Below are 72089 nucleotides of genomic sequence, written 5' to 3'. Positions count from 1 at the left end.
TTCTCCAGAAAGAAGCTAGGAAAGGGCCCACATTGATATGGGAAGAGGAGAAAGGAGAAGGTGGGAGTATCTGTAAGAAGGGCCTGGCAAGGGAGCACTTCTACTTGATAATCCTTTTAGATCCATCATCCAGAGTAATTTAATTTAAACTGACCTTGAGGAGAGAAGGAAGATAAAGGAAAACAGGAATTTGGTTAAAGAGTTTGCAATTGATTTCCCTTTCAAATCCAGGATGCTGGAGCCATCAGAGGGGCCTAGTTTAGCCAGTGGTCCTGGGAGCCCCCTGCAACCCAAATCCAGCCAGACCCAGGCCCAGGACTCCATAACATGAGCTTACCTGACAGGTTGAGAGTTTGGTGAGGCAGGGAGTAATTTACTTTAACTGCATTGGTAAAGCAATGTTTTCCTTTCAGACGGTAAAAAACAGTAAAACCACACACCCTTAGTTCAGTCCAGGTGTTTGCACTGCTTGCCAAAGACAGAACAGACATGATTTCTCCTAAGGAGAGATGGTGATAGTTTAGGGGATGGTGTCTGTTTGTGAATTTCATTGGGTAGAGCCCCCAAATAGATTGAGTCCTTTTGTTACTTGGCAGGAACTCCAATCTCCTCATTAAGGAAAAATCAAGGTACACCTTCAAACAACAGCTTTCAGATAACCTCAAAGACTTAAAAGTCCATATTTGCTTATAGGAACTCAAGACATTCCAGACACTTCATACTTGGGTTTTTTTAAATTCCTTCTTTCTGATAGGATCTAGTTTGGAGATCACCACTAATCAGAAGGTCCCTATTTCCCCATCCTACTTCCCCCTTTTTGGACTAAGCATTATATTTTTTAACCCTCAAATGATTGGTATCAAGCTATTGTTGGAGTTCTCTTGAAAAGAGAGGTTTTGGGGGGCAGGTTTTTCTTTATTTGTATATTGTTTTGTAAATTGAGGAGAGACAGCACAATTTGACAATGGAACTTCTAGATAAAAAAGATTTTGTTAGAACACTTGAAATTTAAAAGCCCTTCTTATCTTGTAATGAGCCCTTTGAAAGATAATCTGTTTGGAGCCCTGTGGGGATTTTAAGGAAACGTGCAGCTTTGAGGAGAAATGCTCTCTCTCTCTTGGTCTCACAAGTGCACAGTTTCTCAAGCCAACACTCTAGCTTGACGGCTCTGCTTCCTGATGCAGTAATCAGATATTTTGGTGAAGGAAATTTTAAAGCCTAGTCGTGCTGTAGTGAGGAAGGTGGGATTTCTTTCATTGCGTGCAACTCGAGGGCATATTTTCCTCAAAAACCAGTTATTACCTTTTGGCTTCTCACAAGATGCCCAGCCCATTGCTATGAAAGAGTCCATAGTCTCTGACCTTGGAGAGGTTACCATCCAGAGAAGAAAGGCAGCCAGCCAAATAATTTACACGTGTGGTAATTGCAGTAAACTTTTACTAGTGTTGTCAGTATATTCGACACATTTATTGCATTTACTGAGCCCAGTGCCTGGAAACACAAAGGAAAATACTGAAATTTATTAAATCTTTGACATATGTTGCAATCGTGCCATTACTTTTTTTTTGTTTCACCCAGAAAAAAAAATACTGCCAATCATAATATAAATGCACCCTGATTTCAGAGATGCTAAAAAGTGGGAAATCTGTATCTCAGAATGAATGAGATGTGATAGTCCCTTCCAGATTCACCCTGGAAGACAGGTAGAGAAACAATCACAAAGCAAGGTAAGAAGCACCACTATAGAAATCTGAACAAAGCTATAAGTTGGTCCAGCGCCAGGAACATCTGATGCTTCCTAAGAGGCAAGATGGATAGGCTTCACAGAGAAGGTGACATTTGAGCAAGGTCTTAAAGAATGAATAAAGATTTGCATGTGGAGAAGACAGGCTGGGAAAACTACATGTGCAGTGACAAAAGAGGAATAATTATCTTATTAGGGCTTCAGCTATATCTCTCAATTTAATGCTCACAACCATATAAATTACGTTTTATTATTACTTTCTTTTACAGAAAAGGAAACTGGCACAGGTTTAGTAATTTGCCAAAGGTCTCTCAGCTGGTAATCAAGAAATATTAGCTATTGTTAATATTTCATTTCAGTCATGTTGGCCATTGTTCTAGAGTGATGTTATCAAATATGGTAGCTACTAGCCACATGTGGCCACTCAAAATGTGGCTAGTACAAATTGAGATGTGCTGTAAGACACACGCCACATTTTAAAGACTTAGTACCAAAAAAAGGATATAAAACATCTCACTAATAATTTTTTATGTTAATTACATGTTAAAATTTTAATATTTTGGATTTATTTGGTTTAAAATATATATTAAAGTTAATTTTAACATTTTTTTACTTTTTTGTAATCAGGTTACCAGAAAAATTTTAAGTTACATATGTGGCTCACATTCTATTTCTGTTGGTCAACACTGTTCTAGAGCAGTGTGCTCTGAAGTGGCTAGATGGGGGTGAACAGTGCTCGAGGGCAAAGGAATGTGTTTGTGTCCCTGTTCTCTGCACTCTGCTGCCAGAATCTGTACTTGCTGTGCCTCACATACTGGCCTTGCTATCACTTGGCCTCTGAGGTTAAGCAGCTTGCCCCAGGCTCCACAGCTGCAAGTGGCAGAACTGGGCGTTGAACCCAGGAGGCCTAGCCTCAGAGCCTGCCTTTGAGTTCCAGAAATACGAGTGATTACAGTGTGACATTGAGCACAGGGGGAGTGGGGTCAGCCCCGTAATGTTACCCCTTTCAGGTAACATGTACGTGCACATTTCCAGAAGTCCTCTGAGGAGTGAGTGGAATGCTGGGAATTTCTGGCACCAGTGGCAAGGCCTCGAGGAAATAACTTCCGTCCTAAACCAGGCTCCTGTGAGAGCCGGACTGCTTCTGCATCATGTTCCAAAGCCACCAGGTTTTGGCCTGTACTAGTGAGCTTCTGCCAGAAGCCTAAGTCCTGAGCAAGGACCCAAGCCCCTAACATTGGCCCCACCCTCTGCCCAGCCACACCCCCAGCTCACATTACAGCCCATGTGCGTCTATGCACCCACACCTTTGTTCACGCTCTCCTCAGCTTATTTGTCCTTTCTTGTCTTGACCATAAGACCAACTCATCGTTGAGGACCCAGATCAAACATCACCTTCTCTACAGCCTTCCCTGGCTCCCCCAAGTGAAATGCATCATTCCCTCCTCTGTTCCAGAGTGCAGCTATTGGTCTATGTACCTGTGGCTCCTGCTAGATGATGTACTCCATCAGGATAGCGGCAGCATCCTCCCTGTCCTTGTCCACCCCAGCAATGCCTAATAAGTATCTGCACACATCAGATGCTCAGTACCTGCTCTGAAACTGAATTGAATCAAATCACATTTATGTAACTGAAGGAGAATGGTAACATCTCCTTCACAATTGAATTCCCCTTTGCAGATCCTCAGGGAGGCTAATTGCTCCTGCTCCTTGCCTATCTGCTGAAAGGCGGGATGAAAAGAGGCAACAGGTAGCAGTTTTTTGTTTTGTTTTAACTTCAGAAATGACTGTTACAGAAGAAAACCACGCAAGAGAAAAACCATAACTCACCAGCATGACTCAGTGATACGGCATATTTCAGGGGAAAGGAAAGTTGGTTTTGCTCATAGGCTCTTAATCTGTGAAACTCACTCTCCTTCTCTGGTGTCTCATGGTCTGAGGTCGTAGGGTTGGAGGCACGACCGGGGGCACTTTTCTGTGACAGTGGAAGGCTCTACACTTGGTTTCCTGACTTGATTCATTTGCTTTTCATGGAAGCCTCATAGAGTGCAGTGAATGTTTTGAATATTTTCACTGGCCTTAAAGTTTTGTCTCATTATTAGCAACTTGTGACAACTTCTTCCACTTTCACATGGCTTGATGTTTTCCTTTCCGACCTACTACTAATGGTTATAATGCTTTGGATCACACCTTGTGAGTTAGTACCTGTCCTCCCCGCCTGCAGCCAGATGCTGACAGCCACAATTAGATGCCACATGGTATCTTTAAGATGGCAATGTGGGGCCGGCCCGTGGATCACTTGAGAGAGTGTGGTGCTGATAACACCAAGGCCACGGTTCAGATCCCTATATAGGGATGGCAAGTTAGCTCACTTGGGAGAGCGTGGTGCTGACAACACCAAGTCAAGGGTTAAGATCCCCTTACCGGTCATCTTGATATAGAAAAAAAAAAAAAAAGATGGCAGTAGGGCCTGGAGGACATGCTACAGGCCCTGAAAAGGAGCTCCGAGTGGGACCCAAGAGCCAATCAACCAGAGGTGAGGTGAGGTCCACCAGAGATCAGGATCCTCCCTGCAACACAGTGATGCCCTGACCACTGTGCTCCCTCCCCCAGGCCCTCCCTGAGGTGAGGCATGCTGTGGTGTCTGTGGATGAGTTGTCCTCCCCCCATTGATCCTGTTTCACCAAGATAAAACAGACTCATCCTAAGAGGATGAAAGTTTGACCCCCTCAAACACAGCTATTCCATCCTAGGAGCCTGCCCCATCATCTGAAATATTATTTTGCACAAAAATGTCAATTATTTCACTGCAGTGTCCAACAAAGATTTAGCACCTTAGAGCCAGTCAACTCAACAGGATGATCTCTCAGTTTTCTTCCTGATTCTAAGTTTGTAGATTAATTTTCTGAGTATGTACAATTTAGAAAAGGAAGTCTGCCTTCTGCTAAAAAAAAACAAAAACAAAAACAACCAACCAGGGAACTTACCTGTGCAGTCAATGTGTCAAGAGCTGTGTACTAGAATGATCTGCTCATAATTTGCTTCTGTTATCATGTTCTCCTCATTCTTCACCTCCATCTCCCTCTCCCACTTCTCTTCTTTACTGAGAAAGGTATCAGAAAGTCTGGGAGTGTGAACTGTCCTGAGGCGCTGCTGGTGGTTTCTTTCACCTGAAGGCAAAAGGGACCCCTAAAGACCACGGCGATCAATCTGAAGAAGCGGGTGGGTAGCCTTATTTGCTGGAAATGAGGAATAATGAGGACATTTTGTGTTTCAAGGGTTGAAAAGACTCCAGGTCCACAGTGCAATGGTCCCAGGGGATGGAAAGTACACAGAAGCTTTGGGTTTGTAGGGCTAGAAAGCCGGATAAAATCTGATCCAGCCCTTTGGATGAGTGAATCTTTGGGGAAAGGCTACATATGGCACTAAAAGTTGGCACTCAGAGATGCAGTTCTGGGAATCTAAGCAAGGGCAGTCTTGGCCAAGTTGAACAGAAGGTTGAGAATCATTTTCCCACAGACACTTGCTATGATTTGAATGTGTTCCCTCCAAAATTCATGTGTTGAAGTTTAATCCCTATTGTGGTGGTGTTGGGAAGTGGGGTCTTTTGGGAAATGATTAAGTCAAGAGGGCTGTGCCCTCATGAATGAATTAGTGCCTTGTAAAAGGGTTGGTGGGAACTAGCTTAGCCCATTTTGCTCTTCCAGTCTTCTGCCATGCGAGGACACAGCCCTTCAGAGGATGCAGCAACAAGATGCCATGTTGGAAGTGGAGACCAGGCTCCAACCAGCCACCAAACTTGCCAGTGCCTTGATCTTGGACTCTGAGTCTCCAGAACTGTGAAAAATAAATTTCTGCTCTTTATAAATTCTCCAGTATCTGGTATTTTGTTATAGCAGCACAAATGGACTAAGACAGACATTCAACAGCCTGTGCAGAGCCCTGGACCAGATTCACTTGAAGGCTCAATTGGGCACCTTCCACAGCCATGTGGCAGTGATCAGCAATGCCTCTCCCCCTGGGATGTGGAAGTCAAGCTGACCCTTCTTTTTGGATTATGTAAGCCTCTGGGATTTTTGGATAAGTCATGGGAAGAGAGAGGTCCAAGGCAGAGATGCTACACTTTCTGCTAATCCCACAATCTGATAAACCACAGGAACTTAAGCCATTTGTATTGTGTGAAGAAACTAAATGTGACAGTATTTGTTTCCTGGGTTTATGGAGCATTCCTACTGGTTATACCCAGGATACATGTATACATAAACAATTTGAAAATGAGGTTTCACCACAAGCCCAAAGTTGAAAGTTGGTGAAGGGGCTGATCTGTCTTGATGGTTCTGAGATTCCCTGAGTCAAAAACAAGCAGCATAAGCCACTTGAAATATATTTTGTGTTTATGATGAGAAGAAAGGAAAATGATCACTCTTGGGGAGAATGGTACTAAAACAAAGCAAAATGGGAGCCTGAGTATTGAGAAAAGGTTTGCCCAGAGTCATCCTGCATCTAACAAATATTTCCCTAGTACCTACTCTTTGCCATTCACTATGCTAGGTTCTAGGGAATAAAATTACGAACAAAGCAGACATAGTCCTTGCTCTCTGGTATAGAGGTAAAGAATTACATTAATCAAATAATCAGTCAAATAAATAACTGTAGTTAGCATTGAGTATGAATTATCTATTTTCAGCCTGATTAATTTTCAGCTAAGAGACAAGATAGATGAGCCCCTATGTATAAAGCTCAAGATAGGAAAGAGTTAAGCCCCACATGGGGCCCTACTGAGGCTATTCCAGGGGAAAAGAGGGGCCCATTCATTAGTCCTTGGGCAATGGGTTGGTTCTTCCTCTACTGTCTTTTCAGAGAACGTGTGCTCCCTCTGGCATCCTGGCTGGCCAGAAGGTCACTGTAGGATCAGGGTGCCACAAATGCAGGATTGTTCACTCTTTTTGGCTGGGGAACTAGGCTGGGGACCAAGCTGGCCCACAAACTCAGGTTTTCCCATTTCGTTTCAAGGGTGGCCAACTTCAGGGCCTTAAAAATGGACGTATGGCAGCACTGAGAGTGATGGTTAGGGGAGCCAAAGTTAATGCCATCAATGGGCCATGCTGCCTTCAGAATAATTTCCCAATCTCTAAAACAACTGCGGAGTGATTGCCAGAGTGACTCAGAGGGGAGGAGAATTAGAGTGACTTTGGCTAGTAGGGTTGTGTGCTGAAATTTAAAAAAAGGAATTTTCTAGGGATCCCCAATCTGATCTATTTTAAACAGTATGGTTTTATTTCTTCTTATAATTCTTAGGGCACACTGTGAATTAATATGGAATTTTCTAGTAATCAGTTCATCAATTCATTACATATTCATTCTAGCTTACTATTATACTAGCTATATGTTCTTAGGTTACAATCCATTCATCTTTCCTTTTATCCATCCAACAAGCATTTATTTAGTGCCTACCATAAGTCAGACTGTGTTATACCCAAAGAGGGAAACCTAACCTAGACCAAAGAGGAGAAGAGTAGAGTAAGGGGTGCTTTTCTGTAGACAGAGACAATGCTTTGGGCTCACCAAGTCTCATGTCATTCATTTCTTCCCAAGCACACATGAAGACTACATTTCCCAGACACATTTGGGAGTCCTTATTACATTTGGGCCACATGATTGATTCTAGCCAATAAGATTGACCAGAAATGATGTATGTTACTCTCAAGGCTGTCCATAAACTTTGTTGTGCCATTGTCCATGTTCTCACTTTCCCTTCTGTAGTGAATAATGAACAGCAAGAGGCTGAACAGTAGTGATAAAGCAAATGTTTTATTTTGAAACAGACTTGCAAATATACAAAATGGCCAAGTTTGTCTCAAATGAGAACTATGAGGGGACCATGTTAATCATTCTGTATCAAAGAAGACCAATGTCAGTTGGCATGAGTATCTCAACGCTTTGAAATTAAATTTTTTAAAATGGCCACATGGGGGCAAGTCTATTTCTGGTGAATTCCTTCTTTAGACTTGACAAAATCCCAGGGATGTAAATAATTTTTAACTAATGGAACTTATATACATTAAACCCCTTTATTGCAATATGTCTCAGATTATTCAATGCCCTAAATGCAATTTTGCTGTAAAAGTTAAATGAATAGTTCTTTCCATTTCTGAGAAAAATGTCTTTGGAATTTTGATGGGGATTGCATTGAATTTGTATATCACTTTGGGTAGTATGGACATTTTCATTATGTTGATTCTTCCAATCCAAGAGCATGGGATATCTTTCCATCTTCTTGTATCCTCTCTAATTTCTCTCAGCAGTGGTTTGTAGTTCTCATTATAGAGATTTTTCACATCCTTAGTTAACTCAATTCCTAAGTATTTTTATTTTTTTGGTGGCTATTGTAAATGGGCAGGCTTTCTTGATTTCTCGTTCTGCACGTTCACTATTGGAGAAAAGAAATGCTACTGATTTTTGTGTGTTGATTTTGTATCCTGCTACTGTGCTGAAATCATTTATCAATTCCAAGAGTTTTTTTGTAGAGGTTTTAGGCTGTTCAATATATAGAATCATGTCATCTGCAAACAGGGACCGTTTGACTTCATCTTTTCCAATCTGGATGCCCTTTATTTCCTTCTCGTCTCTGATTGCTCTGGCTAGTACTTCCAACACTATGTTGAATAGGAGTGGTGAGAGTGGGCATACATTGTTGGTGGGACTGCAAAATGGTGCAGCCTCTATGGAAAATGGTATGGAGGTTCCTCAAACAATTGCAGATAGATCTACCATACGACCCAGCCATCCCACTGTTGGGAATATACCCAGAGGAATGGAAATCATCAAGTCAAAGGTATACCTGTTCCCCAATGTTCATCGCAGCACTCTTTACAATAGCCAAGAGTTGGAACCAGCCCAAATGTCCATCATCGGATGAGTGGATATGGAAAATGTGGTACATCTACACAATGGAATATTACTCAGCTATAAGAACGAATGAAATACTGCCATTTGCAACAACATGGATGGACCTTGAGAGAATTATATTAAGTGAAACGAGTCAGGCACAGAAAGAGAAATACCACATGTTCTCACTTATTGGTGGGAGCTAAAAATTAATATATAAATTCACACACACACACACACACACACACACAAAAAAAAAAAAAAAACCAGGAGGGGGTGGGGAAGAAGATATAACAACCACAATTACTTGAAGTTGATATGACAAGCAAACAGAAAGGACATTGTTGGGGGGGAGGGAGGAGAGGGAGGAGGGAGGGAGGTTTTGGTAAGGGGCAACAATAATCAACCACAATGTATATCGACAAAATAAAAGTAAAAAAAAAAAAAAAAGAAGTTAAATGAAGCACATTCTGTCTTTCAAAAGGGATATAAATTCTTGGGCATAGGCTTCCTCTACTTGACCTAACTGCTTTGGACACTAAGGCATGGACATTTCATACTTGATTTATCAAGAAATCATAAGAACATGTAGAGGGTCTGTTCCATGACCTAATATTGTCTTCAGACAATCAACTAAAATCTCAGTTTGAACATCATGTTTGAAATGAGTGTAAAGATTAAAGAGATGTGGTTGCAATCCTGCAGCTAGAAGCTGTAGACAGAAAATGGGTCAAGAAAAAATAGAAAAAAATTGCACGGAACTGAGCCCTGCAAGGACAAGATTTGCTGGTCACAAAAGAAGGAAGACTCCTCAGAGAAACTAAGGGATTCACATAACAATATTTGTAGTAACAATTACAGCTAACATTTATTGAGAGCTTACTGTGTGCCAGGCACTCTTCCAAGTACTTTACATATATCATCTCATTTAATTCCTTAGAATGTGTGCCAATGCCTGCGTTAGTAATTTCTATCTATGGGTCAGGAAACTGAGGTTAATTATCTTGCCCAAGTACAGGCAGGTTTTCCTGACTCTAAAATTCAAGATTTCAACCACAACCTCTCCAACCTTAACATTCAAACCTGACATTGTGAATGTCTAAAAAATGGTAACTTTTGGAGCAGCCAGAAAAAAAAGAAAGAAGCATGGGATAAGAAAACATACAGATATTTCATTTTAGACTTTATAATAAAGAGGATAAAAATGTTCAGTTCAGTAGACAATCTGTGGTATAGTGGAAAGAGTAAAGTCTGTGAAAGTCTCTGTGTCCTGCCTCATTTCTGTATTAACCATTAATATGACTCTGTTTCCCTCACTTACCTTCTGTCTCAGTTTGCTGGTCTATAAAAGGGATTAATCCTTCCCCTATATTTTGCAGTCCTGAGAAAGCTTTCTGAAAGGCCTAACAAGTGAAGGATTTTAATTTAGGTTGTCTAAACAGTTTGAATAGATTTTAGCCTCCAGGACTCTTTTTCACTTCCTACTAGGTCACAGAAAAGAGAAATGCCACAATATAATTGATATAATCACAATATAAACAAAGTCTCAACTGTACTACGGGAAACCTAAATCATTCTTTCTGGCCTATATGATGCTTTTTCCCTTTAGAGGAATAGAAAAGAGAAAATCCTATATCTACACTAAGGAGGAAGCATGAGGTAGCTTGGGAGAGGGGTGGGCACCAGGTTCTCACTTACCAGCCATTGTGGGAGGCAGCTGGCGTAGTGACGCACCCTATAAAACACCAGGAGAGCCAAGGTTGTGTCTTACCCATCTACTTAAATTCCTTAAACATTTTTATTTTCTGCTATGTAAATTATAAAGCTTCAGGATAGTATTTCTTTTGTGTTTTCTAGGTAGAAAGCTTGAATTAACTGCATATATGTTATGCTCAGACAAGATGTGAAGGGGTTTCTTATTCTGGCTGCTTGCCCTTGAGACAGGGGGCCCAGACACAGGGCTGGGGGTCTGTTGGCATCTGCGAGACAGTGGTGCCCAAAGGAGCTGAGCAGCCTCCAGGCTGGGCTTGAGGAGGCTATGTGGTTGAAGGGTGGAGCCCAAGAGATGATTCAAAACAACATTCTTCCTTCCTTCCACAAATGTTGATTATGTGATACATATCAGGCACATCCTGAGCACTGGAGATACAGCAATGATGAAGACAATCTTACAGACTGTTTTAAGACAGACTTTTGAGGCAGTCAGACGTAGGCTTCAATCCTTAGGCTGGGGAAGTTATTTAACTCTTTGAGACAAGGATTCTCCATCTACAAAGTGGGGACCACCTCACAGTTCTGATTATGAAAAGTAAATGAGATTATATAAATGAAGTATGTAGCACAAGGGCTGGCCCATGGCTCACTTGGGAGAGCGTGGTGCTGACAACACCAAGTCAAGGGTTAAGATCCCCTTACTGGTCATCGTTAAAAAAAAAAAAGAAGAAGAAGAAGTATGTAACCCAGTTCCTGATGTGCAGTGAGGGCTGAGTAAGCAATGGACATCCACATGGTGCTGTAAACCCTATGAGGCAGGATTGCATCTTGGGTTCACTTTGAATGGTCAGTGCTTACTGGTATGTAGAGAAGGTGCTAAAAGAATGATCTGTTGAAGGTTTGATGGTTAATGGAGGAGTCAGATAAGAGGCTGGGGAGCAAGCTAAGGGTCTGGAACAAGATAAAAAGTCAAAATGTCAAGAACTAGGAAAAGCAGAAGCAGAATGTAGAAACAGAACCCTCACAGTAACTAAAGTTACTAGGAGATGGGGGGAGGCTTCTGCAGGGGGGTGGTGGGTGTGTGGGTGAACATGGAATAAGGGCACAGGGTTGTGATAGGTATAGGGATTTCCCCTCAGACCAGACCTATAGGCTCATTAGCACTCCACCCTCTTCCCCCAAACACACCCTGCCCTACTTCCAGCAACCATAAATTATTATGATAAAAACAAACACAACCAGCAAGCAGAACAAATAGTTCAATTATTAGATAGTTGCCTACTGCAAAAGCTGGGGATAGAAGGGCAGTCTCTGGAGACCATATTCCTAAACCACGGCCCAGTTTGGGAGGGAGAGGACCCCAGAGCTGTGGCTGCTCAGACTTCCTCTCCATCCCTTCCAATCCCTCCCACCCCCGACACCCTACCTCCCTGATAGGAAGTGTGACTGTAAATCCAAGTTATCCAAGTTTAAGCTTGTGTCTCAGTGCAATCATTAACAGAGCAGGGGTTCTTACACCTTAGTGTACATGCCAATTACCTGGAGATCTTGTTAAAATGCAGATTCTGATTCAGTATATCTAGGTGAGGCCTGAGATCCTACATTTCTTAGAAACTCCTAGGTGAGGCTGATGCTGTCCGCCTGAGGACTACACTCCAGGAGCAAGGATCTACAACTGGTTCTCAAACATAACTACATCAGTATCATCTGGGTCATTTCTTCAAATTACAAACTCTGGGGCCCCAGTCACCTATATGATGTGCCTGGAGGGCTGGTAAAGACCTGCTGTGAAATAGCTCCCCTTCAGGAATTTCTTTCTGCCTTTTCCACCAAACCTTTTATTTCGATTAAGGGAGTTCAAACAGAAAAGCAACCTGTTAACCTCAATGAACACACCTCAGTCTACACACAAGGGGACCTGGCAGTTGTGTGTTAGGAGCCAATATTGGGAGGGTAGCAGCTCTTCCTGGTCCAGTATCCACTCTTGAGTTTTTCCTTCAGACATCTTGGGGCTTAGTTATATGGCATATGTGAGGCTTTGTGAGAACTGGTCAATATACTGTGGGCCAAGAACTGAACTAGGCACTGTGCAGGGTACGGAAAAATGCACTCTGGCTTTAGGGAAAGGTTATTTGATATTAAGAGATAAAATTGCAGATTCTTTCAAACCCTGGACTAAACAAATACAAAAGAAATCAAACAGAACACCAGGATTCTGGGGGGGGGAAATGTGGGGAACTGAACTGGATGGGGTTAAAAAAGAGAGGCTTCCAGGTAGAAGTCAATTTCCTACTGTTTTGTAGGAGATAATCCAGGTCTATTCATAGAAGTGAATGGAGGAGGTTGCTGAGCTGAGGGAAGGCGGAGATAGCAAGGCAAGAAGGAACAAGCCCCGAGAGAGGGCTCTCTGAAAAGCCTTTAGGTTTTAACAAGCGGAAAGAAATACTTCCATTTGTCAAAGACTCACAGGTTACTCTCCTCTGACAGCTCTGATGGTGAGTGCCAGGGGCAGCGACCAGATCACGTTCCGCTCTTCTGCACCAGGCCTGCACAGGGATGATGCCACAACACATCTTGCCTGGGGCTTTGGAGACCTTCCCAGGGGTGTTACTCTGGTCATTATTGCCCAGCGGTAAAATAACACCCAACCTACGAGCTGCCAGTTGCAAACTGTGGCGATCTACTCCCCGGCCCTGTGCGCACCTGTCTCGGAGTGGCCCCACGCCACTCGGCAGAAACGAAAGGTGGAACTGAGGAGAAGCCTACTACCCAGGATCTGCTCCTGAAGCAGATTTTCCACGTACTTCAGAGCGGGGTCAAGAGAAAAGACACAATAGGGTCTTCTGAGGGAGAAAGGAAGGGCAGGGAAAGGGCTGCCTCGCTGCAAGACACAAAGCCGAATGAACAACTGAGTCTTTGCCTTGTTGACAAAGGAGAATGAGGGACTCAGGCCAGCCTGGCTCACACTGACTGGAGAAAAGCAACTTTTATAATTCACCGCTCTCCGCCTGCAATGGAAACTCTGGCAAAGCAGCAGGACAGGCATGCGCTCTCCAGGCAGAAAGAGCATACATAACCTGTGAGACAGTTGCAGGTTCCAGAGTCGTGGATGGGGTTGCCCAAGGCCTTGGGGCTGCCTCAGCGAGGCAAGGGCTTCTGGACAAAGAGAGGGGCTGACTGCCACTCCAGGCCTCGCGGTCACAGCCGCGACCCCTTAACCCCCTACCCAGGCACCACCCTCTCTGGAAGCGTGAGCTCCACCCACTTCCAGATCACGTGGGCAAGGCTAGCCAATCTCCGGTGGCCACTTAAGGGTGTCAGGGAGCACGGGGAGACTGCTCTGTGCCGGAGGAGACACAAAGAACACGTCAGGGGGCGGTAGGAGGGAGCCCAGTACACTCCATCTGTCAGTGGTCAACAGGAATTTACCAGGTGGTTGCACTGTGCTCAGCGGCTGAATTTAGCTCCCACTGTCTACCTAATGGGCTTAAGGGCATAAATAGTGAATAACTTATTAGCAATAAAGTGTACTAAAGACCTGCCCGCACAGCTACTACAGGAACCTGAGAGGAGAAGGAACCCCTGTTAGTGGCTGACCCTGGATTTCTCATCAATGTTGGTGGGTAGGGCCAAGCCAGAGATCATGATTTAGAGCAAATAAATGTGAAATTTCTTACCTCCAAGTGTTTAGAAAAAGTCAGACAAAAAAGATGTTTTCTAAGATTTCATTTATATAAAATTTCTAGAAAAAGCAAAAATATAGAGATAGTAGATCAGTGGAGTGGGGGTGAAAATGGGATTAACTGCATAAAGGTAGGAGGGTTTTTTGGTGGCTGGAAATATTTTTAAATTGCATTATTATGATTATTGTGATGATTGTGCAACTGTATAAATTTATTTAAAAGCAAACCGTACCCTTGTAATGGGTGAATTTTATGGTGTGTAAATTATATTTCAATAAAACTGTTGAAACAAAGGACAGGGAGACCCTAGAGAGGTCCTTGGGGAGCGGGTCTTGTTTGTGTGTGTGTGTGTGTGTGTGTGTGTGTGTGTGTGTGTGTGTGTGTGTGTACACGCACGCGCACACATGTATGGTGGTGACAGAGGTCACAGAAGAAGAGAAAACACCTAGGGAGATAGTTATGAATTTAAGTGCGGTGGGAAAACATAGTGGCTCTGGAGCCAAACTGCTGGGTCTAAGTCTTGCTTCTACTACTTACTAACTGTATGAACTTGAGATAAATTACTTAACCCCTTAACACCTCAGTTGTGCCCTCTGTGCAATGGAACTAATACAGTAGTAAATCCCAAGGTAGCTGTGAACATTGAAGGTAATATATGTAAAGGGCTTAGCCCAGAGCCTGACAATATAATGGGTGCTTGCTGAGAAAAAATTCTGAACCAATTACTTCTACAGAAAATTCAGGGATTTGTTGTAACTGTAGAATTGTGGGCTCTTGGGTGTATTGTAGAAGAATACAAACCTCCCACTGATGCAGTTAAACAGCCTAATTAATGAAGAAGGCTGGGACCATGGGCCAAAAGCTTTGATTTCTGGTACTGGTTTTGCCACAATCACATCATATGACTAAAATAGGGTTCCTTAACCTCTCTGGGTTCCAAAGATATGCCCCACCTCCCAAACTGGGTTGTTGGGTTGCTTCAAAAGTCAGAGCTCGTTATCAACATTACGAGTGTCCTGTGTTAGATAATGATGGCACAGAGCACAGGGTGGGGGCTGGGGCCCAGCATGAAAGAGATATAATCTGGCCAAGGTCACTGTATGTGTGGGCCAGCATGTGTGAAGAATAGCTTAGCAGGAGGCCAATGGAAATTTTCACAAACTAAAATTGGCATTAGGAACTGAACTGGAAAGTTGTGAACAAAGGATGTTACTGAAAATTGTGCCAGGCAGGGCTGCTACCTGAGGTTTTGGGAGACTTCACCCTCTGTCAGTTGATTGCAGAAGGATGTTGGGTCATCAGGAAATAGGGATTTGAAATGATCCCACAGGAAGTGTGAACAACAACAGAAGTAACAAAACTAAACAAAAAAATGGCCAGGTATGACTGCAGGGGCAGAGGGGGGTTGGGTTGTTGGGAAACATGTGAATACTCACATTCTTCAGTGCTGTAGAAACTTCTAAGGAGGATCCCAGCTGGCATTCAGAGATGGCATTGTGATATTCCTCCACCTGTCCCTCCCCTCCTCTATTAACACCTCCTGGGGGATAAGAAGGAAAGTTGCAGCTTGATGAGACAACTCATTTCTGGCTCAGGATGTTGGCAGTCCTCCAAGTAACAGTTTGTAGTGGACACGTGCTATTTTTTTGGAAGCTCAGCAGCACATGCTCCCACATTTTTTGGTTATATCACTTGGATTATTTTGGGGGGAATTTCCTTTCCCCCATCATGTGCAATCTTGGTGGGGCTGTCAATACGGGCATACTGCCTCCTCTGGCTAGTTAAATATTCTCTCCTGGACTCTGAATTGAGCTGAGTGATAGGTAAGAAATAGAAAAAAACCTGTGGGAGAAGACCTGATTCCATGGCCCTCACTCAACCTTTACTCTTGCTACTTGAATCGCAGCTCTGCCCCAGTTTCTTAAATGTTCTTCCATTCTGTGAACCCCTGATATCATTCCATTAAATTCTGTTTTGCTTAAGTTAGCTGTGGTCCATGTCTGTTACAAATAGAATTCTGTGACACTTGCTTGGGGCAGCTTTCATGAAGGATATGCAAGGAGAATAGAAAGAGCCTAGCTTCAGACACCCACCTTCAGTCTTCTGACTCCTCAACTTTCTAGCCAGGTGACTGCAGGCAAGTCACTAGATCTCCCTGAGTCTCAGCTTCTTCTGTAAAATGGAGATATTATTCCTTCGCAGCACTCTCAAGATGAAATGTATTTATTCATTTATTCATGTAATATTTACCCAGCAGCCACCATTTGCCTAGAACTCTATAGAGATGTGAACAAGACAGACATTGCATAGTCTCTGTCTTCATGGAGCATACACTCTAATAAGAAGAGAGACACTGAATATATGTTTACAAGTCTGATGATGTTATAATAGAAGTTCAAGATACTATGGGAGTGGTTAACAAGAGGACCCAGGGAATCCAGTAGAGGGCAATGTATGGAAGACCCTGAATAAATGTGACTTCTTTTCCCCCTTCTTTCTTCTGCCTGTTTTCTTCTTCATCTTGCATTTTGTGTTTTGCCTGCATGTTTTCTTCTTTGCCATTGATGGTCCACACATATCCATGTTCTTGCAGTAGAGTTAGGATAGTCCAGAGAAGTCCTGATTTGGTTCAGTGACTAATATCTGCTTAACCATGTTTGAAGCATGAGTTGGAACCCACTCACCCCAACAGACGGGCCAATCTTAGGCATAAGGGTAGGCCAAGGTTAAGAAGATAGGGAAGGGAATAGGGAGGCTCTAACATCTTTAGAATTGACTGCTTCTCAGGTTAACAAAGTCTGGTGTGAGTCAAGATAGAAGAGGCTTGCCTAAAGTTGATATTGACAAATAAAAGGAAGGGAAATTCCCTGATGTATTAGGTACATCCCAAAATCTCAAAAATGATTCACAAAATTTTAGCATCAGAAAAAAAAAACAAAACTTAGAGAACATTCAGAAAGCCTCTTTATTTACAGATGAGAAAACCATGGCTCACTGGAGTTGTCTCTTATCCATGTTTTTGGTGTGTGACCTTGTGACACCTTTAGACTCCTGCTACACATTTAGAAAGCCCAGACTGGTTTCTTTCTCATGTGGACAAGTCCTGGTAGATGTGCCCCCTGAGAAGTAGCCTGAGTTAACCTCCCAAAGGGCAAGAGGAATGAAGCTCTTTGCTAGGCACTGGAAGGGACAAAGACAGTAAGACACAGTCCTTTAAGGTTCCCTAACAGTTGGGAGGTTGAGACACACACAATGCCAGATAATCACACAAGGTAGCAATACATGAGATCTGCCTGTTGCACATAGTCACACTGACATCTCTGAAACCTACCACATCATTTCTGCCCACTTATCTCCTAAATGCCTTCTCCTCACACACCTATATCTATCAATAGCAATACTATCCTCCAGTCACAAAGGCATGAAATACTGGAATTAGTTTATTCCCATTTTTCCCTCAACCCCACATCCAGTTAGTTACTAGGTCCTGTTAATCTGATCCTTAAATTCTACCCCTCCTGTCCAAAGACACCAGAGTAGTATTCCTAATACACAGTTCTTATATCATTCCCCTGCTCAAAATCCTTCAGCATGCTGGAGAACATCATTTGCAGAACAAAACCCAAACTCCTTAGCTTAACATTTGTGGTCCCTTGTGATCTAAACCCAACTCCCATTTCCTCCTTCAAGTCCTGCTACTCTCCTGCAGGAATGTATTAATAATGTTTTCCATTTTTTTTGGACTTTGATGCTTTGACATCTGGGGACTTCTCGCCCTAGAGGGGGCTTCCTCTTTTAATTGGGTTAGTCAATTCCTACAGATGAGTAAACAACCCACCCTCAAACATACCTTTCAAAGGCAAACCAACCAATCCAGAGCCTACACCCCCAAACACTTCCTCTATCAGGCTCTCACACTCAGGACCACTAGTCCTCTGAACTAATCACCCCAGGACCAGTTACCAGACAACTAGGGGTATCCCCTATCCTGACTGAAATTATTCAGACTAGCCAACTCTAAACCTGTTTACTCTGCTTTGCCCATCCCTTCCCATGTAAACCACTATAAAGGCTCTTGTCCATGTTTTCTCCTGTTCCTTCTGCCTCCTGACCAACTCTGGTGCTTCCCTGTGTGGGCCTCTGTGGTGTGGCATACCCACTTCTGTTGGGATCTGTGAGTGTAACAAGCTATCTTTTCGAAAACAATTGTCTCCTGATCTGTTAGCCTTGTTATACCCTAATAATAATAATACCTATATTTTAAAACAAGAAACCTAATGGTCCAGAGGAGTTCCTTCTGCTTCCCAAACAGGCGTCTGCTTTCCTATGCCCATGTCTTTGCCTGTGCTATTGCTCATTCTCAGAATAAAATTCTTTTGCCATTTCTGCATCTTATAGTTCTACCCATCCTTCAATGTACTCTCACGAGCATTGTCTTGGATCCCTGGTGATAATACATATTTAAAAATGAGTGTGTGAGACTCAGAGTGGTTAATGACTTATGCTATATCACTCAGTAAGTTGAAGGCAGTGTCAGGCCTCAAAGCCCAGTAGGTTTTCTTTGTGCAAAGTACTATGCTGGAAACTATGTGGGGAAAGGGATGAGGTTGGGATGTAAAAATTACAAAGACATGGCAACTGCTCCAGGATACAAATCATGTCAATGCAAGGAAGAATAAAGGAAGAGATGCTACAAAAGAAGTACAAAGTACTGTGAGCTTTTACAATATGGAGAGATTCCCCAAAATTTATATCCAGAGGAAAACCAAAAAGCTAAAGTCCAGATATTCCTTCTTATTTCAACTTCATCATATGACGGAAAAACTATACATGACTCCATGTGGAAAGAAGCACAATGTTCTTATTTCCACCTACTGCAGCCTGGCTGCCAATTCAAACATCTGCCACCCCTTAAATGTGCAATTAGGGAAGCATCAGGTTCAGGGGCTCATGTGCCACTGCTAAGCCCCTGCTTGGATGGACTGTATAAACATGATGTCTGGGAAGGAAAAAAGGAATTGCCAAAGGAGTCTTGCATATAATCCTGTGAAGATTTCAGATGTTGGTTCCATCAGGGAGAAACTTGTAAAAATAAGTGAGCAGCAAGGAGAAAGAACTCTAGAAATTCTTTCTGATAGGGGTGAGGACAGAGTTCCTGGCTGATAACAGTGCTTTACAAAGAAGAGTTTGCTGCAACATTTCATAACTCAAGAGCTGCAGGCCCAAGGCCATGCTGTGGCAAGATATTTGTTATTTCTTTTGTTTGTTTTTTTGGCAGCTGGCTGGTACAGGGATCCGAATCTGTGACCTTGGTGTTATAACACTGCACTCTAACCAACTGAGCTAACCGACCAGGCTGCTGCAGCATGTTTGGATCCATCTCACATTGTGGTGATCAGAGAGTAAGAAGAATAATTTAAACATTTTGGTCTCATTGGGATTATCAAAACAATTACACTTTATTGAGAGCATCAAGGCGCATCTCATGACCTGTCAAGGTCAGAGAATATCAGCTTAAGATCTGATATGGGAGTAGGAGGACATGATAGCTTCTTCACCTACTACCCAGTGGTTACTGGTGGCACAGGAAGAGGCAGGGGCAAAAAAAGATGCAAAGGAAAAGCCAAAGAAGCAGGCAGATAAGAAAATTAAGGAGGGAGGAGGGAGTATATGCTGGGAGCAGGGGCAAGGGCAGGAAAGACCCTGGAGTTGTTTAGCACTGTTTTTACTGCTGAAGTTGGGGAGAGTGAGTAAAACAGAACCAGTCTCACTGTTAGCAGTAAGAATGAGATGAGCAGTTGAGGGAAGGAGAAAATGAGCCAGTCAGTTAATACTTCTGTAGGCTCACTATGCATCAGGTACTACTGCATTTTCTTCCACTTGGCAACTTAAGGACAGAGAAGCTTCCAGCATTTGTACTTGGAAAGGTTTATAAAGATATATCAGACATATCCTCACCCTTAATGCATATAGGCTTCATCTCTAGAATTTTATTTTCTGTTAGCCTGGTGTTCAGCCTCCACGCCTGGGTCAGACAGCTGAGAACTGTTTTGTTTGGAGGTTGAGTGTTCATACTTACACACAAATGGGACGCACTCAACCTTAAGGCTATAGTCAGTGTTAGGAGATTTGAGGTGGGGAGGGGTCCAGTTAGCTAGGTCCTCTAAGGGCTGGGTCTCAGAGACTTCTGACATTTATCTTCGAATGAGGTTGTATTAGGTTGAACTATGCAAAATTGTTTTTCTAGGTCAAAACATGTTTGAATATCAACAATTTCATGTGGTTCAATTTAATAAACTCATTATAATTTGTGTTAAAGGCGTTGTTAAATGCGATTTAAAAATTATCATTTTTGTAAACCTGCCTTATTATCTTATCATTTTTAGAAAACATATTGGATTCTTAAAAGAATGGACGTAACCTAGGCCTTTCTTGACTCTGAGATGTTCTGAGCCAGGTTTTGCCTTTATCCTGGGGCCTTCACCGAGGAGGCCTCATATATAAGCATTACTTGTTGCTCAAGACCCAGAACACATATTTTGAAGTGCTTCTCATATTCAAGTCTGAGTCTTTTTCTTCTAAATATTACACATCAGGCTCATTTCTCACAGCTAACTATCTGAATTCACATAGGTTCTCGTTACCTATTTTTATATCACTATAACTATTTGGTTACCAGATGACTGCTCACAAACATCTCTCTCTTCAAATCTTCTGTGGCCTCCCCAAATTCTTGCTTTGTAAACCATGTTTAACTTCCTACAAAGTTTGACACATTCTAAATTCACTCATTGAAAATTCAGGCCAACATAAAATCTGCTTAGTGTAACTGCTATCAAAAGCCCACCAGGCTGACCAAATATAGATGCTGCTGTAGCAAAGGAAGCCTAGTATAGGTCCCTGCTACCATTTCTCTTCCTCTGCTTCACTGACCTCCTCAAAAAACAAAAGTTGCTTTATTGTGGTCACACGTTGTGCATATGTATATAATATAGCTGTATGTGTGCACATTTTTCAACATTTGTTGAGCTGATTATGTGCTAGGCTCTGGAGATACAATGGTGCAGGAAATAGACATGATTCTTCTTGTCATGGAGCTCACAATCTAGTAGGTGATACAGACAAGAGGGACCGATAATACAGTTCTATAATTGCCACAACAGAAATGATTGGAGGCTTATAGGATAATGTGGGAGCAGTCATTCCTTACCATAGGGTTTTGAATGTCTACTTGTCCCAAGCACTGTTTTAAGCACCAGAAGAGATTACAAACAAGTAAACTGGGAAGCCTATTTGAGGAGGCACCATTTGAGTAGGATGCTCATGAGCAGAATTTGGGGGGGCGGGGACAGGTGATGGCAGCAGCATCAGGAACTCAAAATGAGAGATCAAGGAAGTCTTCCTAATGGCAATGATGCTTAAACTGAGACCTGAAGGATGAAGAGGAGTTAGGCAGGTGAACGAGGCTGGGGTTTTGTGGATAAGTGCTCCAGGCAGAGGAAACAGGATATGCAAGAACCCAGAAGAGAAGACATAGTAGATATGAGTTTGTGGCTGGAAAAGATGAGGGGGTAATAGATGATCACTTGCTCCCCCATTGCCTGGTACTGTTTTAATAGTGCAAAATCCAGTTTTTTGTGTGTGTACCTTCTTTTCTATTTTAGTAGCCTTACTGATACACTAGTCCAAACGCCTCTGGGCAGCATCCTCATAGAACATGCCAAATGAACTCCTGCCATCTGGTGGACAGAGAGGACATCACAATGCATAGAAAATTAGCATTACTACGCCAGGTTTACAACATCCCAGATTATGGCAATTTTCCATTCTGATAGTTTAAAGCCCTGATGTGCTTTAAAAAAAAAAAAAAAAAAAAGGTTAAGGAAGAATATGTAAGAATATTCTCAGGCAATGCTCCCATGTATGGGGAGATGAAAAGAATCCCAGGGAAGAAAGGAAGGAGGGAAAGGAAACAATTACATACTTGTTTCAACATTGTATTTAGCAAGCATACTATCACTTATTCCTCCAAACGGTGAGGTAGGGGTATAAACCTCATTTTGTAGTTAAGGAAACCCAAACTCAAAGCACAGGGAAAAGCTGGCTTTGGCTGACTCCTTTATGCTGCCTCCAGTCAAGGTATATTTTTTAATCAACAAAGGGTAAGGAAGCACTAAAATGTTCCCGTTTTGACATCTATACTTTTAAATGTGAGACCTCAGTGAAAACACATAAGGCCCTACTTGGTGCTCAAGACATTGGAAGAATCTCTATTTCACTTACATCAGCTAGTCCCCAAAGTAGAAATAACCTCAGATGACATATGTTATAATGAACATGTTTCCAAAGCTAAAAAACTGGAATGCATTTCTAACAGTTTCATGCTACTTCTAGTTGAGAGATTCTTAGATATCCAATTTGGATGAAAAAATGTTGGAATTCTCAGAATACACTCAGTTTTTGAAATTGATTGACATTTTTGAAATTGAAGCTATCTCAGAAAAATCCAGGATGAATAGGGTCCTACATGTATGAAGATGAATCACATTAATAAAGCATAATTAAGTGTGTACATTATGCCTTCCCGTAAACATATTTACAAGTCCTTAAATTGATTATTTTGATTTAGTTATGGTGCTGGGCACACAGTAAGAGATAAAAACATGACAATAGAGAATTATGAATTTTTTGCTTACCCGCCTCTTATACAAGGATGTGAAGGGTTATTACAGATAAAATGTCCACCAGCTGTTCTGTCTCCACTGAGGTCAAAGCAATGGAAATGGAGTGGAGAGAAATTAGAACTGAGATGGATGCAATGGGGGTAAGGATGCTGAGAAGCCTTAGGACAGATCTTCAAGGGAAAACACTATAATCCTTCAGATACTTCAGAATTAAAGCAGTGGTCCTTAGGCCAGGATTATTACGATGGGGCTAAGAAATATATGCTTGTTTCAAGTTCCTAGTTAACCCCAAAGTTTTGACTGAGTACCTGAGTCTCTAATGCAGTGATAGGAAATATGAAAGGATATAAGATACAGTCTCTACCGTTGAAAAGCTTATAATCTGTACATAGGAAGTCAAGGAAATGATCATTTGGACTGGAGTGATCAGGGAAGGCTTTGTAGAGGAGTGGGACTTCTGATGGCCTGATAAGAATGAATACGTATGGGATACACAGATTGGAAGGAAAGGCATTCCATGTAATGGCAACTACAAAGTCCAAAGACCCATTTGGGGCTACTCTGAAACTAAAGCATGGCATTAGAATCTTGCTTTAATTTAAATTACATTTTTATAAGACTAGCTGGTTAGCTCAGTTGGTTACAGTGCAGTGTTATAACACCAAGGTCAAAGGTTTAATCCCCATACTGGCCACCTGCCAAAAAAAAAAAAAAAAAAGATTAAATTACATTTTATGGGTAAGAGGGGTGGTCTAGTAGGAAGAAATTATGTAGAAAGAATGAGACATTTCACTTTTCTTACCATTTGATGAAACTCCCAATCAAATAAATTGTACCAAACTTAGGGAGTCACCCTTGTTAAGAGAGCTTTGGGCTTAATATTCTGCCAAGAAAACAAATTAATTAAATGTAACTCCAATGCATTCACTCAACAAATACTTATTGAGCACCCAATTCAATAAATGCTAGACACTAGTGTAGTCACATTGCATAGAGGCAAACAAGAAAGATGCTTCCTCTTAATAAAGAGATATAAGATGCTGATGTTTGTAATTTTTTAAAGCATAAACATGGTAAGTTTCCTTTTTATGAGTACACATTTGATAAGGCCATTTACTTATAGAGTTTTAAAATAAATTAAAACGCACAGAACACCAAGATTCATTTCACAAACTTTGGGGAAAAGTGTATTTTAAAGAAACATTGCTAATACTTGTCTAAAAATTACTCATATACATACATATACAGTGACTGGTTTTGTTTTTAATCAGAGCATTTGAGAGTAGGAAGATGGTGATCAGCAATATGCCAGAAAAAATAAAGATATTTCTACTGGCTAAAAAAGCATTAAAATGAGTAGAGAAATTTGGAGATGGCTGGATTCACCAGCCCCCTGTTCTTTCTTAAGGACAGAGCTAAAATAATGTGAGGTTACAGAGCCACACATCTGTTTCTGATTTACTTTCTTGATCTTGTCCTAGTTGGAGTCATTTCTAAATCACATGCTAGTCTTCAGAAAAGTTACGAAAGGAATTTACACAAAGGGTGAATATATAATTAAATACACATACAAAAACACACCATCAATAGAATGTAGATAAGGAATATATGCCAAAATTCTGATTAGAAATTCCATGATTCTTTCATTTTCTGATTTATGCTACTCACCCCACAGCTGACAGTGTCGTTATTACTATTCTGATTTCAAGATGTCAGAAGCCCATCTTCTTGGTTCCCTACCAGAGTGACTCTGACATTCTCTAAATCTAGAACTAGAGATGAATCTAGAAGCTATTTATTCCTTATTTTCCTTCACATGTTAGGATTTTCTAGTACTAAACCTGTTACTTTCCTTAAAGAACTGCTTCAGTAGGGTCCAAGATGGAATGTGCTCACGGGATAGAACGTGATGTGTTCAATTCAAAAAGATATTTTGCACATGGTGCATACTTAGAAATTCTAAACCATCTACATGTTTTCTAGTCACCTTCCTTGGCATATAAAAGCTGTGTACCCATACACACTCTCCAAATAACTTATTTCACTCATCCTTTTCCATATATTGTTAATTTTCTAAAGCACTCAACACAAATAAAGGACAATATTATCCTTTCTTTTACTGAGGAAAAAACTAGGTCAAATTAAGCTCTTAAATTATGTTGCAATTACTTTTCTGAAACTTCACTTTTATAATTTTCTCATCCAATTTGCAATTGCTTTCCTAAAATCATGCTTTTTCACTTTAGATATCTAAAACATCATTATTTACTACTCATCTAAGCACTGATCTTTGTGGTTACTTTGTTAAAAACATTTCTGTAATTTCACACAGCATTAACTACTTCTGATTACATATGCTGTACTTGGTTGATAATATCCACCTTTCAAGAAAGGAAGACAGTTCAGACATAATGTGATGAAACTGGGAAACAGCAACATCAGTTCTAAGAACATAGGAAAAAATTTGAACAGAAGAGTTGACATTTGTCTGGTGATAGCGTTCTTTAAAGACCACAGACAACACGCACAAATGTAGGCGGAAACAATACATCTGCAGACACTGGCAGACAGCATTACCCGCCAAATTTGGCCAGTTTCTTAAGATAAATAACTTTTCGGTGACGCGTAGGGCTGAAATTACATAAACAAGAGAAATTACTAAAACTTAAGCCTACGAGTTTTGTGGGTTTCAAGATTTTATGCAATCAGTATTCTGACATCTGTATCACCACTTTGCCCCTAAAATGCTGATGCCAGAAACAGTAAGGTATTACCATCACTTGATGACTTTGGTTCAGATTGTGAAACTTTTATTCTTTGGAATAACCATTCTTGAGCCACATTTTCATTTAGGTCATTAAGACAATCATAATTATCTCCTTATAAAGAAAAGTTTCATTAAAAATGCTAGAGAGCTGCATCCTTTTTCAGAAACCAAAACTTGTAGCTTGTTAATGATTAACATTTCTAAATGTCTAAGGTTTATTAAATAAAAATCCCCTTAACAGTCTTATCTCAAGAGTCCGAGCAATACGAATTTTAAAAAGCTGACAGTGAATAATTGCTGAATACTCTGGGAAATTCCATAATAGGAAATGGCATTAATTAGTTACTTTCTTAATCTTTCCCTAGAAATTACTGTTTTGCCTGATTAAAATCTTTCCCATAGATGTCATTAAAAAATGGTGTTCAGAAGGCTTAAAAACCTGAAGAATGTGCATATGAAAGCTCCTTGCTAATTTTGACCCTGCACATTGGGGAATACTAGCCCCAAATTCAGGCAACATTCTACAGTGGGATTGAAATTCCCTGGGAATTATTAATTTGTAACGTTAGGCATCTTTTAAAATTAGCTCCCTTTATCGTCCCCACACCTCACCTCCTTGCTGTCAACAAAGTTCTGTCCTAAAAATGACAATAACAGATAGTTAAAACAACAGGTCTGCATTTTAAACTTTGTTAAGGGAACGTCCCCCTCTCTGCCCTTTTGGTAGTTAAATTTTTCTTCCTCTTAATTTTATGAGGATATGCTATCTTGATTGAGAGCCAAAAATTTTAGCTAAGTAAACACTTCATTTTGGTTGCTGAAAGGGTTTACTGTTCTATTATTTGTAACAAATATCCTATATATTAAGTCAATGAACGCCTTTTCTACACAAAAATCTACTCTTGTGTTTCATATAATACTTGAGCCAGGTCAATATTTGTTAACCTACTACCCACCATTTGCTGAAGAAAGATTATTCATTAATCTCAGAAGGAAAATACTCCCAGTGGTCAATATTTTTAAAAAAGCTATTATTTTTCAAATGAGTAATGTGACATAAAAAACATAAAAGGATAACTTTATTAAACATACAAATTCAAGAACATCAATTTTTTTTTAAAAGGTTAAAGTATAAGAGAGCAGATCAACGGTCATGGTGTGTATGTGTGCATGTGTATATACACACTCCATCGTACTTACCCGATTAGGCAGACATACTGAGTTATCAATACTCAAAATAGCAAAATGAATATATGTCCCTAAGCTAGGGGAAACTTCCCAGCAGATTCATCTCCCCAGACTTATTTCCAATAGAAAGTGTGTCAGGCTGTCATTCATATATATATCATCTTGGAATGTTAATAACATATAAACCTCTATCTTAGGTCCTTTTCTGCTACTTCATTCTCTCTTTTTCCAACCCACCTAAGACTCCAGTAATCATTCTTTTCTGAGCAGGACCAACTTAGTCAAAACAGTACATAGAGAATTGGATGGCTCTAGGCAGAGAATAAATCTCTAATAACATTCCCAATCTGTGTTCACTTTTCCTTTTAGCAGCTACCTAATTATACCTAAGATAGTGTGAAAAAACATACACACTCAAAAGAAAAAAAGAAAAGCATTTTGGACTATCAATCTTCACTTTGGTCCTGCAGCTTCCCCTTATCAACCAGTATATGCATTATTTTAAGTTGCCAACTATAAACACATGCAAAATTTAATAAAGCACCCAGAAACTTTGTGGTAAGCACCATATAATTTCCAAGGAGAATGTGTTATGTGGGGGCAGAGAAGGAAGAAAAACCAAGAGAAACCCTTAAGAAAAACATGGCAATTCACACAAAAATGCTTCCATGAAATACTATTTAAAAACAGATAAATTCGGAGGCTCAGGGGTTCGGGACCTGCGGTAGCTGCTCCAGTCACAAGGGACGGGGCGGCAGCTGGGTCGGTGGCAAATAGCCTGCAGAATCGCCCGTAGTCGCGATGAGTTTACCCCTCAATCCCAAACCTTTCCTCAATGGATTAACAGGAAAGCCAGTGATGGTGAAACTTAAGTGGGGAATGGAGTACAAGGGCTACCTGGTATCTGTAGATGGCTATATGAACATGCAGCTTGCAAATACAGAAGAATACATAGATGGAGCATTGTCTGGACATCTGGGTGAAGTTTTAATAAGGTGTAATAATGTGCTTTATATCAGAGGTGTTGAAGAAGAAGAAGAAGATGGGGAAATGAGAGAATAGCATCTTTTGGGGGGGATTTTTTTTATATATCTAGACAATAAAGATTTGTTTGTTTTTTCAAAAAAAAAAATAAAATAAAATAAAAAAATAAAAACAGATAAATTCAATTTTAAGTGATATTTTGCCCCATGACTAATACTTCCTCATTGTTTTAGTGTTTATAAAAGGTATAATACATACATCTAGAAAATTATTTCTTTACCTACAAAATGGTTAGAGCACCTTCACCAGATTGAGTTTTCCAAAAGAACAAAGAGCTCATAGTGCTAAGAAATCAGTAAACTAAGTCTTTGGATTCATTTAGTTCCTATCACATCCACTAATTTTAAGACCTGTACCTTGAACCCTTATGTACTGGGCTAAAACTGCTCCTTTTTCTGCATATGGCAGTAAAAAGTAATTAGGGAAACTAAAAATCTGATTCTATTTGTGTGGGTTTAACTCAAAGATCACATTGTTAGTCCAAAGAACTATCCCTGCCACTTTAAGTAAGCTTAATCAACGACGGTACTTCAAAAAGTTTTTGGAAAGATTTGTATGATCTTTCAATTTTATTTTTCCACAAACTTTCTGAAGTACCCTCGTATATTTTAGAATCTGCCACCAGAGCAAATACTAAAATTTTAAAATAAATTACTCATCCTGCCCTGGTCTCTAAACAAGAACTTACAGCTGTTACAAAAAACGCTTTCTACTCCACCTCACAATACAAAACAGTAAACATTAAATGAAGAACAATAATCATAAGCTCATATCTTTAAAAAATGGATGCAACAAAGCTTCTTCTGCTGTTATTCTTGAAGCTGGATTCAGATCTAGAAGTTTATCCAGCAGGTCATAAGCTTCATCAGGTACCTCACCCCAGCCTTTTAAACTGGCAATATACTCATCAAAACGACTTCCACAGCCATTACTGTCCCGTTCATATAATGAATTCCCTGAGTGTTGTACTTGAGGTGTTTGTATGTTGTGAGAAGCTTTATGGTCAGTCTTCTCTGAAAAAGTTGGGTCATGAGAAGCAGGTCCTTGTATATCACTTGTTAATTTGGGAGTTTTAGAATCTATACCCCTGAGTCTCTCACAGAGTTTTCTCAAGTCTTGTGCTGGGACTTCTTTGCTACATAATACTGATTTGCCTAAAAGAAAAAAAATACATATATTATATAATTTGAATATATCAGAAGCCTCTCTCATGAGATACACGCAAGTCCAACCATGTGATTCATGATATATATAGATACACACTCTGAATATAAGATAGAGCACCACATGCTGTATTTAAGTTGTGTTTGAACTACATGGTTGAAAGCCAAACCAAAAATTGGGAGATAGTACATAGAAACAGTGACTTACTACGCTATGCCAGGTACTCACCTGACTCTGCCAACTTCTCCAGCTTCATCTTATCTTTCTGTAATCTCTAACCAGCTACAGCTCCCACCCACCACATCCTCTTCCAGGCCTCTATGGCTTTGACTACATGGCTCTTGTTTTTGCCTAGAATGCCCCATACTCTTTGTGTACCCAAGATACCTCCACTTACATTGCCACTCAGCTTGAGAATAACATCTGTGAGGCCTGACACTCTCAGAAACAATTGATTACTTTAAGCTTCTGCTGTATCCTGGGACGAGTTCCACTATTACTTTTGCTATTCTATTTTGTACCTGATAAAATGTTTATCTGTCTCACCTCCTAGACTGTGAGCTCTTTGAAGATAGGGGCCGTCTTATTCATCTTTGAACTCCCAAATCCTAGACAATGTGTGGTATATATTAGGTGCTCAATTAGTATTTGTTGGACTGGACAAAAAGAAATTATTCATTTGAACATCTCTGTTCAAATGTCACATCCTTAGAGATGCTGTTCTTGACGAATGTATCTTAAATAGCTGAGCCCTCTTCACCCCCTTTCTCCTTTTATCTTTCTCAATAACTACTCATCTCTGTCTGAAAGTACATATTTACTTTTTCTCCCTCACTAGAATTTAAGCTCTACAAGAGCAGAGACTCACAATAGTACACATATGGTACACAAGAAGCCCCAATAATGTTTCTGAATAAATTAATAAGCAAACCAGATCTCAGTTTTTAAAAATATAAATGTTTTTGAAATAACTTCTTGACAAGTTTATTATCAAACATGGCAAAAATAAGTTAAGTGCACGAATAGGTAATCATGTATTACCTTTGCCTTAGATTTCCTTATTAAATATAAATGTGGCTATGAACAATGAGTAGCACAACACATTCAGATTCCCTTCTGGGGTATGCAGATTGTCAACCAAGCAATTAACCTAGCTCTAGATAATAAAAAGTTACCTTTACATATTCTGATCTAACTACTGGACTGGTGTACTAAGGCAGGTAACAAATGATCAAAAACCAAGTTTGATGAGGGTACATCATGCCAATCCTCTCTAACTTTTAAATCTATTCTATCATTCCTATTCTCTTTAGGAAATTGTAGCCAGAGAATAGTCATAAAGTTTTATTCATTAATTTATTAGCTTGCTCTAAAGTCATGAAATAATTATCAGTATATATTATAGCATGTCCACAAGTTACACAATATGCCCAAGTTATTTTTTTTACATGACCAAAGACAGGGTTCATTTAAAATATTCAGGGAAAATAATTTAAACTAACACATTCAATCAAAGCGTTATTACAGACTTCTGTGTGTCAGGAATTTGTTTTAGCTCAAGGTTTTTATTTTGAATTTATTTAGCACAATTCAACAAGTACTTAATGACAACCTACAATTGGGCCAGGTCTAAGGGTTGAGGACAGTGGAACAGGTTACACACAAGAGAAGCATACGTGCTCTCACTGCTAATTTCAGGCAAGTCATTTCTTTAGGTTATATAGGGGAACATAGTTATATCTGTTGAGGTTTTGAGTCTTCTGTACTCAGCCCAAAGTTATAGTAAAATCTGACTGAAACTACAGAAGTCATACTAATAAAACTGAGAAAAGTGCTATATAGAATTATTATTTTTTAAATATGAGAACAAGCATTACAATGGTAAATCTCTAAATGCCCTTGCCTGCTATCACGGCACTTGCCGTGGAATATTTTTGTCAGATGTTGTACTTCCATTGTTGGCCCTCATAACTCCCCAAAAGGGGAGATTAAAGCTCATCAATAAAATGTTTTCATGTTGACTGATGAACTTCTTGTTCATAAACTTACCTTAAAGTTATTTAATAGTAGATGAAATTTTCCTCAATTAGTTGAGAATAAACAGTCATGTTATGTTTATTATTATGTTAAGAATACCATTCCCAAGACATCAATCTTGCTTTCCATACATGGTCACTTTTCCTTTGTATTATTATTTCATCCTCCTCAAACAAATTTTTTTATAACAGGTACGAGATAGGTACAAGTTGTAGATTGACTTTGCTGCAGAAACATTCTTTTGCAAGCCTGTATTAGGAAGCTTTCTTCACAACCACCACTAAGTTTTTCTTGTGGATTAGACCACAGCACTGGTGCCTAAGCAGTGGTTCTTGGTCAAAATCATTTATCTTTTCAAACTAACAAGCTTGGAGCCTTCCTAACTATCGTATTTTTCTGAATTATATTTTCCAGGAATGGGGCAGGCATATGTATTTCTTGAAGTTTCTCAGATACTTCTGCTATCACCCCAGGTTAAGACTCACTGATGCTGGGGCTGGGCACAAGGCAGCCCAACTACTCTTCGGGTAGGCTGATTTTGTCCCATAGGAGAGTTCCGTATTTTGTGGTAGAAAACTGATTCAATCATACCCATCCCTTGTAAAGTATTAGCTATAATTGTGCTTGGAGAATAAACACAAGGTGGACTCTTAAGTTCAGGCTGTTGGTCAGAGAAAGGCTGAGATAATTCTCAGGTGCCCTATTAAGTACAAGGCATATCCCAGTCTTGAAGAACTTATATGGCTATGAAGATAATTGCCCATGTCCAATATATGCTTACAATAATATTCCAAAAGTAAATGTGTTCTATTCATTTCACTTCTCAGCTACACTAACCCTAATATTCCAAAAGTAAATGTGTGCTATTCATTTTACTTCTCTGCTACCCTAACCATAGACATTTCTATTCTCTTCCTAATTAACTGTTTACTTGTTACTTTAGACTAAGATCATTTAAGGAAAGGACATTTTCAGTACTAAGTAGAGCTCCTGATGCTTAATATACAGTAAGAAAATTAAAATATATTATTAAAAATATTTATGTAATAAAAGTCAAACCAAAGGGAGTTAAGATTTTATTCCTTACTCTTTTGTTTAAGATTATAAAGTTGAGCTTTAAGTACTGGACCAGTGTAATACTTTGTGCTTAATAACATTAAATAATTACAAATATGGAGAAGTGATGATAAATTATTTTCTTACAAGAATGTACTTTATTCTAAAGCAATTGAGAAAAACTTCTACCTAAGATTAGAGAACTTTATGAACATTGAATATGTTTATAAAGAGAATTTCATAATAATTTATTAAGTGATTTTTAGGAGATAATAAAAGGCATTTCTTTTGTTCTGTAATATAAAACTGCTTACCAAAAGTTTTAGCAGCTTGGATAGTTTCCCTGGATCCCCGAATTGTCATAATTTGAGCCAAAGCAGTTAAGTCATCACTTGCTTTATAAAATGGATATCGTCCACTAAGCAAAGAAAGGAATATGACACCTGCAGACCACATGTCAATTGCTGTAACAGAAAACAAACTTTAAAAAAACAGATTCCAAATTTATAATTTTATTATCTAAACTAGTAGTTCTTGATCTTTACTGTGCGTTAGCATCATCTTGGGAGTCTTAATAAACTTGGAGGCCCAGGCCCAGGCCCAATTCCTCAGAGATTCTGATTGCCTAGTTCCAGAGCAGGTATTTTTTAAAAGTTCCTCCGGTGACTTTAATGTACAGGTAGGATCAAGAATCCCTGATTCAATATCCTTACTACAAAATATAATGTTTCCTGTCTTGAACAACATGTTGGTAAGTTTAAAAGGATATTTCACTATCAGAAAACACTAAGTAAATGCACATTTTATAAGATCAAAAGAAATCCAAAAATAGCTATGTGGGAAAAAAAATCTGGATGCTCCTTAAGAAATACACGATAGGAGCAAAAATATTTTCATTTTAGTGAAAAATATTGAACATTAGAACCTCTTCTTCAGCCAGATACTAACACCAACTACTGTTATAGAAATTTTAATCTCCAGAATTCTGACAGTTAACATTCAGCTCAGCCTCATGTTAAGAAGCTCATTTTTTCTTTTACGGACATGTCCTCTCCTAATTGTCGAACTCCTCGTATCACCAAGTTATTTGCTCTCTATTCCCTTGGCCACTCAATCACTTGTCTTTCTTAGTTCCCTTTGTACCTCTGCCTGCTCCTTCCATGTTTTCTCCAAGTCCTTCCCAAGTGCTGAGGTTCCTTAGAATTCCAACCTCTATCCCCTGTATGGTCTCCCTGAGTGGTCCATCCACTTCACAGCTTCAACTACCATTTATATAATGATGACACACAACTGTATTTCCAGCCCAGCTCCTTCCTTGTGATTCAGATTTTACTTTTATTTTGCTGAACATCTCTGCCTGGAAGTCCCACAAGTATCTCAAACCAATTTTGCCCCAAACCAAACTTATCTGTCTCTACAAACCAGTTACTTCTCTTTTATTCTACACCTTGGTTACTGGTACACATCTAAGTCCCTCAAGATAAGAATCTCGTAAACTAGATGTCATTTTCCCTCACCATCCCACACCCAAATTCCACATCCAATTACTCACCAAGCTCTGCCTTTCCAATCCTTTACCTTTCTTTTCATTCCTGTTATCAATGCCCTCATTCATGCTTTCATCGTCTCTCACCCTGACACTGTAGGCTGCCAGTCTCCAAAATCTATCCTCTCTGCACACCTCCCAGAATGAACCTACTAGAATACAATATTACCATCTCTTTCCCTTGAATAACTTTCCAACATCTACAGTATACAATCCAAGCTGTTTAGCAAGTGTGATCTGATCTTGTCCTCCTCTTTCCAAGTTTATTTCTCACCATTCTTTGACTTGCATTTTATTCTAGCAACACTAAACTTTTATAGTTTCCAGTGTGACTAGACTATGTTGTTTCTTGAGCTCCTCATCTCATGCCTCAATGCTAATCCCCTTCCTAATTTACATTCTAATCTCAGAGGTCATCTCTCCCATGAACTACCTTCCATAATCCCCTCTGGTTAGGAAAGTTAGATACCCCTCACATACTCTGTATAGTTTTACCACCATACTCAATAGGTTATTTTATAATTATTTGAGAGTATGTCTTAAATAGTGTGAGCAGATGGTCTCATTCATTTTTGCATCATTAGTGAGCTGAGAACAGACAGACAATGAACGTATTTCTTCAAAGCTCATAATCCAACTGAACAGAAGGATTCACCTATTCATTCAACAGGATATTTCCGGGTTTCTGGCTCCATAACAACTTTTTAGATTATAGAAGACTTCTTTTTCTTTTAAAAAATCTTTTAACTACTATTATATTGTTTTCAAAATAATTTTCAAACACAATTATATCTGCAGCACAGAAAACTTTTGAGGTATTAGGCAAACAGATGAAATGCTGCAAGTCTTTAGTTGGCAAAACTTCTAAACATAACTCCCCCCACCCCCGCTCACGAAGATGATGTTAAAATCTCTGACAAAATCATCTTGTAAATGGATAAGCAAAATGTAATCTATTGAAAAAATTGCCAAAAAAAAAAAAAAAAAAAAAAAAAAGGCAACACTAGCATTAGAAACTTTCATAAAGAATAGCATTATCCCAAAAATGGGAATGCCACACTGCTAAAATTGTGCTCACATATTAGTCGTAAAAAGACAAAGACCATAAAATAAATCTGAGACCATTCATTTGAATTGGGTTCTGTACTTCCAGTGCGACATACCTGTAGTTTGATTGGGGCACTTTGTCAAGACTTCTGGTGCTCTGAACCCTGGTGTACCTGCCCTAGGAGCAACCTGCTGACCCCTATGATGAAGAAATGAGATTTCTCTAGTTATGTTAAAGTCGAACTATTTAAGTCCAAAAAACAACATTTATCAATTTAGTACAAAATAATCTTTGCCTTGATATTTATATAAATAAAAATTATAAAGCAAATGATAATCTACTGTGATGAACATCCTGTATTTTGCTTCTATTGGGTTTTTTTCCCCACTACTCGTTCCCTGGCCTTACTCCAGAAAGGTTTTAAGGTAACTTTTAAACATAAAAAGATAGTAGATGATAAAATCCATAATAGAAAAATAGAGCACAACAGGAATTTGCATAAAGTTAATTTCTGTTTGGGATGATTACTGATATACTTATTCACTTATATTTTTGAGTTAATCTGGAAAAGTTTTGTGAAAGCCAAGTCTTGAAGGAAAAAAGTTATGAGGCAAAGAATTGGAGGTAGGAGTAGGAGAGGAGCTCTATTACTTTATTCCACATAGGCAGGAATAAAGAGAGAAATAGAAAACAGTACATTGGCAAGCAAATTGTGCAATTCTAATTTTTTAATAAAACTATTCTCTGCGCCATCCTCCCAAGTTATCTGCACAGAACAGCAAATGTTTTCCAAAGAGCATATGCATACCATTTACTCTTCAATGTACTGATCTGCATCAATGCTTGTATAGTTCACAGATCTGTGTTTTTCCCTTTCACTCCCTAAATCAATTGCCCACCAAAATCAATGTAATTTCTAATCTTGTCTGACAGCATACTGGTGATTTTATAGCAACATCCTTACCTTGAAAGGCAAATACTGCAAATTTTATCTGTGGCATAGCAGTCACAGGTCAGGCTAGCTGGGCAAGAACCGGCAATTTTCCTCATCACACCACTATTCATTACTTTTGTAGAAATAACCTTCTTTTTTGTCGCTAACTTTCTTGATACTACATCTGCAGTCTTTGAGTGTTTCATGATCTGTAAAAGAAAAGTCATATTTTCTATTATCATGACATCTAATATGATGTCTTCAAATGCTAGTATGGCAAAAAGCAATAGCAAAGTATAAAAACTGCTAAATATCATATTGGATAGTAAATAAACAGGTGTCTACTAAAATATTTAAGGTTTTCTTGGGTTTTTCTGTCAAATAAACTTATATTAAAATTTACTTAGTCCTAATTTGGTAAATATTTGACTTACACTTTATTAGAACCTTTCTTGATATATTACAAAAGTATAAATGTAACATTCTAGTGTCTAACTCCATTTCAGAACCATAAACTGCACAATTACACTGGCTAAAATCTGAGTTTTAATTTGTTGCTCATGCTGTTTAACTTTCACAGGATACCATAAGTCAATTTAAAATCATCTAACATTGACAATTTTAACTTTACAAACGTCTGTACTCTATCAACTGTGTGTAAGAACTATGTTAGGTGTTGGGAGTTCACATTCTAGCAATGATGACAGAAGAGTCCCTAATGTTCTAAATGTTCTTCTAGAGAAAGAGCAACAATAGTCAGCTAACCAAAAATGACGAAAAATTCCATTAGAAAAGTTCAGAAAAAACCTGAAGAAAATAGAAGTTTTGAGTAAGTGCTCAAAGCCATAATACCTTCTGTTAAAACCAAACTCTACTTAATAAATTCTAATCCAGTCATTACCTAAATACTCTTCAGTATATGACTGACTGACCATTGCACTATTAAGCTACATTACTTACTTTCACTGCAGGGCTCTCATGTGAAATGGAGCTGTGTGTATTGAAATTTCTTTCTCCAAAAACAGAGCGCTGGACAGAAAGGCCTACAGATCCCTCCTACAATACCAACAAAAACAAGGAAAATAAGGATTATATCTGTAACACTTTCTGCCAGCTGTACTCTGCCATAGCTTTGAAAGAGTTAAGTGACATGAAACAAAAACAGCTGCATCCAAGTCATTCTCAGGCACCCAGACACTTCTGTGAAAGGAGAAAATAGTCTAGACAGAACTCTTAACATCCACACAATGTTATCATAGTCCACAAATATATATAACTAAAAAAAATCCAAAAACCACCTGCATGGATGTTACATTTTGATGTGCAGCTAAAATGGAGATAGACACTTCAGAATTAGTCCCCTATAACTAATGCTTTCTTTTAAAAAGGATAATTAAACTGAACTTTATAACATGCAGAGAAAGTTTATTATTTCCATTTTTGTCATATAATGTAATTTTGTAATACATAAAGACATTATAAACCAACAAAGTAAATTTGTTTTTTTTTAAAAGATGACCGGTAAGGGGATCTCAACCTTTGGCTTGGTGTTGTCAACACCACGCTCAGCTACTGAGCCAACCGGCCATCCCTATATAGGATCCGAACCCGTGGCCTTGGTGTTATCAGCACCGCACTCTCCAGAGTGAGCCACGGGCCGGCCCAACAACAAAGTAAATTTGTTTAAAAATAGTAAGTAAAATGATTCAGTACAAGTCTTAGTGAAAATCTAATCAACTGAATACATATAATAAATGTAAAAAAACCTTTTTTTAATTGCAAGTACTATACTAGTATTATATCTCCCTCTGTTGGATGAAGGAGTACATTTCTAAAACAGTGCTAGTACTTAAGAAATAAAAGAGGTAGAACCTTTCCATCTTTTCCTTGTTTAACCTGAATCTGTGCATTTGTGTATGGTCTTTTAACAGAAGTTTTTGTGGTGGACTGCTGATCCAGCTCCTTAGGTGCTGGGCCACTCAATGAAATCTTGTTTCCTGTGATTATGTGGGATTTGTTTTGTGAGCAACTTTCCTGCTGAGCTTCAGACTGCACAAATTTGAGAGGCTCTATTTTCGTATCATGGGTTCCTTGGGCCAAACCAAAGTCTACCAAGGCGTACCTAAGAAACAAAATTAAGCATTTTTATTTCTCTGGTACAATTAAAGCTTAGAAATATCATAATACTCTCAAGTCATACCCATAAAAACTGTTAATTCTTTTTGAGATCAATTAAGAATTTATAACATTTCAAGGGGAAAAAAAAAGTTGTCCAAAGTAAGGATTTAAGAGCTAACTAGGGTCGAAAATTAAGGAAAGATAATTCCCACAATAAATCAATTAACCTTTTCTTTTTTCAGTGGCCTGTGCTGACAAGGCAGAAGAAGAATGCACGATATGAGCACAATCTTTTGTTCTCTGATGTGGGCAGAGATAGCACCATAGCAGATAATTTCTAGTTTAAAATGTTTAAAAGAAAATAAACTAAAATGACGGTTTTAAAATCTGATTTAATTAAAGAAAATTAAAGAGAAAGGTCAAGAGTTCAATATCCCAAGAAAGAAGGTATAGTTTTAATCTTCTTACCATATTTAATATGATTCATTGTACAAATAGCGGTATTTATTTTCAGCTTATGCCTCTACATAATAATCAGCATAAAAATATACATAAAAATAGAACTTGAGTGTTAAAACAAGGAATTGGCTATCATGTAGTATGAGTCTCTCATTTACTAGAAAAGAAAAATGAAGCCCAGAGATGAGAGACATATGTAAGATTAAAAAGGACTACTAAGTCTCTTTTAGCTAAGTGCTATTTCTGCTGAACCATGGTACATCTCATGATGTACAATGCTTTACTGATATAATTTTACCTTCTTCTTCAATGCATTACCCTTCCCCAATCACAATGAAAATTTGAAACAGAAATAATTTGTGTATGGCTGTTGGGAGTATATTCTATGTCTAAGAGATAGACTCCATAGCACAAATTCATTCAAGTATAAAAATTTTCTGGAAACTCTTCATACTCACTTTTTCAGGCGCCTATTATATAAAAAATTGCTGGGCTTGACATCACGGTGAACAATACCAAACTGATGAATGCGTTTCAAAGCTCTGAACAGATTAAACATATATTCCCGTACTTCTTGAAAGGAAAGAGAATTCAAAATGTCCTAAAATAAAGTTATGAATGAGGTCATAAAATTGTCTTCAATTAAATGTTTAGCTAATAAAAACTCAAGAAATATTAAAACCTACCAAAAAGGACTCATGCTCCAGATATGGCATAGCAATAACCACATGATCATTTTTCCTAAAGCAGTATTTAACTCCCATGACATTGTCTTGCCCCCTAGTGGAAAAATGCACAATGAACTTTAGAGGAAAGGTCAAATGAACTAAACTTTATGCTTAATTTTTTTAAAATGTAATTTTAGCAATGTATACATATTGCTAAAAAACTGATTTAAAATCATCATCATATAAGAGTATAAACATTTAACTGACTTGTACGAGAAAGTTTTCTTTTAAAACAAAAATAGTGCCAGTTATGAGGTTACTATAATAATTCAGATATGAGATAATTAGTTTTAACTAGGAAAGTGGCAAAATGAGAAGGAAAGAAAAAGATAAGAATGAATTAATGAGACTTAGTAGCAGATAAGATGGTAATAATAAATTAAAAAATAATAACTTACATTTATTAAACACGTACATGTTGGGCCGGCCCATGGCTCACTCGGGAGAGTGCGGTGCTGATAACACCAAGGCCACGGGTTCTGATCCTATATAGAGATAACCAGTTGGCTCACTGGCTGAGCGTGGTGCTGACAACACCAAGTGAAGGGTTGAGATCCCCTTACTGGTCATCTTTATATAGGAATTTAAAACAAAAACAAAAAACTAAACACTTATACGTTTAATAAACATTCATCAAATCTGCTTAATCTTCACAACAACCCTATGAGGAAGGTGCTATTGTTCCTTCCCTCCTTTTTACAGATGAGGAAATTGAGGCAGGAGAAGTTAAGAAACTTCTCCAAGGTGACTAAACTAGTAAATCATGGAGGCAAGATTTGAATCCAGTTTGCTCCAGATTTATGCTCTTAATCACTATGCTACACTGCTTCATAAAAGATGAGGAAAAGAGGGTAAAGTTGATTTCCATCAACTTTTGATTTTTGAGCCCAAGTAAATAAAACAATGTGGATACCAAAAAAAAAAAAAAAGAAAAAAAAGTAGAAAAACCAGGAACATAAGCATCTAAAACCAAGACCTTGACATTTTGACAGAGCTATGTAGGTTTGGGACTAAATCTTAAGTGGCAAGTGAGAGGTCAGTAAGAGTACTTGCAGAGAAGTGATATCTAAAGTTGTGAAAATGAAGACAGAAGAAATAACTAAGCCTTGGAAAAAGTTTGAAGGTAGAGGGCAAAATAAGGAAGGGACACCAAAGTGAGGAGTTATGAAGGAAGGGGTGACCAGCCTGAAGATCAAAGAGAATGAGAACCAAGGGAAGACTTAGTTTGGCAAAGAGAAATTAACTGGTAATTTTTCAGAAAGCAATTTAAGTGGAAAGGAAGAGGAAAAACAGGAATCATGAAGAGAAAATAGAATACAACGAAAGCAGAGCAGAAAGGTGATCTGCCTGATTCCACTGCAAGACCAAATAAAGACATATTTATATTTAGCATGCACTTTTTTGAAACATAGAGAAGAAAAAGTGGTAAAGGGAAATAGTTGAAGTATGGAAAAAGGAATGATCTTATTCAGGGGACTAGAATGTATGCAATCACGTCTTAGAGAGGCCATCTCATCTTTTTGTCTTTTATAATAAACAGGGGTAAAACATAGAAATAGGCTCATTCATTCATTCAATAAATAGTTAGCCGGCACTGTTATTTGCCAAGCACTATGTTTGACATTAGGGATGCTATAATGAATAAAATTAACACAATTTCTGTCCTCAAGGAGTTACTACCTAGTGGACAATACAGATAATAAACAAGATAACAGAAAATGACAGATTATGATTAAGGATTTTGAAAGAAATCAAAAGGTGTTGTAACAGTTAAAAAAAATAGGAGAATCTAATTCAGAGAAGACTTCTTTGAAGTAGAAACCACTCTTGCTCACATCAGAAAGATGAGGCATCAGCATACAAAGACTGGAAGACGTCTTCCTGAATGGGGAAACAGTTTTAGCTGTGGTCCTAAGGTAAGAAAGCTCTTGGGACAAATTTGAGGAGCTAAAGAAACTGGAGTGCAATGAGGGAGATGGGAAAACTGGCATAAGTTAAGGTTGATTTTTTTTTAAAGTACATTGGGAAGCCATTGAAAGATTGTACACGGTGGAACTAACATCCAATTTATGTTACATACATACATATATCATATTTTAAAGATCACTCTGGCTGCTGTATAAAGATGGGATTAAAGGGGGAAGAGAAGAAGCAGGCTATAGTAGTAGTCTAGGCTTGGACTGAGGTAGTGGAAGAGAAGACAGAAGGACATGAATGTTTTTAGGTATATTTTGGAGGCAAAATGGCCAGGACTTGGTGACAGATAGTTTAGTAAAGAAATGAAGAAAATGAGGATATTCTTAGATTTCTAGCTTGAGCAACTGGGTAGAAGGTGGTGTCATTTGCAGAGACGGGCAGATGAGAACATTTGTTGTGGTGAGATTTTGGCAGGGGAAGGTGGATTAAAATTTGGTTTTTTGCACATTAGATTTAAGATAGTTATCAAGCACTTAAGTGGATATATGACATAGGCAGGTAGATATATACAAATCTGCTTATTACAGTTAAGATAAAAGGTCTGAGGCTAGATATATACTTTTGGGAACTGTTACTATAAACCATGTGGAAATGCAGGATACTTTCTAAGGAGGAATATGCAGAAAGAAAACCCAGAATCAAGCACTGAGGAACTCCAACATTTAGGGATCAGGTAGAAGAGGAAAAGCTGGCAAAGGATACTGAAAATGAAAAGCCAAATGAAGCAGCAAGAAAACAAGGAGGTGCAGCAGTACAGAAATCAAAAGACAACGGTTCAAATCAATTATGTTAAATGGTGCCTAGAGTCATGCAGAGAGGAGAGCAGCCACACTAACTGTGACGTGAAAGGGGGGTATGGAAGGGAAAACAATATGTGTGGATATTTTTGAGACATCTGGGTTGTAAAGGGAACAAAAGAAATGATGGAATAGCTGGGAGATGGAGGGCAGTTCAGACGGGATAATATACGAGATCATGTCCATATGTTGATAGAAATGACCTAGCAGAGCAAAACCAAGGAGAAAGATATGCCAGATGATTCTGTTGTTCTAAATAAAATATGAGATGAGGCTGTCAATAGTTGGGGAGATGTGAAATATGAGTTCTCTATATTACCAAAAAAAAAAAAAAAAAAAAAAAAATCATGACCATAGAAGCCAAGGTTTATGATTTGGCAGGAAGGTTACAAAAAAGAACAGCAAACAAATAGGAAATCAAGCCGAGCCTCAAGGGAAATCCACTCTAAAAGAATATAAATTTAACTAACCATTACAAGGTTAGAGGAAAAGTGCTAACAAATTGCAAACACCTGACTGAAAAATGTTTAATTCATGTACAATCTCATCTCTGTTAAGCATCTACTTTAAAATATTATAAATTATATACAGCCAGTTCAATTAAAATATCTTACCCAGCCACTGTTAGACACTGAAGTTCAGCTGCAATTCTTATAGGATGACTTGTTGGAATTAAGTGTTTTAGAGCAATTTTCTCTTCACATCCTACTTGTAATTGTGCTGTGGCTAAATATACAGAGCTGAAAGTGCCTGTAAAACAATTTATTAGATTTTTCAATACTTGGTTTTTAAAAATGTTAATGAATCAATGGTAAAACAGATTGTAAAAACTGTTTTAATGGCATAGTAGACTAAGACTGTTCATTTTACTGTAAATACTTTCTAAACTTTCTTTCTTCCTGGGGGAATAAAGAAAAGCTCTTACCATAATTAGTAATATAACCATGGTCTCAGTATTTTAAAATGTGGTATATTTTTGAGTAAGAAATAACAATAAAAATCAAGATTATACAAGAAAAATAGAAGGGAAAAAAAACTTGAAGATATAATAAAGTGTATACCCAAGTTACCTTCTCCAATTTTGTCCTTAATTTTAAACACACTACCAAGCTGTGGTACAGCTTCATAAAGCTTCTCAATATCTTTTTTAATGCCTATGAAGGAAACAGAATTTATGGTCATAATAAAAGTATATAGTATCTTAAGTTAAAAAAACTCAATGAAATAAATTCTAAAACATGATTAATTAAAAATAAAAAGTTTTAATAAATCTTAAAATTATGACAAGAATAGTTAAAACTCCATCAAGTTGCTATAGCTCACATATACCTCTTGAACTAACAGACAAAAATGACAGTAGCAGAATTATGCACACCAAATTTCTACTACACTGGAATTACATATTAATAGACATTGTTATTACACAGAATGTAATACAATGAAGAAACTAAAGTAAAACAACTCAAAAATTTGTTCTGCCATCACTAGATGGCATGACAATAACACAATGCAATGTTTTTGAAAACTATTTCCTTCAGGAAGTAGAAATATATAAAAAGTCCTACCATTCACTCAAAAACATAATTTCAATAGGAAGTAAATCTGATGAGGTCCAGGTACATAACTCCATTGTGATCTCATTTGATTTACTTTACAAATTTGATCAAGAGACAATTACATGCCTGGACATCATCAGCTTCATTCCTAATTGAAGTTGTTTTTGATATAACCTTAGCTTTTATTAAGGGTCATATAAAAAAAGAACCATATGAACAAGTTTCAGCATGTTATCACAGGCACTAGTTGTAATGTCCAGTGTTCTGGTACATAAAATAAAGGCTATAAAACTTTTGAAATTTGGAATGAAATTTACCCAACTTTTTATTTCCCAGCAGATTTTCAAAATATAAGAACAGTAGCATTCTCCTGAACGTAATGCTAGAACCAAGTCAGAATCATCCATTCACACTCTGCTTAATACACAACATACGTAAGAAACTATACGAGATAATGCCTTCAAGGAGCTTATAGTATAAACTTAAGAGACAAAATACAGAGTGCTAAACAATACAAAAATAATAATACAATGACTACATTATTATATTATGTGTTAAATAACTAGCAAAGAAAAGCAACTATGAAAAACAGGTAAATTGCAAGAAAAACGGAAGGGAAGAGGGACAGCATCCATGGAAATGGATGAAAGTGGCATTTTAAGACTAGTGTAGTAACAGTGCACAAGATGAACTGAATAGAGAATGGAAAAGAAGTGAATGCAGGCAGTTTAGGTTAAGAAACTTCATTGTAACTCAGGAACAAATTGTAAGGGACTGAATTAATGTGGTGGAAATGGAAAGCAGCAGCAGTGCCATACATATTAAAAAGAAGATAAAGTTGGATACCTGGATATGGGGAGCAGATATAAAGCATAAGCTGAAGACAACTTTAAAGTTTTAAGTATAGGTAACTGGGATAATGGTGGTTTTCATTACCAAAAATAGGGACATCAAGAAGGGTAATGTTGACCCAAAAGATGAGTTTGGTTTTAGTGAAAAAGCAAAAATAGTTGATGTCATATTTTTCTAGAGTGGGTTAAAGTCTATTTTGTCGTGTATAAAGTATATTATCATTGACGAAAGGTCAAAATTAATATATTTTGGACAAGCACTAAATTCACTTGACAGAAATGGAAAAAAAGATTTAACTACATTTTAGGGGGAAAAAAATACAGCCAACTGGATCTCCTCTATTTAACAAATATTTATTTAATGCCTACTATGTCCGAGGCACTATGCTAGAGCAGGAATGACGGTACACATACTAGTATACAAGATCAAGTATTATTAAAAACTCTCTCCGCCTCGCCCCAACATGTGGCTTATGGTCAAACACCACTGTGTGATGGATGCTGAGAGATGGTGCTTTATTATTGCTACAAACATTTTATTTATTTTTGTCAGTGAATTCTGTTTTTGAAAACTTAAATGAAGATCTCTCCAGTGCTGACTTCTAAATCCAAGCTTAATGGGCCGAACCCGTGGCTCACTCGGGAGAGTGCAGCGCTGGGAGCGCAGCGACGCTCCTGCCGCGGGTTCGGATCCTATATAGGAATGGCCGCTGCACTCACTGGCTGAGTGCCGGTCACGAAAAAGACAAAAAATAAATAAATAAATAAATAAATAAATAAACCCAAGCTTAATACAGTATGGTGAGTAGAGATAAGAACACAGGTCTAGGAGAAGAGAAACTCTAGTTTGAGCATAAACAAACCTGTGTTCTTAGTTGCTAATATTTAGACCTTGCTAAGGTCTAAACAATTCAATAAAATGACAAGGTTGGACTACAATTCTAAATGCAGTCCAATCGCAAATCTAGAATTTATGAAGCCTTTCTTATTTGCTAAATGCTCCTATATAAACATACAACTCTAAGATTCAGTCATTTATTTATTTATTTTAAAGCAATCGGAAAACACAGAATTGTTGCCTGTACGACTTTGGAATTGTACATTTTGGAATTAAAGACATACCTGGAAGTTTAAAATTCTGCTCATACTTTTTTAAAGACCCATCAGCCTGAAACCGATCACGCAGAGGAGAAAAAGCCATTGGCTCATCCATCTGAATTCCCAAAGACGCCTCCTTCACAAAACAACTGGGATGCAAAATGCCAGCTAAGAGGTCATATCCACAGGGGGAGCAAAGCAGCTGTGAAAATCAGAATAGTGGAAAAGATAAGTTTATATCACTCACTGAACCAAACACTAAGAACTGCCGCTGCCCCCAAAAGGGCAAACATTTAAAAACATACCATATGTCCAAATCCCCAAAGTAAGGAAAAGTGTGGACATTTCTAAGAAATTCCTTTTGCTTTACTTTTACCTTCCATAAATACCTGCAGGGGGCCGAAGGGAGAGCCTCCCAGTCGGGGAGCCTCACCAGCAGCGGCGGCGGCGGGAACCGGGTAGGGGACTGCTAATGCAGCGAGCGTGGACACCAGCCTGCCGGACAACGTGGGGGAGGGAGACGAAGTGAGGGAGGGGAGCTGTTTCACCTGAGGAAAGGGCTGAGGGAGGAAATCGTTTGCCCACTGAATGGGAGGGCCAGGAGGCTCATCCAAGGCCCCACGTAAGTTGGTAGAGAACTAATACGATACCGGCCACGAACGCCGGGCAGAGAAAGAGAAAGGGGAATAAATGGGATTCTTTAGGGAAGCTCCGGCCCGCGAGCTCAGCTAGGAAGGGCTTTCCTCCGACCCAAGCTCGAACGAGATGCTTAGTGCGCAGGCGCGCGACTTTCCCGCCACAGGTCTGAGGGATCCCAACCTGGCGGAAGAGGGAACTGCATTGCTACAAAACCAGTCACGATCCAGAATTCGTTTCTAATCCCTCACAATCCCGCGCCATGGAACAAACGGTCTGAAACTCACGATTGGAGAGATTACGACTTCTGTGGCTCCCTAAATGCCTGGGTTGCCGCTTGCAAGAGCTCCCCACCTAGAGAGTCAGCCAAATGCGCCTGCGCAACACTTCCCGCCGCGCAGCTTCTAGTTGCTCATGCGCACTATAAAGCCCTTGGCACCACGGAATCCGCCACAGCGCTTGCGCAAGAGGTCGGGTTTCTTCCGTGAGTCCTAAATTGATTGAAAGAGCGGTTACTGAAGTAAAGATCCGGGATAATCCTTTACTGAAAAACAGGGTGAAAAAAAGGTTACGGCTCCAACACAAGGAAAAGGACGGGCCTTTGAAAAGAACTCAAATTCCCATCCTTGTAACAGGAGGGAAAGACAGAAGATAAATTCCGGTGCAAGTGAGGAGGCTGGTCAGTTAGCTTATTTGGTTAGAGCCGTGGTGTTGGTAACATCAAGATCAAGGGTTCATATCCCTATACCGGCCAGCTGCCAAAAAATAGATAAAATAAAAAATAGACATGGCTTCTATAACAGCTATACCATACGAGAGCTAAAATCAATAAAGTTAATTATATAAGAAAAATTCAGATGCAAGTGGTTTGTGTATGGATGGGAGGATGAGGTAGTCCCTACCTGACCACATCAATTTTCTTAATAAAATATGAGAAGAGGTCTTCAGCTGAAAGGGAGCAGGAAAAGGGTATTAGAGGTTGGAATGAAAAGAAGGTCAGAGGTATCTTATGAGAGTGAGAAGGTGAACCGTGGAAAGATTGTGATTTTGCCAGTAGTAGTGAGTGCCCATTTATGATTTGGTCATGAATTTACAGTGAGTCCAGACAGCACAGTGGTATGATTTTCTCAAGTAACCTTCAGTCGAGAATGCAGAAGAGGATAGTTGGGTTTAACTAAGAATGAATATCACACAAAGAGGGTCAAGTGAGAGTGTTTACAAAGAAGTGATTGTAATGATACACCATGGAATCTTTGGGAGGTGTTGACCCAAAAGAAACTGAGGCCAAACATATAAAGCATAGGATTTATTGAGCCAATATGATAATTGCAACTGGGAAATGCATAGATCAGGTCACCCTGAGAAATGTGTTCCAAAGGGGTCCAACAGAGCTTCGCATTTTATAATCACAAGAAGGGGGATCAAAGGAGAGAGAGCAGAGCACCGCCTAATTTCTTCATCAGGTTTTCTATTGATTGTACATGACAAATAGATTTGGGATTGTTACTAGGTTACATCCTACATGCAGGGATCTAGGTAAGGGTTACAAGAAGCATTCTAGTTTATTTTATGACTTTCTGATGCTATTATGACTGCTTATAAGTGAAAATGGTCTTATGATAATGTTTCCCAGGACAGGTGGACATGACTACTGACTTAGATCTCCAAAGCACTATAATTTAGTTGATCTGGTCAGAGCAGATATTTTTTGTTTTGTTTTGTTTTGTTTGTTATCAGAGGCAAGGAGGAAAGGTTAATGGAAAGGTGGTAGGCAGATAGTGACATATAGATCATCCATTCAACCATAGACAGATAAAAAGTGCTGGGGACAATGGATTGGAAATCTCTCTGTAATCTAAGAATTGGTATAATAGGAGTGAGTTAGAAGTATAGAGATAGTAGGTGGTGCATGGAATGGTGTAAATGGAATTTCAGAGATAAGACCATTGAAAAGGGTAATTAAATTTGCTGGAGGAAAAGATCTGTTTTTGTGTGAAAAGGTCAGATTATCCTGACTCCAAAACCTATGCTAGGTGGGGAGATACCAGTTCTTTCTCCCCAGGCAGTGAATAGTATCCTCTCCTCTGGGCTCCATTACCACTTTATGCATGCCTCCATTTCAGAACACAGGCATAGGAAAGAAATACAAAATCTAGCCCGGCTCAGACCTATTGAATCAGAATCTACGGTACAGCAGGATACCAAGGTGATTTGTATGACCCTTAGTCTCAGAAGCACTGTGTTGAGAACACTGGTTCTCAATCATGTCTACGTCTTGGAATCATCTAAGGAGCTGTTAAAAATCATGAAGCCCAGACTGTGCTCCAGAATTAATTATGTCAGAATTTCCAGGTATGAGACCCAAGCATCAGCATCTTTTAATCCTCCCCCATATGATTTTAATGTGCAACCAAGTGTGAGAAACACTTACTTAGAAATTGGTCACATTAATCTATAAAGCCTGTTATTATAATATTTGCCAAATTCATTTTCCCCATGTAATCACATAACTACTTGTATAGTCTTTAACTTCTCCTTTCTATCTTTTATATTAAGTGCAAGGTAACTACTTATCCTGTATCTCAAATTGTTTATAAGCTTTATGCTAGCTGATATTCAGTATCTGGGCAAGTTACTCAATATCTCTGACATTCAGTTTCTATTTCAAAAATGTAAAATAGACAAAATACTTGGTTTTGCTATAGGGATTAAATTAGATAAAGTGACATAAGACATGTAAAATGCTTGGTCTACTAGGCCTGGACATGTTAGCTCATTTAATTTAATTTATAGTATGTATTTTCTCTTTTCTGTAAGATCCTATCCCTAACACATAGCACATTGCTGTCCACATAGTAGGGACTTAATAAATGGCTATGGAATTAATGAACAATGAGAACTTAGGTTTTAAATAGTTGGTTGCACTTACGTCTCCAGTAAGCAGATTGGAGGTAGATTGATTGTTGAATTAATGATTGTTATTTAGGGATGTTGATAACTACATTCACGAAGTTTTCCTTAGGGTCAGGCCAGTGCCTTCACCATTTTTCTTTCATAGCATGTTCATTCTCCATCCATGTCTCCATGTTTGTTTCTCATTTTATCTTTTGTTTCTATCTCTGCATCCTCCAAATTCAGATGAGTTAATTCCTTAGATATCCCAGTCCAAGATCTGTCCCTTCCTTAACTCATGGTTAACTCCTTATAGACCAACTACAAGTAATTTTATCACATGCTTTTTGTTTTCTAATTAACTGTACTGAACAATTTAGTTCCTTATTAAACATACTGGCATATTCTCTGAACTACACCACTCTTCTAAGCATTTCACATTTCAAGTAGACTGTAATCTTGTGGCGAAGAACCATGTCTCTTATTCTTAATGGCACTTAGTTTGGTGCTAGCCCCAAAATAGGTGTTCTATTAATGCTTGGCATATTTTTGTACTCAGCAACATGCACTGAGTTTTTGATCCTATCTAGCTGAACGGCTTTTGAAGAAGGAGAGTTTATTTATCCAATAGTTGTTTTCACTTTCCTCCAATTCCAAAGGAGATTACCAAGAAGGGAAACAGAGAGCTGGGGGACTAAGACCTAAAAGAGACAGAAGCAGGAACTAGTTGAAGCAGGAATCTGACGGTAGTCTGATTTCAAATAAATGAGAAAGATTTCCGGTGTTTTCAGGCAATTTATATCAGGGCATGGCTTTATTCGATCCTTTTGTGGTTCCAAACTATGTCAGAGCAAAGACAATATGTAAAATAACAGTTTTGAATTCTACATCATCAAAGGTAAGAGATAGGGGATGGGAAGGAGAAAGAGTAAGAAAAAGAAGAGAAAAGTGGAAGAAAAGAGAATGAACAAGTGAAAAGACAACTGTGCTGCTTTAATCTTAGATTATTCTAGATGTTATGTAGGGAAGGGGGAAAGGAGATGGGGAGGGGGATGGGGTCCTTCAAACAGGAACAAGGACAGAGATCGGTAGGTCCTGTCCACTGGACAGGAAGGTGAAAGACTTAAGTGGACAATGGCTGGGCAGTGTTTATGGGAAGACTGGCTCCCAGACCTAGTAAAATGCCCATTCCTGTTAGCCCAGGAGCATGGACCAGGTGGGCTGGACAATGGGCACTTCATCAATAACAAGTGGCCTCCCTGGTGCTTTGATGCTGCAGAAGACAACCCCCTGGACCTTTGCATGATTCTAGAAAAGGTTGAAGGGGATGCAGAGAATGCATTTCCTTTCATCTGAGTAGGATTGTGGCTCAGAGGTAAATTAAATTTGATTCTGATAAATAAAGAAAGGTGTTATTTATTTGAACAGCTGAGTTGGAAATTGAACGTGCCTGGCAAATCTGCACAGCAGTAAATGAGTGGGGAGATTCAATTCTAGTCTTTATGTGCCAAAGCCTGTGCATTTTCCATTGAAGGAGGGAGGCAGAGGGATGATTAGCTATTCTCTACCTGGACAATTAGCGATTCTACTACCTAGTAGAGAGTAGCTAACATACAGCGTGAAGTTCATATATATTATCCAGTTGTTTTAAAAATCCCTTACCTTGTCCTGAAGCAGTTCTCAGCAGAAATCTTCTGACACACCACACTCTCAAAACCTTTTACTCCTGATTGCTAAATAAAGCAGAAATTTTCATTTGACAAAAGTTAATTTAGGGCTCTCCTCCAAGATGTCTAATAGTGAATTCTACAGTGCCACAGTCACACAGGCTGGGTAAAGGAATAAACTTTATTGGGAAGAGCTATTAACTAAGGATTAGCAAGAGAAGCCATAGTGTTGCCAGTAAGATTGTGGGTCTGTGCTACAGCAAAGGGATCCTGCCCTATTGTTCTTTCTTACAGGGCACATATGAGAATAATCTTATTAGTGAAGTTCAAACTACTTGGGCAACAGGTAGTCTGTGTTTAGATGCCAAGTGATTATAAGAGGTGTCTGGGAAAACAGGATGCCCAGCAGAGAACTTGGGACCTGTGGAGATTTGAATTGGGTGCAGAAATGGGGCACTCCTGACCAGTTGTATAGTCAACTCAGAGTAAGTTCCCAGCACAACTTTTCAATACTTCTGCTCATCTTTCTCTGCATGGAGACACCTAATAAAAGATTTAAAAAAAAAAAAAAAAAAGAGGAAATATTACAGAAAGTCTCATTCCTCTCGCTCCTCTTTTACCCCCACTATTAAGAGGAAATAAATAACTGAGAAACTCTCTTAGGAACTCTTCAGAGATAGGTAACTATATTAGTCCTCTTGTGTTGCTTATAACAGAATACATGAAATGGGGTGATTTATAAGAAACGAAATTTATTTCTTACAGTTTCTGAGGCTGGGAATCCAAAGTCCATCTGGTGGTGGTGAGAGTGACCCAGGTGTCTCACATTGAAAAATGGTGGAAGCAGAGAGAGCAGAGAGAGAGAAAGACAGACTCTCCTCTTTTAAAACCTTTAGAACCACACCCCTGACCACCATTTTTAATCCATTCACTACTGCATGGTCCTACAATCCAATCACCTCTTCAAGACTCCACCTTTCAACGAACATAGTAGGATTTGCCACCCTCTTAACAGTCACAGTGGGGGCCAAGTTTCTAATACATAAAACTTGGGGGACACAATTCAAGCTTCAGTGAGTTTTGGGGAGACATTATTCAATCCACTACAGTAACCTAAGATAAGAGTAAAGCAAATACATAGTTTTTGCATATGGGCAGAAATTTTCTCTTAGGACAATAGTCAGATAATGAAAAAAATCCCAAGTTACAAAATAAAACCCTAGCCATTTATTGCAATATATACATAGGAAAAAACACTTAAAATTTCATGGGGAAAATTTTTTACTTCAAAAATAAAATTACAAATTATTTAAAGATCAGAGAAGTATGAGTCAATTCTGAAACTACAGTCAATTAATTCTGAAACTAGTAGCAAGGAATTTTGAAACACACAAAGGTCTATGGATATGAATCAAAGTTCAATTTCTCAATTCGTAATGTAGGAAGGGAAAATAACTGCCCTGTGGGATTGTTATACAGACCAACTAATATAAAAATTTTCTGGTAGAGCTCATAGAAGACACCTAACAATTTGATTGATTTATTCATTCAATAAATGCCTTCTCACAAGAGCTGTACCAAGCAGTACAGTAGGTACCTGTAATATGGAGATGTCTAAGAAAAGGACTCCACCTTCAAGTAGTGTGAAGTCTATCTAGGGGTTGAAGCAGACAATTTTCATACTCATCCTCCATGACCCAGCACTGAATATCTCTTTCTCAAGGAAGCCTCACCAACTGAATAGGTTGAGTCCCTTGGTGCATGCTTCCATAGCACCCTGCACTCCTGCTTTTAACACATTTTAAAATAATTGTTAATGTCAATCTTTCTCATTACACTTGTTATCTCTATCAGAGTAGGGACAAAACCTGTCTTGTGTTTGTACACTGAAGCTGGACTGCATGGATGACTATGGGCAAGTTACTTAACTTCTTTGGGATTCAGTTACCTCACTCTGTTAGGCATTCTAGGAGGACTGAAAAGACAAATGAGTTCAGGGAACTATAAGTTGTTCTGTATTACTTCAGCACAAATAGTGAGAGAAAGGATTAGTAGGAGTTGAGCTGGAGAGTAAACAGGCACCACATCATGAAGATTCTTGTGTGCTGTTCTCAAAATTAGGGCTATAAAGAGCTAATGAAGGGTATTAAATGGGGGAAGAGATAGAAATAGAGTTGAGTTTTATTAAGAACACTTTAGGAAGAGTGTAGGAAATAAACTATAGGAGGAAGAAGCTATGAGCTGGGTGAGATTTTCAATAAATGTTTAGAGAGAGAGCGAGAGTGAGAGAGAACTTAAAATAGATGACCTGAATGGTCTCTTTTTGGAAAAGCTTTCCTTTTTTAGTCTACTCCTATATGAGTCCTCGTGCTGAGTACAGGGTGTTTCTATTCTGTGTTTATTTCTTTTTGAGAAATGATGAAGGGAGAGCAAGTATCTAGTTTGTTTATGAACTACAAGGCTTACGAGAAAGGAAAAGTAGCAATCCTGTTCTCATCATTGCTGACTTGACCACAAGAAGGTTGTTTCTAGTGTTACCAAATGTGGTCTCCTTTGCAAGAGAAAGCATTTGAAGTAATAATAATCAGGTAAATGATTCTAAAGAATGAATCACAAGAACAAATTAGCCAACAAAAAATACCTCCCTTCTACTAATGTAGCCTTTTTTGGAGGAGGTGGATTAGTGAGCAGTGGGTTGCTGTTGGATGAGGAGTTGGGGAAGGGATGACCTGAGCTCTAAACAAAGGAAGGGCTTCCATGTGTTTCCTGCTTGTCTGGGTGATGCATTGAGACTCAGATTTCCCCTGAAGGTGAGACTGAATAGCAGTGAAAGTCATGGTCCATCCAAGATGTGTCACTAAAATGGGACTTGCCTCCAGACACATCTCTCCTGTTGGAAAACACCCAAGAGAGTATGCTGCTCTGGGGTTAACAGTGGGAGAGTAAGAAGAAATACTCCTTGTATACAAGGTATGGGCTCACAGCAAGAGCTAGACAGCTGTGACACCACTTACTTTGTGGCCTACTGCTCCTCTAATAGGCCTGTTTGTTATTAAGAACCTGGTGAATAGTTGAGAGGCAATTGGGATTAGTGGTTCTGCCCCTCACCTCCTTCCTCAGGGTCCAGCTGGAGTTGAGATAGGTAGATAATATCTAAGTTTAGTTCTACATTAGGATAGTGAAGGAAATGGACATTTATAGATAAAAGAACACAGTACTGTCACTGAGGAACATAAATTCTAGAGACCAAACTGGGGGACTTTCTTCCCATCCAAACATCTTGAACAAAACTTAGGATAGTTCAATGGCAATGCTATAAGGGAAAATCTCCACAATTCCCTCTCAATCCCACTTGATGTATATTTGAATTGTGTGTATAATGAGGGGAAGAGAAGGGGATGCATTTAATGGGCACTGTTATAGGCACTGAGTCAGGCACTATTATAAGAACTTCCTATATGTTAGCTCATCAATTCTTTAATTATTTGACCTATTTTATAGATCAGGAATATTAACTTTAGAAAGGACCAAATAGAGAGCACACCTGGGGTCCTAAGAAGGGAGTCCTGGGCCAGTCCCCTCCTCCCAGATACAGCCAAGAAACACCATGCCTGGATTCTAGGCAGGAGCTTAGGGCAGCATTCCCCACCAGGAAACAGGCAAGAAGCATGCCGAAAACACCACTTCCTTGCAGTGGCCCACTACAGCCACTGCCACAGCAACTTCCACAGCCACGGCTGCCACAAAAGTGGCTTGACACCATGGCAGTAGCCACAGCTATTGTGCTGGTGGCCCACCAGATACTCAACTGCAGTGACACAAGGAGAGTCACCAGTAGAGACTGGAAAAAGAGGAGGATGTCTCCTCAAAGCTCACTCCAGTGTAATAGAAGAAGGAACTGCTCTACCAAGTCCCCGCTCTATTCCTGATTTTAGTAATTTCTGTCTTCTCCCTTTTTTTTCATGGTCAGTCTAGATAAAGGTTTTCAAATTTTGTTGATCTTTTTAAAGAACCAAAAAAAAAAAAAAAAGACTATTAAGCAATCTACAAAGCACCATTGATGTAAATAATCTAATCAAACATTAACTTTACATAATTCTTTTAGGGTATAATAGTCTTTACATATATTGTGTAACTTGTAAAATATGTTAACTATCATTCATTTTCTTTGACAGAATTTGTTATGGGAGGTTGAAATCAAGCCCAAAAGTCATTTCTCAAAAGATATATTAAAAAAAAAAAGAATGGACCAAATAAATTGCTAATGACAACAAGCCAGTAAATGGCAGAGCTTGAATTTGAGTCTAGGATTCTTTGATGAAAAGGTCTTGATTTATATTAGACCTCAACTATACTTTTTCCCATTTTTTATTATGATAAAATAAACAGCATAAATTTTACCATTTTTAAGTGTACAATTCAGTGGTATTAAGTACATTTATATCATTGTGCAACCGTCACCACCACTCATCTCCAGAATTCTTTTTATCTTGTAAAACTGAAACTCTGTACCCATTAAACCCTCTCTTCCCATTCTTCCTCCCTGCAGTCCCTGGCAACCACCATTCTACTTTCTGTCTCTATGAATTTAACTACTCTAGGTGAGGTGCCTCATTTAAGTGGAATCATATAGCATTTGTCCTTTTGTGACTAGCTTATTTCACTTAGCATAGTGTCCTCAACGTACATCCATGTTGTAGTATATATCAGAATTTCCTTCCTTTCTAAGACTATATAATATTCCATTGTATGCATATACCACATTTTGCTTATCCAGCCATCTGTCTATGGACACTTGAGTTGTTTGCATGTTTTAGCCATTGTGAATAATGCTGCTGTGAACACGCGTATACAAGTATCTCTTCAAGACTCTTTCAATTCTTTTGGGTATATATTCAGAAGTGGAATTGCTAGATCATATGGTAATTCTATTGTTAATTTTTTGAGAAACTGCCATTGTGTTTTCCACAACAGGTGTACCATTTTACATCCCCACCAACAGTGTACAAGGATTCCAATTTCTCCACATTCTGTCACTAGTGAAAATAACACTAGTTATTTTCTGTGGGTTTTTTTTTTTTTTTTGATAGTAGCCATCCTAATGAGTGTGAGGTGGTATCTCATTGTGATTTTGATTTGCATTTTCCCAATGAATGCTGATGTTGAGTATCTTTTCATGTGCTTTTTGGCTATTTGTAGCTTTTTTAGAGAAATGTCTATTTAAGTCCTTTGCCAGTTTTTTGAATTGGGTTTTTTTTCTTACTGTTGACTTTTTAAGATTTCTCTATATATTCTGGATATTCTTACCTCATCAGATATGTAATTTGTCAATGTTTTCTCTCACTAGGTGGGTTTTCTTTTTACTTTATATCTTTGATGCACAAAAGGTTTTAATTTTCATGAAGTCCAATTTGTCTGTTTTCTCTTTTGTTGCTTGTGCTTTGGTATCATATCCAAGAAATCATTGCCAAATATAGTGTCGAGAAAGTTTTGCCCTTTGTTTCCTTCTAAGAGTTTTATAATATTAGCTTGTAGGTTTGGGTCTTTGGTCTATTTTGAGTTAATTTTTGTATATGATTTTAGGTAAGGATCTAATTTCACAATTTTGCATGTGGATATCCAATTTTCCCAGTAGACTTCAACTATATTTTTTTTATAAAAAGCTTTTTTCAACAAAAACTTTTATCTAGCAGATAAGTTGCTCAGGCTAAGTTCCATTTGAAATTCAGTTTGAGAGTACAAGTAACTTCATGCTCTATTATTGGAAAGAAGATACAAATTTTTGTTCTGTCATTCTGTAGCATAGTTTAAAGAGATACAAATCTCTCAAGATTAGGTGAAAAACAATTTTTTAAAAAGGAAGCCTAGCTGTTTAGTATAATAATTATCTATCTTGCTGTTTTGTCTATCTTTGTTGTTGTACCTGTGCATATTTGTAACCCTGTTTCAAAAATTAAAAAAAAAAAAAGGAAGCTCTGTAAGAAATATCTGGAAATCTACCAAGAGAGAAAAAATATTTATAGGATGAAATAAATGTACTGTACTTGAAGGTAATTGCAGCATACAATGAAAACAAATAACATATTTTCCCCTAAAACAAACAGATTTCAAACACTCTGGAAAATTTCTGTTATCATTACTTAGGAAAGACTCCTAAGACCAAATTCATATTTTTAAAGTTTAAATGCAAAATTATTAAAGCTGAGATTTCTATATACTCATGGAGTTCTGATATGTAATAAAATACTACTAGGACTGGAAGGTCAAGGACCAAGTACTGTAATATGTCAAGTTTCATCTCCAGGGACTGAAACTTGCTAGCATCTGGTACCATTCAAAAACAGGATGACAATTTCCATTCAACAATTAATGGGAAAATTACCCACTGCAATGAAGTGATAATGGTTTGACTTCCAATTTTTTGTTATCTTTAAAGAAGATGATTTAAGGTTTTGAAAAATCCCTAGTAATTCCAAGTTCAGGGCCTTTGTGTTGGTACTCTTTTTCTGAAAAAGAAGTATGCTTGAAAGCACATTTTAAAAATGATGTGTCGATATTGTATAAACCTTTTCATATTCTCATGTGTTTTTAAATTTCAGAATAACATTGTAATTAGTCAACTTTTATTTTTAAAAACCTAAAGATGGAAATGTCCATTATTTAAGAGAATTTATTAAGATGGAGTTTAATGGTTTTAGTGCTAGTAAGTTTGATGTTGGAACATCACAGGCATCTGAGAACTACAGACTCAGTCCCTCATGAGCCAAACCCAGCCTGCCACCTGTTTTTGTACACACTGCAAGCTAAGATGGGTTTTACATTTTAAAATTATTTTTTAAAATTTCAAAAAGAATATTTTCTGACACATGAAAATCATATGAAAATCAAATTTCAGTGTCTATAAATAATGTTTTATTGGAACACAGCCATGCTCATTTGTTTATGTATTGTCTATAGTTGCCTTACTCTACAATGGCAGAGTTGAGTAGTTGCCACAGAGATGTGCGGCCTGCAAAACCTAAAATATTACTACTGGAGCATTAAGAAAAAAGTTTGCCAACTCCCGGAGCATCACAATTATAGCTTTCACTGTGGCATGGACATACAAATTAAACAAATGCCACTTAGGAGTGCAAAAAAAAAAATTACCATACAATAAATCAGTTATTAAATATGAAGAAAGAAAGGACACAAATATTTACTTTAGTATTTGTTAATTACAACAGTTAAGAATTTTGCCTAGAGTTTTCTAATGGTAGTTTCTTTTTGTTAACATGAAAGCCCCAATTTACCCTTTCCATGTGAAAAAACTACACTTATCCCATGACCCTCTACAAGGCAGAGGTGGGGGAAATATTGCATGAATACATATGCTGACATGACTATGGATGGACAGTGACTTTGGTGTTTAATTTTGTTGTGAGGAGAGAGGAGAAACCAGCAAATACTCAGTGCCTTTACTTGAAGTGAAGGCAAACATACTCTGAGTCCTTCCTTGCTGGTGCTTGTGTAGCTGGGAATGGGTTGTGGTAAAGCCAATAAAATTACTTCATCATCCTTCAACAGCAGTGATTCTAACCTTCTTAACAGTTCAAGTTCTGTGTTATTATTCATATATTCTAATGCATTCTTCTCTCCCTAGCCACATGAAAAGGACAGAGTACCACAAGTGTCTGAAAATAGAGCTTCAAATTACAACACCTCTTTAAAATTCTGGAAGCTCCTTTGAGTGTTATAAAACTAGGATCATATCCTCACTACCTAGAAATACACCTCCCACACACACACCTTGTGGTAATTCTTAAAGGATAACAGTGATCTCAGAGAATATGTTATAGGGAGCTAAAGAGGATCCCTTGCCTGCTAGTCATCCCTGAGGATGGTGAACTATATGTTTTAAGAATGTATAGCCACCATCTCTTCCAGCCATACCACAGCTAAGTAAGTGGCTGAGTTTGGTGACCAAAAAATAAAAAAGAAGGGAAAACAGAGTCCCGGAAATGAGAATGATTGGTGCCTTCTAACAAGTGATGTGTAAAGCATAACATCCCAAATAAACAGCACTCTTAGCAAAAAAATAAAAATAAAAATAAAGAACCAAAATATATTCTATTTTTAGATCCTATAAACAAACAACAATTGATTATCTAAACACTTATCTTCTATACAGCAAGAAATCACATCTTTGTGATCTGTGCCAAGCTCCACTATCTCAATATTTCTAGTCATTGGAAGCACATCTGGAACTTGTCAAAGCAAGTTAACTTTACAAGATAGTTCCTTGTAGCAAGACCCCTGGCCAATGCATTCTTTCCATCACATTTCCATTGTAGTTTACTCATGAATAATCACCATGAATATTAAAAATGAAGGGTAAGTTTTCTTAAACTTTACATTTTGCTTGAACAAAGTGAACATTTTATCATAAAATTGGTCTAACAATCAGCATTCCAAAATTTCCTTTTTTCTTTTTTAGTAAACCATGAGTAGGCAGTTACAGAAACAAATGTGTTCCAGGAATCTGCCTGCTTTCCTCTTTCATGACATTTTGTGGTTATTTTACCTTTGCTCTTTCTCAATAGGAGGTTTGGAAATCTTATGAAAGAAATTAATAGAGGGCCTAGACAATCTTCTTTAGGCACCTGCAAAGCTTTGGCACTCTGTTAGAACCCAGCATGCTAGACTCTTTGCACTAAACAGCTCAGTCCCAGCATTGATGCAGTAATAACTCTTCAAACATTCAGGACGTTAACTTACGAGAAAATAACAATTGCTGAAGCTAAGGCATTATTATAAGATGGTATCTTTGTCTGGGTTCCCCTTAAGGCCTGTAGCATTTATTAAACAATGTGAATCCAGGGAGCAGGAATACATGGCAGGAAGGAGGAGAGGTCAAGATAAAGATGTGTTAAGGGATTGGCCAGCCCTATGAATGACTGGCAGATGATCACACAGAATCTTGAGGAGACTTTTGAAGTGTGTTGTAGAAATTTCCACCTAGGTTTAAAAGAGGAAGTAAGTATTTTTCCACTGGTTTCTGTCCCCCATTGGTCAATTCCCTCCCACTTTCCGGGTTGCACATGCCAGAGTGCTGAGTGGGTTCCTATGGGTGTTCCTCACAGGGGTGCCAGAGGTTCCCCAGGGGACAGTTAGAGGGACAGATACATCACAAGTTGAAGCAAGAAAACTATCAAATTGCTTCCAAAGAGAGTGTTCATGCCACGTGGCTCTGGCTAATGAAATGCAATTGCTGGTGGCTGGAGCTCTGTAGTCTTCTTTTCCCTGACACCAGCCCACTCCCTCCTACCTAGACCATGGTAAGATGGCTGGGGATGCCATCAACTAGGGGTCACAAGCAGGGTCAGGATGATGCCAGAGACCTTGGCCCTGACATCTGTGAGTCATGCAGCCATCACCTACCCCTGGAATTCTTGAACCCCTCCTCACTGATACATTAACAACCGAGATGACCCGTCTCCACAGCTGAGGTTAAATAAAACACATCACCAAGCACGTCTGTAAGTCATGTGATCTGACAGCTGCTACAGTGGAAAGGCCACAAGTGCACTTCAGATTCTGAACTATTTGCTTTATCTCAAGTCAATTTATCTCCAAATAATGAACTGCTTCACCTGTCAGATGAAGGGGCTGGATGAGATGATGTATAAAGTTGCTTCAGTTTTTAAATTAAATGAATTGATGAGGCTGGGAAAAAAAAAATTTCTTCTGCACAAAGTCAGTGGAGATCTACGGGAAACAAGTTGCAGCAGCAGTGACTGGAGTGAAAGGTATGGCTGACAGGATTTGAAGTGGTGCACTGCCAAGAACCGTGAAGAGTTTAAATTTTACCCTACCAGCAAGCTAACAAAAGCCTGTTAGTTCCGTGAATGCTGGCAGAAGACATGAGATGGCTTAGTCAGAGACAAGGACTTTATTACTTAAAGCACGGCAAGCAGCATGAATTTCATGTTCATGTTAGTTCCTTTTCCCTCAGGTTTCACTAGGACAACACAGAAGTGGGTCCACGTGAATGTGGCACACAGTGTGAGGAACGGCTGAGGAATTCCGAGATTAACAATCCTCATTCTTTTGTATGAAGGCTACAAGCAAACCTGCCCAACCATTTCCCTGGCAGAAACATGACCTTTATTTTACTGGTGTTATGGTTTGAACGTGTCCCTGCCAAAATTCAGGTGCTGCCAAAGTGATGGCATTAGGAAGTGGGGCCATTAAAAGGTGATTACATCATGAGGACTTCTTCCTTGTGAATGCAATTAGGTGCCCTTATAAGGGCTTGAAGGGGAAAGTCTGTCCCTTTTGCCCTTCAGCCCTCATTCATGAGAGGACACAGTGTCCCTCCTCTCTGGAAGATGTACTCCTCATCAGATGCCTAATGCCAGTGCTTTGATCTTGGACTTCCAGCCTCCAGAACTGTGAGAAATAAATTTCCGTTATTTACTAATTACCTGGTCTGTGGTATTCTGTTATAGCAGCACACACAGTCTAAGTAAGACAAGTGGTCAGCAAACAAATCTGTCCTCTGCTCCAGAAAGAGATACTATCTCATCTTTCCAAAGCTGTTTGCTATACAGACATCTTTGAAAAGATGGTCTGGAACAAAAGCTATCAGTGACTGTACTCACAGACGTGCAGAACTGTGAGAGATCAGTAGAGAATCATCTCCCAAAATGCACAAGAGGTGTTCGATACAAAGGTGTTAAACACAGGTTTAAGTAATAGAAATGTTTAGTTTTTTGACATTGGTCACCCTGCTTAATGAGGTAACCTTCGCAGGGCCTTTTGTTCCTGGGTCTGGAAAATTCACACAATTATCTGAGCTATCCCAAGCTATGAAAAATCTTAGAAATTCTATGGGTTTGTCTTGACTCTCACTCATTCCCCATATTGTCATGATTAATAACTACACGTACTTATGGTATATTGCCAATTTGCCCCATGCGTATTGTACAAAATTGAGCTTGTGGAAATGTATGTTTCACATGAAGGGGGAAATCTTTAGTGTTTGAGTAACAGTAAAGAGCAGAAGGTGTGTAAGTTTCAGCAACATTGCCTTATTTATAGTTAAAAGTGGCCAACCTATCCTATACAACTTATAGGCTGTAACTAATTTTCCTTTTGGAGTAACTTAAGGAATGATATCTTATTCATTTTTATATCACTGTCACCTAGCCTAGTACCTGGCCCATAATAGATACTCAAAAAGATATTTGTTGAATGAATTATTAAATGAATAAATGAAAGACTGAGGTCATCTGAAAGAAAAGGTAAAAGACCAAAAAGAAACATAAATACCAATATTGAAGTATATCAAGAATACTTGACAGCGTATTGCTATTTTATTTCTACTTATACCTTCCTGTCCATTCAAGTATCAAGCAGACAGAAAATGTTTATGAATGCTTATCTGGCAAGACTATTTTATGTTAAAGGTAAAAGAAGATCCCTCATTTTTTTTTTCAACGTCACATTCATTATAAAGAGCCACAATTTGGCAGGTAGCATGGTGCAGTGGATAGTGTATGAGCTTTATGATGACACTGATTTAGGTTTAATCTCAGCTCTGCTACTCATTAGCTGAGTGACTGTGGGTAAGCTTCCCATGTAAAAATGGGCATCATAATATTGCCTTACCAGATTCTTTTGAGGGCTAAACGAGAACATGTCTGAAGTTCCTAGAAGAATGCCAGGATGCAATAAACGTTAGTTTCTGTATTAGTTTCCTGTGGCTGCCTTAACAAATTGCCCCAAACTTGGTGGCTTACAACAAGAAAAAAGTATTTTCTCACAGTTCTAGAGTCCAGAAGTTGGAAATCGAGGTGTCAGTAGAGCCGAGCTCCCTCTGAAGACTCTAGGGGGAATCCTCCCTTGCGTCGTCCAGCTTCTGGGTGCTCCAGACATTCCTGGGCTTGTGGCAGCATAACTCTAATCTGTGCCTCCATTTTCATATGGCCTTCTCCTTTTCTTTCCCTGCCTCTCCTCTGAGTGTCTCTTATAAGGACATTTGTCATCGGGTACAGAACCCACCCAGATAATCTAGAGATCCTTAGCTTAGTTACATCAGCAAAGACCATTTTTTTCCCAAATAAGGTCACATTTACAGGTTTACATCTCTATTTGGGGCATCATTCAACTCACTATAGTTCCCTTCCCATTTCTCCCTCCCTCCTTAGATGTACACAGCACAAAAATCTAAGTATGTTAAATAGGATTTTAGCAAATTATACCTGATGAGTGTAAGCAGAAATGAAATCTCAATGAAAAGGAAAAAAAAAAAAAAAAGACAAACAAAACAGCCAAGTAATTAAAAACAACTTCTATGACTGATGAAAAGAGGTTTCATATAGACAGAGGTATCAATCTGGGAAGCAGATAGTATGAAAAAGAAGGAAGAAAACTAACTATTCTTATTTATGAACCTGGCACTGTGCCTTGTTTCTTTTCGCATACATTTTTTTTTTAGTGCAATATTCCAACAATTCTGTTAGGCAGGTATTAATGCAGATTTGGGTATTTAAAAAAAACATATTTACAAAAATTCAGTTCAGAAATGTTATATACCCGCTGAAAGTCATATAGCTATCAAGCACAGTGCTGGGATCAAAAAAAAAAAAAAAAAAAAGAACGACCATAAAATAACAAAAAAACTATACCTCAGTTGAATAGAATTTAATTAATTAAAATCTTTGGTCTTGGACACAATAATCACTAGGCCATGCATAATCTATTATTTATTTGTCTGTCTGTTTTTAATAGTATAATAACCATCCACAAACCTATCACCCAGCTAAGAAATAGAATCTTAACAATTTACATCTGCTTATGTGTTCCTCTCCTCTTCCATTCCCCCAAATTCCAGAGGTTTGCTCTTTTCTTTATGCCACAATGTCTGACATACTGAAAGGAGTGGAAGAAGTGCTGGCTGGAAATTAGAAAACCCATGTTCACATGTCAAGTCATCCACACAGCAGGGGTGACTGGATGCTGGTGCTTATCTGTGTCTGGCCCTTTCAACCTGCTTCAAATGCTAGAGACAAACCATCTGCAGGCTCAGACCACCCAGTCCACTGAGAGCCCAGCTTGGCAGCAATTAGGAATATCTCACCTGGTTCCAGATCATTCTAGTGAACTGTTGTGATTTAAAATAAATTGCTTAAAATATTTCCCTAGTTTTATTTAAAAATTAGTAATTATATTACCTTAGTGGTAGAAAGATCAACATTCATACAGCATTTTCTTTCACAAAAACCTTTGACTACTAACACATTGGTGAGAGTATTATGTTGAGAAATGACCTTCTCATAGGAACAAAATAATTAATCATAAAGAGTGAAACAGTATAAAATGCCTCTATTATGCCCATGGATCAGTTTTCTAGAATTCATTTATGTAAATTAAGTTTATTGAATATAGTCTTGAAATGAAGAGTAAAAAAAATAAATTAAAATGCCCTTCATTTTTTCTTTATGCTGAGTACAAAGGTTTATATAGGGAAACAACATAAGAGAGTTTTGTTTCCTTTGAGAAAGAATACTTAAATATAAGCTATACACATACTAGTAATTAAAGTTTAAACTTTGACCAATGTTAGTATTTTCACATTATGTGCTATAGCGGGGATGACCATACGCTTTATCCAAAATTGTTCAAATTAGGTTTTGAGGTGAAAAGGGTAATCATTAATAGTTATGCTGGGACAACTGGCACTGTTCTTGAACAACTGGAACATTCTAGTTATAGCATATTTAAACCACCACATCAGTATTTTTCTCATATAAAGTCGGTAGATAATTTTAACATGCTTTGCTGGTTTCTAAAGTACTTTAAAATTACATAGTACTTTGTTTCAGCTTATTAAATTGCTGTGGATTGAATGTTCCCCCCCAAACTTACTGAAGCTTAAATTATGCCCCCCAAAGTTCCAGGTACTGCAAAGTTGGCCCCCACCATGACCATGTTGAGAGAATGAGAAATCGTATTGCACTGATTGAAAGGTGGGGCTTTGGGGAGGTGATTAGTTTGTAGGACCATGCAATAGTGAATGGATTAATAAAGGTGCTCAATTGAGGTATCACCTTACCCCAGTTAGACTGGCTATAATCAAAAAGATGGAGAATAACAAATGCTGGTGAGGGTGTGGAGAGAAGGGAACACTTCTACACTGTTCATGAGACTGTAAATTAGTACAACCACTATGGAAAACAGTATAGAGGTTTCTCGAACAACTACAGATTGATCTTCCATATGATCCAGCAATCCCACTTCTGGGTATATACCAAAAAGAATGGAAATCATCATATTGAAGGGATACCTGCACTCTCACGTTCATTGCAGCTCTGTTTACAATAGCCAAGATACGGAACCAACCTAAATGTCCATTGATAGATGAATGGATAAGGAAAATGTGGTATATGTACACCATGGAATACTACTCTGACATAAAAAAAAATGAAATTCTCCCATTTGCAACAATGTGGATGAGCTTGGAGAAACTTACGACGAGTGAAATAAGCAAAGCACCGAGGGATAAATACCACATGTTCTCACTCATGAATGGGAGCTAAGAGAGAAAGTAGAAAGGAAAGAAAGACTACAGTGGTGTGTTGGACTTGCAGAGGGAGAGAGCATACTTAGGAATACAGAGTGTAGTGGGGGAAAGGGGGCTGGAGAGGGAGGTCAGGGATAATTCGCTGGGGGACACACAGTATAATCACAATTTGCAGTAATGGGCATGCTGCTAGTATGGATCTGGCCATCATGTATTGGACACGAGTGGTGACAATCAGCCTTGTATCTTATGAATATTCATAACAATAAAAAATGTACTAAGAAAAAATAGATAAATAAATAAATAAATAAATAAAAATGGTGGTTGGTTGGTCCGGGGCATGGTTCTGAGGGCTTTAAAAGGAGAGTACGTGAGAGTCTCTCTCTCTGCTCTGCCATTTTCTGCCATGTGAGACCCCTGCATTGCTATAAAGCCACCACCCAAGGAGACTCTCATCAGATGTGTTCCCTGGGCTGTGGACTTCCCAGCCTCCTAAACTGTAAGCAATAAATTTCATTTTCTTACAAATTGCCTAGTTCCAAGTATTTTGTTATAAGCAACATAAATGGGCTAATACAAAAATCTTTGATTAACTTCTAACAAACATACAGCAACAATATTTGAGACAAAATTCTGTTTTTTTCATTAAGTTCCATTAAATAAAGCTATTAACACTTAGTTTTACAGCTGGCCAAAATCAGACCATAATATTTCTTTTCTCCACTAAAGCATCTGAAGTGGAGGGAGTTGAGTAAATAAATGCATTATCTAGAATGCGCTTTTATTAAAAATAGATTAATAATCATGTAAATTCTATTTAATGAATTTCAGAATAAACTTGAGGATATAGTATATGATATTTAATGTTTTGTGGAAATAACTCCCATGCAATAAGAGTATTATGTGAAATGAGATTCTTAAGCAACCTGACAAGATGTACTATGGTTTCACCCTGTGCTGTACAATATAGTAGCCCCTAGCCACGTATGGCTGTTGAGCATTGAAGATGTGCTGTGAGAATAAAGTACACACTGGAATTCAAAGACTTAGTACCAAAAAAGGATGGAAAAAAATCTCATTAATAAATTTTTATGTGGAATACCTGTTGAAAAAATGTTTTTGATATATCAGTTTAAAAAATATTATTAAAATGAATCTCACTTCTTTTTCTTTTTACTTTTAAAATGTGGATACTAGAAACTTTAAAATTACATATGTGACTCAAACGTTATATTTCTATTGGATTGTGCTGGTCGAACCTGTTTCAAAAGATGGAAATGAAGGTGGAATATAAAACAATATGGGCACAAATGATCACATAAGACAAATGAACCACCACCTAGTGATCTTAACGTTACCTGTGTTTGGCTGATTCTTGTCCCATCTACTGAGGTAGGTTCCTAGAGCCTGAAAGGCCCTTACCCCACCCTACACTGGTATTTCTGACTGTTCTCAGTGTTCTCATGAGCAAATATTGTCAGTTGCCAATGGCTTTTTTCCCCCTCCTGTCTAGCCCCCTTCCTGTAGGCATTACTTTGCCTGGCACCAAGGCACCAATCAGGGTGAATTTCAGGTCTTAAGTCTCTTGCTTGGAAATCTCTCTCTTTCAGACCAGGAGGCATGACAGAGAGAAGAGATTAGATTGCTGATGATAGTCACTAGTTCCATTGAAGCCCACCATCTCCTTTCCCCCTTTTAACACAGCTTTATTGAGATATAATGCCATACAGTAAACTACACATATTTAAAGCATACAATCTGATGAGCTTTGACGTGTATGTACATCCCATAAAACCATCACCACAAACAAGATAATGAATCTATCCATCACCTCCAGAAATTTCTTTCTACCCTGTCCCATTCCACAGCCAACATCTGATCTGCTTTCTTTCACTATAGATTAGTTGCATTTTCTGAGCTTTATATAAATGGAATCATATAGATGCACTTTTCTTGGTCTGGCTTCTTTCACTCAGCATAATTATTTTGAAATTTATTCAGATTGCATCAAAAATTTGTCCCTTTTTATTGTTGCACAGTATTCCATTGCATGGATATACTTCAATTAGTTTATCCATTTACCTGTTGATGAACATTTGCATTGTTTCTAGTTTTTGGCTATTACAAATAAAGCTGTTATGATCATTTGTATACAAGTATAAATATGTATTTCCTTTTCTCTTGGGTAAATATTTAGGAGTAGGATAGCTGGAAAACATGGTAGGTATCCGTTTAACTTTTTGAGACACTGCCAAACTTTTCCAAAGTAATCATACCATTTTAAATCCCACCAGCAATGTATGGAGAGTTCCATTTCCTCCACATCTTCGCCAACACTTGATATGGTCAGTCTTTTCCATGTTACTCATTCTAATAGGTGCATAGTAGTATCTCATTGTATACATTTCCCTAATGACTAATGATGATCATATTGTCATGTGTTTGTATGCCAACTGTATATCTTCTTTTGTGAAGTGTCGTTCAAATATTTTGTTCACTTTAAGAAATTGGGTTGTTTTGTTTTCTCATTGAGTTTTGAGAGTTCTTTATATATTTTGGACATACAAGGTCTTTATCAGGTATTTCATTTGTAAATACTTTCTCACAGTTTTTGACTCATCTTTTTATTTTCCTGACATATGAGTTACAAAAACTAGTAAATCTCCTCTCTTGTTTATGGAAGTTTAAGGCCTAAATTTACAGGTTTATTTGTAATAATGAAAAGCCAGATACAATCTATATGTTCAACAGAAGGGGAATGGTTAAATAAAGAAGAGATCTGTCACAGGAGCAGAGTCACCACAGAGAACCTCCACTATAGCAATGCTGAGCAGAAATGTGGGGTTGGAACTGCAGCAAAGAAACCCCACCAGGACATGCCTAATGAAGCCATGGGAGCTGGACCACCACGAGGACCCCAGAACTGTACAGCTACCAGCGTGCAACACCAGCCTGGAAGAGCTAAAGCATGGCCTGAGACTAGAAAAGTCATACGAGAAGGGCTGCCTGAGGACTTGGAGGCCCAACCCCTGCACTAGCTTGCAGAAACTCAGTAAGAACATGGGATCAAGGAAGATTATTCTCCAGCTTTGTGATATGATGCCTTTCCTGCTGGGTTTTGGACTTGTTCAAAACCTGTTAACCTTTCCTTTTGGCTTATTTCTCCATTTTGGAATGAGGATTTCTGTCTTATGCTTGTCCCACCATTTCATCTTGGAAGTAGATAACTTGTTTTAATTTTACATATGGGAATTTGGACTTTTTAAAGTTGGTACTGGAACAAGTTAAGACTTTGGGGCTATGGGGATGAAATGAATGTATTTGTATGTGGAAAAAGTCATGAATTTTGTGGGGCCAAGGGTGGAATTCTGTAGCTGAATGTCTCCCAAAAACTCAATGAAGCTTGACCTCATTGTAACAGTGTTAAGAGGGTGAGAAATCAAATTATGGTATTTGAAAGGTGGCTCCTTTAAGAGGTGATTAGATTGTGAGGAATGTGCCCTCATGAATGGATTGATCCATTCATGGAATAATGAGTTATTATGAATGTGGCTTGGTGGCTTTATAAGGAGAGCAAGTGAGAAGTTGAACTCTCTCACTCTAGCCATTCTCTCACCATGTGATACCCTGCATCACTGCAGAGCATTTCCCCAGAAGAAGGCCCTCACCAGATGTGACCCCTGGACCGTCGACTTCCCAGCCTCCCAAACTGTAAGAAATAAATTTTGTTTCTTTATAAATGACCCAGTTTCAGGTATTCTGTTACAAGCAACAGAAATGAACCAATTCATTCTATCCTATAATTTAATAATTGTTTAGGGTCACAGTTTATTTTATTTTTATTTTTTTAAAGATGACCGGTAAGGGGATCTTAACCCTTGTCTTGGTGTTGTTAGCACCACACTCACCCAGTGAGCTAACCAGCCATCCCTATATGGGATCCGAACCCATGGCCTTGGTGTAATCAGCACCACACTCTCCCAAGTGAGCCACGGGCTGGCCCATAGGGTCACAGTTTAAATAAGTTACTTAAAACCTCTGGGTCTCAGTTTCTCTAGTCTTTAAAATGAGGGTTTTGAACTTGATCAGTAATGAGCAACCCAAGGTTTACAAAATTAATATCTGTATCTTCATAGTCTTCCCTCTCAGCGCATCCACTTTTCTGTAGTTGCAACTATTTTCTATAAAGTTGCATCTAAGTTCCAGGGGCCAAGATTTGCCCATTTGTCAAGAGGTGCCTGTCTGTATGTAGATGCACACATGGTAACATCTGGTCTTTGCTTATCATCCATGCATGCTGACATTCACTGGGAGGTCCAACCTCCCATCCCGCCATTGGCCAGAAGCCCCGGCAAGATCCTATAAGTCATTCTTCATTTCCTTCCATATGCTTTCTTTAGGTCCAACAGCTCTTTGTTCCCACATTTATACCACTTCTGGGTATAAAGAAAATATCCAGCCTCCTCTGACATCTTGGAGTGTGCAGGGAAACTCAGTAAGGCTGTCTCAGGGTTGCTTGTCTAGACACTACACAGACGATTCTTCTGTCCCTACACCATGCCCCCAGAGTCTGGTGACCAACCTGCACTGTCCTTGAGAAAGGAGGCCATAAGCACACTCGCTCCTAGATCCCTGAACCTATTTGTCTTGGGTTTCTCTTGTCCCCTCTCTTCCCTTCCTATTTCTTGACCCTGGAGGAGGGATTGCGTGGCTACCTTCTCAGGCTCCACTTGCATTTAGAATTGTTTTCACTTTTGACTTTCTTTTCTTCCTCCTAGTCCCAGGATAACCTTTCTCCTTATTCATCTCTCTAAATCTCTTGATTTATGCAACAGAGCAATACAGTGTAGTGGACAAGCACTATAAGCTCTGGAACCAGGCTTCTCCACTTATATCCTGCCTCTTCTACTTACTAGCTTTGTGATCTTAGGAACGTTACTTAATTTCTTGTGTCTCAGTCTTCTTTTATGTAAAATGGGGTTAACAATAGTACCAACCTGTATTAGTTTTCTATTGCTGCTATAACAAATTTTCCCAAACTTACTAGTTTAAAACAACACAAATGTATTATCTTACAGTTCTGAAAGTCAGAAATCCTTCGTGTTGGCAGGGCTGTGTTCCTTCTGGAGGCTTGACATGAGAATCTGTTTCTTGCCTTTTCCAGCTTCTAGAGGCCGCCTGCATTCCTTGGATCATGATGCCTTTCTCTACTTCCAAATCCAGGAGCACAGCATCTTCAAATCAAGCACTTGTGTGCACTCTGTTTCTATCGTCAGTCATCACATCTCTCACTCACTCTGACTCTTCTGCCTTGTAAGGACTCTTGTGATTACATTGGACCTAGCATGGATAATCCAGACTAATTTCTCCATATCAAGTTCCCTAAGTCTATCAATCTGCAAAGTTTCTTTTATTATGTAAGGTAACATAATCTCAGGTTTTGGGTATTAGGACAAGGACATCTTTGGGGGGCTATTATTCTGTCTATAATATCATCTAATTGGATAACAGTGAGGATTAAATAAAAGAATACATCTAAAATACTTAGCGTGATACAACATTATTATTAACCCTAGTCCTGGGCTTTTGAAATTCGTAAGCTAAAGATTATTATCTGTAGCTTGTTGTGTCATTTTTCTGTGAGGAATGCATGCTTCATGTTGCCTGCCACCTGAATAAAGAGAAGGGTTGTGGAGTATGATGGAGTAAAAACAGTTCATTAAATTGCAAGGATCCATTCCTGCCACATCTGTAAGCATTTTCATTTTTCCTGATGTGGTCCATGTTTTAGTCTGTTTTATGTGCTATAACAAAATGCCACATACTGGATATTTGTAATGAAGAGAAATTTACTGGCTCATAGCTCTGGAGGCTGGGAAGTCCAAGATTGAGGGGCCACATCTGGTGAGGGCCTTCTTGCTGTGTCATAATATGGCAAAAGGTATCACTTGGGTGAGGGGAAGAGAGACGGGAAGGGTCTGAACTCTCCTTTTATCAGGAACCCACTCAGAAAATAACAGCATTAATCCATTCATGAGGCCAGATCCCTCATGACCTAATCACCTCTTGAAGGTTCTACCTCTCAACACTGTTGCACTGGGAATTACGTTTCCAACACATGAACTTTGGGGGACACATTAAAATCATAGCAGCCACAAATATTACCAAGCATTTGCTTAGTGTGTTGCACTGACCAGAATGCTATGGAAGATACAAAGCAAATGGGAGATAGTGCAGTCCCTAAAAAAGACTCACAAAGGGTTGCTTGACAAGGAAAGACAAGACACACATTCATGAAGCAGCTCAGAAAACTAAGCACATACATGAAACATAGTTGAAAGAATGACTGCTTTTCTTTTTTTTTTTTTTTTAAAGATGACTGGTAAGAGGATCTTAACCCTTGACTTGGTGTTGTTAGCACCACGTTTTTCCAAGTGAGCCAACCAGCCATCCCTATATAGGGATCTCAACCCTTGGCCTTGGTGTTATCAGCACCACACTCTCCCAAGCTGGCCCTGAAAGAATGACTGATTTGTAATTAAAGTTGCTGATGTAATCCAAAAACATAAAATTCCATATTTTACCTGGTGAGTAGATAAAGAAGGCAGCATCAAAAATTTAAAAGTAAATAAATAAAATAAAACAAACCATAGCAGCTACATGTGAAGACGTTTACTCACCAGTGAATTAGATGGCCTCCAAAGTCCATTCCTATACTAATATATTTCTCCAATGCTAGGATCTTAAATTTTAGGTCTTTTCTGAGTGAGTATGAGCCCATCTGGGACCCCCTCTTGGCTTTTCTCTCTACTCTGCTTCCCTCTCTTCCTTTTCCTTCTCACCAAAATCCTGAGGAGTCATGAAAGTGCCAGGAGGAGGACCAACAAGGGGTGGGGCACAGTTGAGACTGGCACCCTAGAAAGGACTGCTTATTTGTCTTGGGCAGAGGGGCCCCACCACACAGAGAGAAACAAATATTTTATGGTACTCAATTAGCATTATAGAGCATGAGCATTGCCAGGTGACAGTTGAGAAAGGCTGGAACATGAAATTGAGTTTGAGGGAGTCTTTCTTAGTTCATCTGAGTAGAACCATCTGTCTTTCACAGTCCTCAAAAGCTGTGCTAGCTTGACTGTGTTTAGGCAAGGCTGCAACCCATCAACTCTAAAAATGACAAGAAGCGGACAGCATTCAGTTCCTTAAGGCCAGAGAGGAAATTCTTTCAAAATGCTGGGAAAAATGTAAGAA

The 72089-nt window shown here is 38.6% G+C and overlaps 2 protein-coding genes across 2 annotated transcripts; one reads left to right on the top strand and one right to left on the bottom strand.

The window, feature by feature from the left end:
- The first annotated feature begins 27375 nt into the window (after positions 1-27375).
- On the top strand, positions 27376-27790 carry LOC134384936 (small nuclear ribonucleoprotein F). Its single transcript, XM_063106754.1, has one exon. The coding sequence runs from the start codon at positions 27469-27471 to the stop codon at positions 27727-27729; it is 261 nt and encodes an 86-aa protein (XP_062962824.1). The 5' UTR covers positions 27376-27468; the 3' UTR covers positions 27730-27790.
- Positions 27791-28470: 680 nt separating this feature from the next.
- CDC7 (cell division cycle 7) lies at positions 28471-45210 on the bottom strand. Its single transcript, XM_063106758.1, has 11 exons — positions 45105-45210; positions 42646-42729; positions 42190-42325; positions 38760-38853; positions 38532-38674; positions 37369-37618; positions 36457-36552; positions 35527-35705; positions 34678-34760; positions 32283-32432; positions 28471-28865 (listed from the first exon to the last, which is right to left on the bottom strand). Exons 1-11 carry the CDS (start codon positions 45193-45195, stop codon positions 28471-28473), a joined length of 1701 nt encoding a protein of 566 aa, XP_062962828.1. The 5' UTR covers positions 45196-45210.
- Between the last annotated feature and the right edge of the window lie 26879 nt (positions 45211-72089).

This window comes from Cynocephalus volans, chromosome 8, assembly GCF_027409185.1.
Source record: "Cynocephalus volans isolate mCynVol1 chromosome 8, mCynVol1.pri, whole genome shotgun sequence".
Classification (NCBI taxonomy): domain Eukaryota; kingdom Metazoa; phylum Chordata; class Mammalia; order Dermoptera; family Cynocephalidae; genus Cynocephalus; species Cynocephalus volans.
Note: the sequence above shows the minus strand (reverse complement) of the source record. Positions and strands in the feature narration are given on the sequence as shown.

Coding starts and splice junctions, on each gene's coding strand:
- LOC134384936 (XM_063106754.1), top strand. CDS start 27,469: ATGAGTTTACCCCTCAATCCCAAACCTTTCCTCAATGGATTAACAGGA.
- CDC7 (XM_063106758.1), bottom strand. CDS start 45,195: ATGGATGAGCCAATGGCTTTTTCTCCTCTGCGTGATCGGTTTCAGGCT. Junction 42,730..45,104: donor GCAGAATTTTAAACTTCCAG/GTATGTCTTTAA, acceptor TTTCCTTCATAG/GCATTAAAAAAGATATTGAG. Junction 34,761..35,526: donor TGCAGTATTTGCCTTTCAAG/GTAAGGATGTTG, acceptor TCTTCATCATAG/GGGTCAGCAGGTTGCTCCTA.